Raw genomic sequence first — 57,756 nt, forward strand, 5'->3', positions numbered from 1 at the left:
TTTTCTTTTTTAAAATTTTTTTCTTTTATTTTCTTATAAAATTCCCTATTACTCCTCTATTATTCCTTAGATTTCATTTTCTTTTATTTTCTTTTAAAGTCCTCTATTACTCTGCTATTACTCCTTAATTTTCATTTTCATATAATTTTACTATTTTTTAATTAAATTTTTTCCTTTATTTTCTTTTAAAGTCCTCTATCACTCCTCTATTACTCCTTAATTTTCATTTTCATTTCACTATAACCTTGCAAAAAAAAAACCCCTATTTTTAAAGTGAACTTCATATATATTTCTTAAATTTTTTGTGTTTTTGTTGTTAATATTGTATTTTTAAGAGTCTAACCTCTACTCTAGATTTTTCATCTTTGTTTTTCAGTATTTGATATCAATTTTGGACATTTAAGAATCCAATATTCAGTACCCATTTTTACTCAGGAGTGTGTTGATTACTCTCTCCCACTTTTGATTCTCTTTTTTTCTCCCCCAGATCACCTCTATTTCCTCCCTCACCTTTCTCTTCTCAATCCAATTCTGTGAATCTCTGTGGGTGTTCTGGGCTGTGGAGAACACTTAGGGGACAGAGTACTGCATAGATCTGCCTCTCTCCTCTTGAGTCTCCCTTTTTCTCCTCCTGCCCATCTCTATCTCCTTCCTCCATCTCCTCTTCTTCATGTAACTCTGTGAACCTCTCTGGGTGTCCCTCACTGTGGAGAATCTTTTCACCATTAACTGAGAAGTTTTATTATCAGTGCTGTATAGTTGGAGAAGTCTTGAGGCTACTGGAAGAATAAGACTGAAATCAAGAGGCAGGAAACTGAAGCCCCAAACCTAAGAACACCAGAGAACTCCTGACTACAGGGAACATTAAGTAATAAGAGATCACCCAAAAGCCTCCATACCTATACTGAAACCAACCACCACCCAAGAGCCAATAAGTTCCAGAGCAAGACATACCATGCAAATTCTCCAGCAACGCAGGAACATAGCCCTGAGCGTCAACATACAGGCTACCCAAAGTCACACCAAACACATAGACCCATCTCAAAACTCACTACTGGACACTCCGTTGTACTCCAGAGAGAAGAAATCCAGCTCCATGCACCAGAACACTGACGCAAGCTTCCCTAACCATGAGACCTTGACAAGCCAACCGTCAAACCCCACTTACTGGGAGAAACTTCCACAATAAAAAAGAACCACAGACCACCAGAACACAGAAAGGTCACTCCAAACACAGCAGTCTAAACAAGATGAAAAGGCAGAGAAATACCCAGCAGATAAAGGAACATAAAAAATGCCCACCAAGGGAATGCAAACTAGTACAGCCACTATGGAGAACATTGTGGAGATTTCTTAAAAAACTGGAATTAGAACTGCCATATGACCCAGCAATCCCACTTCTGGGCATACACACGAAGGAAACCAAATTGGAAAGAGACACGTGCACCCCAATGTTCATTGCAGCACTGTTTATAATAGCCAAGACATGGAAGCAACCTAGATGCCCATCAGCAGATGAATGGATAAGGAAGCTGTGGTGCATATACACAATGGAATATTACTCAGCCATTAAAAAGAATTCATTTGAATCAGTTCTAATGAGATGGATGAAACTGGAGCCCATTATACAGAGTGAAGTAAGCCAGAAAGATAAAAACCAATACAGTATACTAACACATATATATTGAATTTAGAAAGATGGTAACGATAACCCTATATGCAAGAGACACAGATGTACAGAACAGAATTTTGGACTCTGTGGAAGAAGGCGAGGGTGGGATGTTTCAAGAAAACAGCATCGAAACATGTATATTATCAAGTGTGAAACAGATCACCAGCCCAGGTTGGATGCATGAGACAAGTGCTTGGGCCTGGTGCACTGGGAAGACCCAGAGGGATGGGGTGGGGAGGGAGTGGGGGGGGGATCATGATGGGGAATACATGTAAATGCATGGCTGATTCATGTCAGTGTATGGCAAAAACCACTACAATATTGTAAAGTAATTAGCCTACAACTAATAAAAATAAATGGAAAAAAAAGAAAAATGCCCACCAAGCCAAAAAAAGAAAAAAAAAAAAAAAAAAAAGATGAGGAGATAGGGAATCTACCTGAAAAAGAATTTAGAATAATGACAATAACAATGATCCAAAGTCTTGAAAGCAAAATGGAGTTACAGATATATAACCTGGAGACAAGGATTGAGAAGATGCAAGAAATGTTTAACAGAGACTTAGAAGAAATAAAAAACAGTCAATTAAAAATGAATAATGCAATAAATGAGATCAAAAACACTCTGGAGGGAACCAAGAGTAGAACAACAGAGGCAGAAGATAGGATAAGTGAGGTAGGAGATAACATGGTGGAAATAAATGAAGCAGAGAGGAAATAAGAAAAAAGAATCAAAAGAAATGAGGACAACCTCAGGGACCTCTGGGACAATGTGAAATGCCCCAACATACGAATCATAGGAGTCCCAGAAGAAGAAGACAAAAAGAAAGGCCATGAGAAAATACTCGAGGAGATAATAGCTGAAAACTTCCCTAAAATGGGGAAGGAAATAGTTACACAAGTCCTAGAAACCCAGAGAATCCCAAACAGGATAAACCCAAGGTGAAACACCTCAAGACACTTATTAATCAAATTAACAAAGATCAAACACAAAGAACAAATATTAAAAGCAGCAAGGGAGAAACAACAAATAACACACAAAGGGATTCCCATAAGGATAACAGCTGATCTATCAATAAAACTCTTCAGGCCAGAAAGGAATGGCAGGACATACTTAAAGTAATGAAAGAGAATAAACTACAACCCAGATTACTGTACCCAGCAAGGATCTCATTCAGATATGAAGGAGAATTCAAAAGCTTTACAGACAAGCAAAAGCAGAGAGAATTCAGCACCACCAAACCAGCTCTTCAACAAATGCTAAAGGATCTTCTCTAGAGAGGAAACACAGAAAGGTTGTATAAAAGCGAACCCAAAACAACAAAGTAAATGGCACCCGGACCATACCTTTCAATATTTACCTTCAACATAAATGGGTTGAATGCCCCAATGAAAAGGCAAAGACTGGCTGAAAGGATGCAAAAACAAGACCCCTATATATGCTGTCTACAAGAGACCCATCTCAAAACAAGGGACACATACAGACTGGACACATACAGACACATACAGAAGGGCTGGAAAAAAATATTTCGCACAAAAGGAGACCAAAAGAAAGCGAGAGTCACAATACTCATATCAGATAAAATAGACTTTTAAATAAAGGCTGTGAAAAGAGACAAAGAAGGACACTACATAATGATCAAAGGATCAATCTAAGAAGAAGATATAACAATTATAAATATATATGCACCCAACATAGAAGCACCGCAATATGTAAGGAAAATGCTAATGAGTATGAAAGGGGAAATTAACAATAACACAATAATAGTGGGAGACTTTAATACCCCATTCACAACTATGGATAGAGCAACTAAACAGAAAATTAGCAAGGAAACACAAACTTTAAATGACACAATGGACCAGCTAGAGCTAATTGATATCTATAGGACATTTCACCCCAAAACAATCAACTTCACCTTTTTCTCAAGTGCACATGGAACCTTCTCCAGAATAGATCACATCCTGGGCCATAAATCTAGTCTTGGTAAATTAAAAAAAAATTGAAATCATTCCGGTCATCTTTTCAGACCACAATGCAGTAAGATTAGATCTCAATTATAGGAAAAAAAACTATTAAAAATTCAAACATATGGAGGCTAAATAACATGCTTCTGAATAACCAATAAATCATAGAAGAAATCAAAAAAGAAAACAAAATATGCATAGAAATGAATGAAAATGAAAACACCAAAACCCAAAACCTATGGGACACTGTAAAAGCAGTGCTAAGGGGAAGGTTCATAACAATACAGGCTTACCTCAAGAAACAAGAAAAAACTCAAATAAATAACCTAACTCTACACCTAAAGCAACCAGAGAAGGAAGAAATGAAGAACCCCAGGGTTAGTAGAAGGAAAGAATTCTTAAAAGTTAGGGCAGAAATAAATGCAAAAGAAACAAAAGAGACCATAGCAAAAATCAACAAAGCTAAAAGCTGGTTTTTTGAAAAGATAAACAAAATTGACAAACCATTAGCAAGACTCATTAAGAAACAAAGGGAGAAGAACCAAATCAACAAAATTAGAAATGAAAATGGAGAGATCACAACAGACAACACAGAAATACAAAGGATCATACGAGATTACTACCAGCAGCTCTATGCCAATAAAATGGAAAACTTGGACAAATTCTTTGAAAAGTATAACTTTCCAAAACTGAACCAGGAAGAAATAGAAGATCTTAACAGACCCATCACAAGCAAGGAAATCGAAATTGTAATAAGAAATCTTCTAGCAAACAAAAGCCTAGGACCAGATGGCTTCACACCTGAATTCTACCAAAAATTTAGAGAAGAGCTAACACTTATCTTACTCAAACTCTTCCAGAAAATTGCAGAAGGTAAACTTCCAAATTCATTCTATGAAGCCACCATTACCCTAATTCCAAAACCAGACAAAGATGCCACAAAAAAGGAAAACTACAGGCCATTATCACTGATGAACATAGATGCAAAAATCCTTAACAAAATTCTAGCAAACAGAATCCAACAACATATTAAAAAGATCATACATCATGACCAAGTGGGCTTTATCCCAGGGATGCAAGGATTCTTTAATATCCACAAATCAATCAATGTAATACACCACATTAACAAATTGAAAGATAAAATCCATATGATTATCTCAATAGATGCAGAGAAAGCCTTTGACAAAATTCAACACTCATTTTTGATAAAAACTCTCCAGAAAGCAGGAATAGAAGGAACATACGTCAACATAATAAAAGCTATATATGACAAACCCACAGCAAGCATCACCCTCAATGGTGAAAAATTGAAAGCATTTCCCCTAATGTCAGGAACAAGACAAGTGTGCCCACTCTCACCACTACTATTCAACATAGCTTTGGAAGTTTTGGCCACAGCAATCAGAGCAGAAAAAGAAATAAAAGGAATCTAGATAGGGAAAGAAGAAGTGAAACTCTCGCTGTTTGCAGATGACATGATCCTCTACATAGAAAACCCTAAAGACTCCACCAGAAAATTACTAGAGCTAATCAATGAATATAAAAAGGTGCAGGAGAAAAAATTAACACCCAGAAATCCCTTGCATTCCTATACACTAACAATGAGAAAACAGAAAGGGAAATAAGAGATGGGTTTCATACATCTGACGAGACCTTGAGTCCATAAAACTTCAACTGTCAAGTGCTTAAAGAATTGTTCTAAGAAAGCAGCTGCTATTCTTACACTGGATAAAATTTATTTATTTATTTTGATACTTATCCTCAGAATTTATTTAGCACAGCATCATAAGATAATAATAATAATAATGATAGCCCTGTATGCAAAACAGAAAAAGAGACACAGAAGTACAGAACAGACTTTTGAACTCTGTGGGAGAAGGTGAGGGTGGGATGTTTCGAAAGAACAGCATGTATATTATCTATGGTGAAACAGATCACCAGCCCAGGTGGGATGCATGAGACAAGTGCTCCGGCCTGGTGCACTGGGAAGACCCAGAGGAATCGGGTGGAGAGGGAGGTGGGAGGGGGGATCGGGATGGGGAATACGTGTAACTCTATGGCTGATTCATATCAATGTATGACAAAACCCATTGAAATGTTGTGAAGTAATTAGCCTCCAACTAATAAAAAAATAAATAAAAAATATTTTAAAAAATATATATCCCATTACAATTAAAAAAAAATAACCTGAGGAAAATTAAGCTTAGAAGGTAGAAAGAATGTTTGAAAGATTACTTTGCTTATTTTACATTTTAGTGACAAACAGCCACAGCTTTCCAAAGTATCATCCTTGGCCTTCGGGGCATTTGTTGCTGTTGTTCAGTCACTCAGTCATGTCCAACTCTTTGCGACCTCGTGGACTGCAGCACGCCAGGCTTCCCTGTCCATCACCAGCTCCTAGAGCTTGCTCAAACTCATGTCCATTCAGTTGGTGATGTTATCCAATGCCCAATATGCTACTGGAGATCAGTGGAGAAATAACTCTAGAAGGAATGAAGGGATGAAGCCAAAGCAAAAACAATACCCAGTTGTGGATGGGACTGGTGATAGAAGCAAGGTCCGATGCTGTAATATTGCATAGGAACCTGGAATGTTAGGTCCATGAATCAAGGCAAATTGGATGTGGTCAAACAGGAGATGGCAAGAATGAATGTCGACATTCTAGGAATCAGCGAACTAAAATGGACTGGAATGGGTGAATTTAATTCAGATGACCATTATATCTACTACTGTGGGCAGGAATCCCTTAGAAGAAATAGAGTAGCCGTGATGGTCAACAAAAGAGTCCGAAATGCAGTAATTGGATGCAATCTCATAAACGACAGAATAATCTCTGTTTGTTTCCAAGGCAAACCATTCAATATCACGGTAATCCAAGCCTATGCCCCAACGAGTAACACTGAAGAAGCTGAAGTTGAATGGTTCTATGAAGACCTACAAGACCTTTTAGAACTAACACCCAAAAAAGATGTCCTTTTCATTATAGGGGACTGGAATGCAAAACTAGGAAGTCAAGAAACACCTGGAGTAACAGGCAAATTTGGCCTTGGGGTATGGAATGAAGCAGGGCAAAGGCTAATAGAGTTTTGCCAAGAGAACTCATTGGTCATAGCAAACACCCTCTTCCAACAACACAAGAGAAGACTCTACACATGGACATCAGAAGATGGTCAACACTGAAATCAGACTGATTATATTCTTGCAGCCAAAGATGGAGAAGCTCTATACAGTCAGCAAAAACAAGACCGGGAGCTGACTGTGGCTCAGATCATGAACTCCTTATTGCCAAATTCAGACATAATCTGATGAAAGTAGGGATAACCACTAGACCATTCAGGTATGACCTAAATCAAATCCCTTATGACTATACAGAGGAAGTGAGAAATAGATTTAAGGGATTAGATCTGATAGACAGAGAGCCTGATGAACTATGGACAGGGTTTTGTGACATTGTACAGGAGACAGGAATCAAGACCATCCCCATGGAAAAGAAATGCAAAAAGGCAAAATGGTTGTCTGAGGAGGCCTTACAAATAGCTGTGAAATGAAGAGAAGCAAAAAGCAAAGGAGAAAAGGAAAGATATTCCCATTTGAATGCAGAGTTCCAAAGAATAGTCAGGAGAAATAAGAAAGCCTTCCTCAGCGATCAGTGCAAAGAAACAGAGGAAAACAACAGAATGGGAAAGACTAGAGGTCTCGTCAAGAAAATTAGAGATACCAAGGGAAGATTTCATGCAAAAATGGGCTCAATAAAGGACAGAAATGGTATGGACCTAACAGAAGCAGAAGATATTAAGAAGAGGTGGCAAGAATACACAGAAGAACTGTACAAAAAAGATCTTCACGACCCAGATAATCACAATGGTGTGATAACTCACCTTGAGCCAGACATTCTGGAATGTGAAGTCAAGTGGGCCTTAGAAAGCATAACTGTGAACAAAGCTAGTGGATGTGATGGAATTCCAGTTGAGCTATTGAAAATCCTGAAAGATGATGCTGTGAAAGTGCTGCACTCAATATGACAGCAAATTTGGAAAACTCAGCACTGGCCACAGTACTGGAAAGGGTCAGTTTTCATTCAAATCCCTAAGAAAGGCAATGCCAAAGATGCTCAAACTACCACACAATTGCGCTCATCTCACACACTAGTAAGGTAGTGCTCAAAATTCTCCAAGCCAGGCTTCAGCAATACGTTAACCGAGAACTTCCAGATGTTCAAGTTGGTTTTAGAAAAGGCAGAGGAACCAGAGATCAAATTGCCACTATCCGCTGGATCATCGAAAAAGCAAGAGAGTTCCAGAAAAACATCTATTTCTGCCTTATTGACTATGCCAAAGCCTACTGTGTGGATCACAATAAACTGTGGAAAATTCTTCAAGAGGTGGGAATACCAGACCACCTGACCTGCCTCTTGAGAAACCTGTATGCAGGTCAGGAAGCAACAGTCAGAACTGGGCATGGAAAAGCAGACTGGTTCCAAATAGGAAAAGGAGTACATCAAGGCTGTATATTTTCACCCTGCTTATTTAACTTATATGCAGACTACATCATGAGAAATGCTGGGCTGGAAGAAGCACAAACTGGAATTAAGATTGCCAGGAGAAATATCAATAACCTCAGATATGCAGATGAAACCACCCTTACGGTAGAACGTGAAGAGGAACTAAAAAGCCTCTTGATGAAAGTGAAAGAGAGTGAAAAAGTTGGCTTAATGCTTTACATTCAGATCATGGCATCCGGTCCCATCACTTCATGGGAAATAGATGGGGAGACAGTGGAAACAGTGTTAGACTTTATTTTTGGGGGCTCCAAAATCACTGCAGATGGTGACTGTAGCCATGAAATTAAAAGACGCTTACTCCTTGGAAGGAAAGTTATGACCAACCTAGATAGCATATTAAAAAGCAGAGACATTATTTTGCCAACAAAGTTCCATCTGGTTAAGTCTATGGTTTTTCCAACGGTCATGTATGGATGTGAGATTTGGACTGCGAAGAAAGCTGAGTGCCAAAGAATTGATGCTTTTGAACTGTGGTGTTGGAGAAGACTCTTGAGAGTCCCTTGGACTGCAGGGAGATCCAACCAGTCCACCGTAAAGGAGATCAGTCCTGGGCTTTCATTGGAAGGACTGATGCTGAAGCTGAAACTCCAATACTTTGGCCACCTCATGCGAAGAGTTGACTTGCTGGAAAAGACCCTGATGCTGGGAGTGGTTGGGGGCAGGAGGAGAAGGGGCTAACAGAGGATGAGATGGTTGAATGGCATCACGGACTCGATGGGCATGAGTTTGGGTAAACTCCGGGAGTTGTTGATGGACAGGGAGGCCTGGCGTGCTGCGATACATGGGGTCACAAAGAGTCAGACACGACTGAGTGATTGAACTGAACTGAACTGAATTGTCTCTTATTACTGAAAGAATAGCATAAGATGAGCCAGATTATGGCATAGCCTTTCAGCAAGAGGACGTAAATTGTTCAGCCAGAATGTGATTAACAAATCTTGGGTTGCCCAAATAGTTCATTTACTCTCTTGGGAGTGTCCGTTGTTTGGCCACTTTAATGAAGATGCTGTAAATATTACTTTGACAAAAAAAAAAAAAAACAGAAACAAAAACAAAAACTTGGAACAAGATGCAAGTCCTGAAGCCATTTAAAGTGGCATTTACTGTAGATTTATAAAATATTTTATTTGAGGAGCATAATTTCTACTAATATGTAAGTTTTTAAAACTATGAATTGGGGGGCTTATTTGATGATATTAACTGTATGATTAAAGGAATCAGTTTTTATAGTTTAGCTTTGTTTTTCTGATTTACCTGGGTTTAAAAAGTTACTAAATAATTTTCTCCTTTGGTTTCAGTTGCAGCTCTATGATAATCCAAATTTTGAATGAGGTTATCCCCAAATTTGGTAAAAATGAAAGAAGAGTTGGGAATAAAAATGCCTCTACACTATCTTCATTAGTCTGAGATTATAAGAAGCATTTTAAGCAAGAGGTAATGTGGATGATCATAACTCTGACTTTCATCTTGAAACTAGAGGAGAGGACGTATTTTCAGCCTGCACAAGTTTAAGTATGCCATTCCTATGAAAGCCTTCTACCATCCAGATAGTTGCTGATACAATTGCTCCAGGTCAAAATGTTTTCTCTTCTTCATCGTCAAAATCAGTTAGACCGCAGAAGCATATTGTGATACATCAACCTGCAACTGTTGTTGTTGTTTGTAATTGAAGGATGATTGCTTTACAGAATTCTGTTGTATTCTGTCAGACCTCAAAATGAATCAACCATAGATATACATATATTTCCTCCCCTTTGAAACTCCCTCCCATCTCCCTCCCTATCCCACACTCTAGGTTGAGCATTTTTCATGGGACTTCACATAGCAGCTACACTAAATCAAATGGCCCAAATGAGAATTTTGCAGCTTTGTCTACATCTATTTCTCAGTACCACATTTTATCTCCATTACAGAACAGTAATTTTGGACTGAGGGTGGAGACTTCTAACTTTCCAGATTTGTACGGTAATATGGCAGCCCATGACAGTGCTTTTCCCAAACTACAACACGCAGGCAATTCATGTTTCCCAGTGCCACAGATCCCTGATACATCTGCTACCTCTCTTTCAAGGTAAACTCATCAACCGTCTTCATTATTTGAAAATCATCCTAATACAACTGATCTACCAAACAGGTGTCAGATTATGCAGGATAATGAAGATTAGAATTAATGTTGGGAGAGATCAACAAATTCCTACAATTCTCTTATTTGAAGAATAAAGTGACATGTTCATCTTCATAGTGTCAATTTCTATTTTGAAATAATTGAGAGTAAAATGAGAGTATTATTTCAGCGCCTGGCTATTTTACTGTGCTTTAATATAAACTCTTCTATTCAAGGAATCATGCAATATGCATCCTATGTAAATTACACCTAATGAATTGTTTAAAAAATATAAAATTAGAACAAAGTGAAAAGATGAAATGTAAATAAAATGATTTTGAAATCATCCAGGCTGAATTGACTGGGTGTCTAAGTTAGGATGGTATGGGAGAAGGAACAGATACAAATAAAATTTAGAAAAAGCAAATGAAGAGTATGTAGTTTGCTGCTTCCTCAGTTTTATTATATCATGTCAGTTATCAGGAGGAAAGCTAAGAGGTTAGACAGCAGGTTGTCTTCATTAAACAAAAATTTGTTTCATACTTGAAAATACTGAGATGTACTCAGTAACCATGATCACCATCATACCATCACTGGAATACCAACAACAACATGACATAGTCAAAGATTGCACCACAGTCAGCAAAAGATAGGTATTTTACCAGCGAGATTATAAAGGGTCATTTTTGTTCTGCTCTCCTTATATAATGTCTTCATTTCAGCCCACCAAGACACCACCCTATATTTCCTAATGTATATTTTGATGTTGCTTTCCTGTCCCTAAAAGAAAGACTTAAATCCTTGTGGTGAATGCAGCATCTCATCATGGTTAACCAGTTCTTGGAAGACATGACATCTGTTTCCCTTAGTAGCTTCATTATCTATCTGTTTCACTGAACTTCTAGAGCTACAATCAGGCTAAATATTTTCAGTCATGCTAAGCCACATTTCACAATGTTTCCTAAACTCTCGTATGGAATTGGAAAGAACCTGTTTGCCTACCTACCAAGTTATTCACATGTATCAGATTCTTCTATGTATCGTGTCTACCCAAGTTTCCTTATGTATCTTGCACATCAGTTAAGACTTAGTGCCTGCTAAATGATGTATTTTACATACTTACTGAATCAGCAATAAAGAGATGTAATAACCAATCAAAAGCTATATGCATTACTCAACAACATCCCATAGCCTCCACTATTACCATAATTGACCTTTCTTATTTACTGAGAATTTAGTAAGGTGATGTCTCTTCTTGTTAATGCAATGTCTAGGTGTGTCATAGATCACACACATCAAGAAGCAAGTGACATTTAATTTGATGACTGCAGTCACCATTCTTAGTGATTTTGGAGCCAAAGCAAATTAAGCTTGTGACAGTTTCCACACATTTACCCCTTCTATTTGCTGAGTAATGATGTTACCAGATGCCCTGATCTCTGTTTTTATGAATGTTGAGTTTTCAGCAAGATTTTTCACTCTTCTCTTTCACCCTCATCATGAGGCTCTTTACTTCCTCTCCGCTTTCTATTTTTTTTTCTGTCTTACCATCTGTATATCTGAGGTTGTTGATGTTTCTCCCAACAACCTTGATGTCAGCTTGTGATTTATTCACCTGGTATTTTCATAGTATTCTCCACATATGTTTCACATAAGCAGAGTTATGAACTGGTTTGTCACTCTCCTTTCCCAGTTATGAAATGGTTAATTGTTCCATGTCTGGTTCCATTTCTTGCATCTTGACTCATGTAAGAGTGGTTTCAACTTTTACCTCCTCAAGAATTTTCCATGTACCCCCCTCCCCCCTTTTTTATTTGCAGTTTTTTCCTTCCGGAAGTCTGGTTTCTGCATCTGGTTTCTCCATTTGATTTTCTCAATCTGGTTTTTCATCGTGGGGCATTGATCATTGCCCCGGATGTCTCAGAGCTTTAGGTGTGTCTTTCTTTCTTTCTTTCTTTCTTTATTTTTGCACACTCTACTGTGTTTCATCTATTTCCTTGTTTCTACCTCCAGCTAATTAATTCTTTCTCTGTCTCATTTACTCTACTGTTGGTTCCTTCCAGAGTGCTGTTAATCTCAGTTACTGCATTGATTATTACTGCTTGACTCTTCTTTATTTCTTCTAGATCCCTGGTAAACATGTTTATTTCTTCTCAGTCCGGGCCTCCAGTGTATTTACTGGTGACTCCTCTTAGCTTTGAAGATTTTGGTCATCTTTATTCTCATTATTCTGAATTCGTTTCAGGAAGACTTCCTATCTCCTCTTCTTTTGTTTGTTTTGGTGGCTTTTTATCATGTACTTCCACCAGCTGAATGTTTCTCTCCATTTTCATTTTCTTTAGCTTGCATGGTTTGGGTCCCCTTTCTGAAGGCTTATAAAGGGGTATGGTTCCACTTCATTGTGGAACCTGACCTTTGTGGGTGGGATTGGACCAGTGACTTGTCAAGGTTTAAGGCTTAGGGGAATTTGTGTGTGTGCACTGCCAGGCGGATCTGGATCTCTTCTCTCTGGAGTGCAGTGAATTTTCCAGGATTGTGCTTTGGGGTGTTTGTGGGTTTGGCATGGTTTCAGGCAGCCACTTTCATAATATTCACTGTTGTGTTTCTGTTTTGCTGAAGAATAGGTGTGGGGTCTCTTGTACTGGACTTGCTGCCTCAAGCCTGGAGCCTGCTTTCCATGTAGGCATGGAAACTCTGGGGTGTGTGCCTGTCCTTTAATGTTCCCTGAGGTCAAGGGTTCTATGGTGATCTAAAGTTCTGGAATCAACGTCCTGGCCTCTGGTTTCTGTCCCCAAGTTACAGTAGCATCAAAAATCCACATCCACACAATACAGAAGTTAAAATCCCTAGGTTAATGGTGACACAACTCTCCTCATCCAGAAACAGTCAAAGGCATTCACAGAGTTACATAGAGCAGAGAAAAAGGCGGAGGAAGATAGAGTTGCCTAGAGGGAGAAAAGGGAGAGTCAAAAGGGGAGAGAGCAATCAACTCAGGAAACAAATCCCTAAGTGAAAGCAGATCCTAAAGATGTTGTTTCTAAAGCTACAAAGTTGATAACCATTTTAAGAAAGCAGAAATAAACAACCAAGAATAAAATTTAGACTCGTTTAAGTAGTGTAAAAAAGAGGCCAAAATCATTCATATATATATATATATATATAAAATGTTTAAAAAATTTATGTTTATTTTTTAGAAAGGTAATAATAGTCAATAGAAATAAAAGTTTAGGGAATAATAAAGCACTAAAAGTTTTAAAAGTTAAAGAAATCATAATTATAGAAATAGATCTCAGAATTTCTAAGAAGTTGTTTTGTCCTTTATGGTGTCAGTACATTGTCAGATAGTCTGTTGAAGTTTGTACATGTGAAAGGCTACTGTTGCCCCTCAAGTGAACAGTCTCGGCATTAACTACAGACTGTTATTTCATTGAACCTGTCACCTCTGGGTTGGGTTACACTTCTTTGCTAATATTTTCTTCTTCTATTTGAAAGCCTCTCCCATGTCTGGTTTTCAACATGAACACGGGTGTGGGAGCCTCTTATTCATTTTCACTTGCTCAGTGATTTGGTGGTGAGGGGCAGGACACTGAAAACAGAAATTGAACCTGCAACTGAGATTTTCTGTCACATTTAAGATCAACCTCTAAGTCCAACACTGTATTTCTTTTCTTGTTCTAAGCAGTCTCTTCTTTAGATTGAAAAGTATGAAAGAAAGAGAGAGACATAGGGGATCGTAGACCTCCTCATGTTCCAAGAGTAATTTTAATCAGAGAAGTTAGAAAAGGCAGAAACAAAGGAAAATAATCAAGCAATATAAAATAATAAGGATTTAGCCATTAAGCAAAGTCAAGGATCTTTAGTTCCTCCTCAAGGGCCACAGATAATATTCTGAGCAATATCCTGTGCACAGTTTTAGAGATGCTAAAGCCCTAACCAGGCTGAAATTTAAGTACATAGACCACATAGTAGATGGAACCAGCCGGTCAATGATGTTGTCTCCCAATATCCTCAGTAACAGGCCATAGTAGAATGTCCTAAAACTGATCACACACCCCATGGCCTACCCTGACTCTGTCGTTAAATCCTTCCCCTGAAAGCATTTGGGGAGTGTGGGTCTTTTAATCACCAGCTGCTAGGACGCCTTATTTGGTCCTACAATAAACATTACACTTGCTTTCACTGCAATGCACAATCAGTTGACTGACTTTATTGCACAGAAGCGAGCAGACCCAAGTTTGGTTTGGTAACAGTACTGAATGCTAAGAATGTGTATATAGAAGAGTGATGAATCACTTTTGTTTCAGGAACCAAGTAGATTTATTGATGTGAGTTTTCTGTGTAAATATTCTTTAGGAATGAGATTTTGCAGGTTTCACATTTTTGGTTACTATTTATGTAAGCAGCCTGTATTTAAGTTGATACAGAAGTAGACACTGGTTGAACATTACCCTTCAATTGCTAGGAGACCAGTGACTTTGTGATGTCACAGCTACCCTTCAATTGCTAGGAGACCAGTGACTTTGTGATGTCACAGCTTTTTGACTTTGAGAACCACTGTGATGGTCTAGAAAGTTTATCCCTGTAGGCCAGCCAGGCAGCATTTGAAGTTGTGGAGTGTAAAATCAGACAGATAAGAAAAGTATCTGAGGAAATATTTCTTTGAGATGGCACATTTTTCTTCAGAATTTCAAGATGTGCTTCCTAGAGATGAATCAACTGGTTCAGAAACCACCATTAGATCCCCTTTGTGTGATTACACACATACTGAGGACTCAGTTTTGAGATCTATCATTGAAGAAGCAGCCTTTCAGGCTTTGTTTGAGGAAGTAGTGTTAAAAATGCCACGTTACATATTTTCTGTCTCTGAAACAGATGAATTGAACGATTTTCTTTCACTCAATTTTCCTCAAAAACTTTGGAAGATAGTTGAAAGTGATCAGTTTAAATCTATTTGGTGGGATGAGAGTGGCACTTCTATAGTGATCAATGAAGAAGTCTTCAAGAAAGAAGTCTTAGAAAGAAAGGCCCCTTTCAGAATATTTGAAACTCGTAGTGTGAAAAGTATAGTTCGACAGCTTAACCTTTATGGGTTTAGAAAAAAGCAACAAACTTTTCAAAGATCTGCTTCACTAGCTGACTTTCTGGAAGAAGAAAACAATGTCTCTGTTTTGAGCAAGGTATTCCAAACTTTTCACTTATTATTGGCAATATGTAAGATTAAATCATGTAACCTAGAAAGCATGTTCACATATGTAGCTAAAACTGAATTTAAAATTGAGATAACAAACTGTTGAAAAGCTTTATTTTTTGAAGTTGAGAACAGCTAGAGGTTAAAATATTTGATATTTAACAAACATTCCTAGCAATGAATGAAACCGGATACAAGTCCTGAAGCTAATTAAAGTGGGATTGACTATATATGTTTACAACATATTTTTACTTGGTATTTACTGTATATGTTTACAACATATTTTTACTTGAGGATCATAATTGCTTCTAACATGTAAGGTTTTTTTTTTTTTCTAGTGCTTATGCTTTCATGGTTTTTAAACCATATTTTAAATTTTAATTGGAGGCTAATTACATTAGAATATTGTAGTGGTTTTGCCATACATGACACGAATCAGCCATGGATGTACATGTGTTCACCATCCTGAACCCCTCTCTCACCTCCTTACCCATCCCATCCCCCTGGGTCATCCCAGTGCACCAGCAATGAGCACCATGTCTCATGCTTTGAACCTAGACTGGCGATCTGTTTCATATATGTTAATATACATATTTTGATGCTATTCTCTCAATTCATCCCACCCTTGCCTTCTCCCACAGAGTCGAAAAGACTGTTCTTTACGTGTGTGTCTCTTTTGCTGTCTCACATATAAGGTTATCGTTACCATCTTTCTAAATTGCACATATATGCTTTGGTATACTGTATTGGTGTTTTTCTTTCTGGCTTAATTCACTCTAAGGCTCCAGTTTCATCCACCTCATTAGAACTGATTCAAATGTATTCTTTATAATGGCTGAGTAGTATTCCATTGTGTACATGTACTACTGTTTTCTTATCCACTAGTCTGCTGATGGAAATCTAGGTTGCTTCCATGTCCTGGCTATTATAAACAGTCCTGTCATGAACATTTGGGTACAAGTGTCTCTTTCGGTTCTGGTTTCCTCGGTGTGTATGCCCAGCAGTGGGATTGCTGGGTCATATGGCAGTTCTATTTCCAGTTTTTAAAGGAATCTCCACACTGTTCTCCAGAGTGGCTGTACTAGTTTGCATTCCCCCCAACAGTGTGAGAGTGTTCCCTTTTCTCCACAGCCTCTCCAGCATTTATTGTTTGTAGACTTTTGGATAGCAGTCATTCTGATTGATGTAAGATGGTACCTCATTGTGGTTTTGATTTGCATTTCTCTGATAAAGTGTGATGTTGAGCATCTTTTCACGTGTTTGTTAGCCATCTGTATGTCTTCTTTGGAGAAATGTCTGTTTAGTTCTTTATCCCATTTTTTGATTAGGTCATTTATATATCATATCTGGAATTGAGCTGCAAGAGTTGCTTGCATATTTTTGACATTAATTCTTTGCAGTTGCTTCATTTGCTATTATTTCCTCCCATTCTGAAGGCTGTCTTTTCACCTTGCTTATAGTTTCCTTCGTTGTGCAAAAGCTTTTCAGTTTAATTAGGTCCTATTTGTTTATTTTTGCTTTTATATCCATTACTATTGGAGGTGGGTCATAGAGGGTCCTGCTGTGATTTATGTTAGAGTGTGTTTTGCCTATGTTTTCCTCTAGCAGTTTTATAGTTTCTGGTCTTACGTTTAAATCTTTCATACATTTTGAGTTTATTTTTGTATGGGGTTAGGAAGTGTTCTAGTTTCATTCTTTTACAAGTGGTTGATCAGTTTTAGCAGCACCACTTGTTAAAGAGGTTGTCTTTTCTCCATTGTATATCCTTGCCTCCTTTGTCAAAGATAAGGTGTCCATAGGTGCATGGATTTATCTCTGGGTTTTCCATTATGTTCCATTGTTCTATATTTGTGTCTTTGTGCCAGTACCATACTGTCTTGATGACTGCAGCTTTGTAATGTAACCTGAAGCCAGGCAGGTTGATTCCTCCAATTCCATTTCTTTCTCAAGATTGCTTTGACTATTCGAGGTTTTTTGTGTTTCCATACAAATTATGAAATTATTTGTTCCAGTTCTGTGACAAATACAATTGGTAGCTTAATAGGGATTGCATTGAATCTATAGATATCTTTGGGTAGTAAACTCATTTTCACTATATTGGTTCTCTGAATCCATGAACATGGTATATTTTGCCATCTATTTGTGTCCTCTATGATTTCTTTCATCAGTGGTTAATAGTTTCTATATATATATGTCTTTTGTTTCCCTAGGTAGATGTATTCCTAAGTATTTTGTTGTTTTCCTTGTAATGGTGGATGGAATTGTTTCCTTAAATTCTCTTTCTGTTTTCTCATTGTTAGTGTATAGGAATGCAAGGGATTTCTGTGTGTTAATTATATACCCTGCAACTTTACTATATTCATTGATTAGATCTAGTAATTTTCTGGTGGAGTCTTTAGGGTTTTCTATGTAGAGGATCATGCCATCTGCACACAGAGTTTTACTTCTTCTTTTCCAATCTGGAATACTTTTATTTGTTTTTCTGCTCTGATTGCTGTAGCCAAAACTTACAAAACTATGTTGTATAATAGTGGCCAGAGTGGGCGCCCATGTCTTGTTCCTTTAGGAACATTTCCTTTAGGGGAAATGCTTTCAATTTTTCACCATTGAGGATAATGTTTGCTGTGGGTTTGTCATATATAGCTTTTATTATGTTGAGGTATGTTCCTCCTATTCCTGCTTTCTGGAGGGTTTTTTTCATAAATGGATGTTGAATTTTGTCAAAGGAATTCTCTGCATCTATTGAGATAATCATATGGTTTTTATTTTTCAATTTGTTAATGTGGTGTATTGCATTGATTAATTTGCGAGTATTAAAGAATAATTTCATCCCTGGTATAAAGCCCAGTTAGTCATGATGTATTATTTTTCAACATGTTGCTGGATTCTGTTTGATAGGATTTTGTTAAACATTTTTGCATGTATGTTCCTCAGTCATATTGGTCTCTAGTTTTCTTTTTTTGTCACATCTTTGTCTGGTATTGGTATTAGGGTGCTGGTGGCCTAATAGAATGAGTTTGGAAGTTTACATTCCTCTGCAATTTTCTGGAAGAGTTTGAGTAGGATAGGTGTTAGCTCTTCTCTAAATTTTTTCAGCTGTGAAGCCATCTGGTCCTGGGCTTTTGTTTACTGAAAGACTTCTGACTACATTTTAGATATCCGTGCTTGTGATGGGTCTGTTACATTTTCCATTTCTTCCTCATTCAGTTTTGGAAAGTTGTACTTTTCTAAGAATTTGTCCATTTCTTCAAGTTGTCCATTTTATTGGCATATAGTTGCTGACAGTAGTTTCTTATGGTCCTTCATTACTGTATAGTGTCTTGTGATTTCTCCATTTTCATTTTAAATTTTTTAAAATTTGATTCTTCTCCCTTTTTAACTTGATGAGTCTGGCCAGTGGTTTGTCAATTTTATTTATCTCCTCAAAGACCCAGCTTTTAGCTTTGTTGATTTTTGCTATAGTCTGTTTTGTTTCTTTTGCATTTATTTCTGCTCTGTTTTATTATTTCTTTCCTTCTACTTACCCTGGAGTTCTTCATTTCCTCCTTTTCTAGTTACTTTAGGTGTAGAGTTAGGTTATTTATCTGACTTTTTCCCCCTTTCTTGAGGTAAGCCTGTATTGCTATGAACCTTCCCCTAAGCACTGCTTTTACAGTGTCCCATAGGTATGCGGTTGTTGAGTTTTCATTTTCATTCGTTTCTATGCATACTTTGATTTCTTTTTTATTTCTTCTGTGATTTTTTGGTTAATCAGAAGCGTGTTGTTCAGCCTCCATATGTTGGAATTTTTAATATTTTTTTCTCCTGCAATTGACATTTAATTGTACTGCATTGTGTCTGGAGATGCTTGGAATGAGCTCAATTTTTTTGAATTTACCAAGGCTAGGTTTCTGGCCCAGGATGTGATCTATCCTGGAGAAGGATCCATGTGCACTTGAGAAAAAAGGTGAAAATCATTGTTTTGTGGTGAAATGTCTTACAGATATCAATTAAGTCTAACTGGTCCATTGTATCATTTAAAGTTTGTGTTTCCTTGTTAATTTTCTGTTTAGCTGACATATCCATATGTGTGAGTGGGATGTCAAGGTCTCCCACTATTATTGCGTTATTGTTAATTTCCCCTTTCATACTTGTTAGCATTTGCCTTACATATTGTGGTGCCCCTTTGTTGGGTGCATATATATTTATAATTTTTATGTCTTCTTCTTGGATTGATGCTTTGAGCATTATGTAGTGTCCTTCTTTGTCTCTTTTCACAGCCTTTATTTTAAAGTCTATTTTATTTGATATGAGTATTGCTACTCCTGCTTTCTTTTTGTCTCTATGTTCATGGAATATCTTTTTCCAACCCTTCACTTTCAGTCAGTATGTGTCCCTTGTTTTGAGGTGGATCTCTTGTAGACAAGATATATAAGGGTCCTGGTTTTGTATCCATTCAGCCAGTCTTTGTCTTTTGGTTGGGGCATTCAACCCATTTACATTGAAGGTAATTATTGATAAGTAAGATCCCATTGCCATTTACTTTGTTATTTTCGGTTTGAGTTTATATATCCTCTCTGTGTTTCCTGTCTAGAAAAGATCCTTTAGCATTTGTTGGAGAGCTGGTTTGATGGTGCTGAATTCTATCAGCTTTTGCTTGTCTGTAAAGCTTTTGATTTCTCCTTCATATTTGAGTGAGATCCTTGCTGGGTATAATAATCTGGGTTGTCGGTTTTTCTCTTTCATTACTTTAAGTGCGTCTTGCCATTCCATTTTGGCCTGAAAAGTTTCTATTGAAAGATCAGCTGCTATCCTTATGGGATCCACTTGTCCCTTATTTGTTGTTTCTCCCTTGCTGCTTTTACTTTTTCCATTTATTTTTATTAGTTGGAGGCTAATTACTTTACAGTACTGTAGTGGTTCTTGCCATTCATTGACATGAATCAGCCACGGATTTACATGTGTTCCCCATCCCAATCCCCTCTCCTGCCTCCCTCTCCATCCCATCCCTCTGGGTCTTCCCAGGGCACCAGACCTGAGCACCCGTCTCATGTATCCAACCTGGGCTGGTGATCTGTTTCACCCTTGATAGTATACTTGTTTCAATACTGTTCTCTCTAAACATCCCACCCTCGCCTTCTCCCACAGAGTCTAAAAGTCTGTTCTATACATCTGTGTCTCTTTTTCTTCTTTGCTTATAGGGTTATCGTTATCATCTTCTAAAATTCCATATATATATGTTAGTATACTGTATTGGTCTTTATCTTCCTGGCTTACTTCACTCTGTATAATGGGCTCCAGTTTCATCCATCTCATTAGAACTGATTCAAATGAATTCTTTTTAATGGCTGAGTAACATTCCATTGTGTATATGTACCACAGCTTCCTTATCCATTCATCTACTGATGGGCATCTAGGTTGTTTCCATGTCCTGGCTATTATAAACAGTGCTGCGATGAACGTAGTGTTACATGTGTCTCTTTCAGATCTGGTTTCTTTGGTGTGTATGCTCAGACGTGGTATTGCTGGGTCATATGGCAGTTCTATTTCCAGTTTTTTAAGGAATCTCCACACTGTTCTCCACAGTGGCTCAGTCTTTATTTTAAAACCTATTTTATCTGATATGAGTATTGCGACTCCTGCTTTCTTTTGGCCTCTATTTGCGTGAAATAATTTTTTCCATCCCTTCACTTTCAGTTGTGAGGTGAGCAGAAGTAATGCAGCTTATATTAGGAGTAGGCCTTCCTACTTAGTAAGATTATCAGGCCACCTGGATACAACCAATTAGCTTTCGCTTAACACTGACCGCTGTTTGCCAATTAGGCACTTAATACTGACCGCTGTTTGCCAATTAGGAAATTAGGAACGGGGAGGAAACCCCCAGGAAAATCCCACGCGTGCTAAAGTTTTGACCAATGAAATTGCTTTGCAAACATGTAACCAATCCGATTCTCACCCTATAAATTTGTGTAACAGCTTGAGCTCCGGGCTCTCTGACCCGCAGCACTGTGTTGGTTGTGGCAGAGAGTCCTGGCTCGAGTCAGAAATAAACTTCCCTTTCTGCGAGTTGCATTGTCTTGGAGGCCTTCTCAATTCCCACTCGGGGATTCAGACATCGGGCATAACACAGTCTGTATGTGTCCCTTGTTTTGAGGTGAGTCTCTTGTAGACAGCATATATAGGGGTCTTGTTTTTGTATCCATTCAGCCAGTCTTTGTCTTTTGGTTGGGGCATTCAGCCCATTTACATTGAAGGTAATTATTTTTTATTTATTTATTTATTTATTTTTTCAGTGGGTTTTGTCATACATTGACATGAATCAGCAATAGATGAAGGTAATTATTGATAGATATGGTCCTGTTGCCATTTACTTTGTTGTTTTGGGTTCGCTTTTATACAACCTTTCTGTGTTTCCTCTCTAGAGAAGATCCTTTAGCATTTGTGGAAGAGCTGGTTTGGTGGTGCTGAATTCTCTCTGCTTTTGCTTGTCTGTAAAGCTTTTGAATTCTCCTTCATATCTGAATGAGATCCTTGCTGGGTACAGTAATCTGGGTTGTAGTTTATTCTCTTTCATTACTTTAAGTATGTCCTGCCATTCCCTTCTGGCCTGAAGAGTTTTATTGATAGATCAGCTGTTATCCTTATGGGAATCCCTTTATGTGTTATTTGTTGTTTCTCCCTTGCTGCTTTTAATATTTGTTCTTTGTGTTTGATCTTTGTTAATTTGATTAATAAGTGTCTTGAGGTGTTTCACCTTGGGTTTATCATGTTTGGGACTCTCTGGGTTTCTAGGACTTGTGTAACTATTTCCTTCCCCATTTTAGGGAAGTTTTCAGCTATTATCTCCTCAAGTATTTTCTCATGGCCTTTCTTCTTGTCTTCTTCTTCTGGGACTCCTATGATTCGTATGTTGGGGCATTTCACATTTCCCAGAGTTCCCCGAGGTTGTCCTCATTTCTTTTGATTCTTTTTTCTTATTTCCTCTCTGCTTCATTTATTTCCACCATTTTATCTTCTACCTCACTTATCCTATCTTCTGCCTCCGTTATTCTACTCTTGGTTCCCTCCAGAGTGTTTTGGATATCATTTATTGCATTATTCATTATATACTGACTCTTTTTTATTTCTTCTAGGTCCTTGTTAAACATTTCTTGTATCTTCTCAATCCTAGTCTCCAGGCTATTTATCTGTAACTCCATTTTGTTTTCAAGATTTTGGATCATTGTTATTATCATTATTATAAATTCTTTTTCAGGTAGATTCCCTATCTCCTCCTCTTTTGTTTGGCTTGGTGGGCATTTTTCATGTTCCTTTACTTGTTGGGTATTTCTATGCCTTTTCATCAGTTTAGATTGCTGTGTTTGGAGTGGCCTTTCTGTGTTCTGGTGGTCTGTGGTTCCTTTTTATTGTGGAGGTTTCTCCCAGTGGGAGGGGTTGGATGATTGACTTGTCAAGGTTTCTTGGTTAGGGAAACTTGTGTCGGTGTTCTGGTGCATGGAGCTGGATTTCTTCTCTCTGGAGTGCAATGGAGTGTCCAGTAGTGAGTTTTGAGATGTGTCTATGTGTTTGGTTTGACTTTGGGTAGCCTGTATGTTGACGCTCAGAGCTATGTTCCTGCGTTGCTGGAGAATTTGCATGGTATGTCTTGCTCTGGAACTTATTGGCTCTTGGGTGGTGGTTGGTTTCAGTGTAGGTATGGAGGCTTTTGGGTGATCTCTTATTACTTAATGTTCCCTGTAGTCAGGAGTTCTTTGGTGTTCTCAGGTTTTGGGCTTAAGTCTCCTGCCTCTGGATTTCAGTCTTACTCTTCCAGTAGCCTCAAGACTTCTCCAACTATACAGCACTGATAATAAAACTTCTCAGTTAATGGTGAAAAGATTCTCCACAGTGAGGGACACCCAGAGAGGTTCACAGAGTTACATGAAGAAGAGGAGATGGAGGAAGGAGATAGAGATAAGCAGGAGGAGAAAAGGGGGGACTCAAGAGGAGAAAGAGAGATCTATGCAGTACTCTCTTCCCTAAGTGTTCTCCATAGTCCAGAACACCCACAGAGATTCACAGAATTGGATTGAGAAGAGAAGGGGAGGGAGGAAATAGAGGTGATCTGGGGGAGAAAATGGAGAGTCAAAAGTGGGAGAGAGTAATCAACACACTCCTGAGTAAAAATGGGTACTGAATATTGGATTCTTAATGTCCAAAATTGATATCAAATACTGAAAAACAAAGATGAAAAATCTAGAGTAGAGGTTAGACTCTTAAAAATACAATATTAACAACAAAAACACAAAAAATTTAAGAAATATATATGAAGTTCACTTTAAAAATAGGGTCTTCTTTTTTTCCCCCAAGGCTAGAGTGAAATGAAAATGAAAATTAAGGAGTAATAGAGGTCTTTAAAAGAAAAATAAAAAAAATATTTAAAAAAATTGTAAAATTATATGAGAATGAAAATGAAAGTTAAGGAGTAATAGAGGACTCTAGAAGTAAATAAGAGAAGAAAAGAAAAAAAGGAAAAAATCAATTAAAAAATTGTAAAAGGCTGATTCATATCAATGTATGACAAAAAAAATAAATAAATAAATAAAAAAGAAAATAAGAGAAAAAAAATAGTAAAAATATATGAAACTGAAAATTAAGGAGTAATGGAGGAGTAATAGAGGACTTTAAAAAAATAAAAGAAAATGAAATTTAAGGAGTAATAGAGGAGTAGTAGGGAATTTTAAAAGAAAATAAAAGAAAAAACTAAAATAAAGGAAGGTTTAAAAAAATTTTAATTAAAAAAAATAGTAAAAATATATGTAGGAATTTCTCTGGAGCTCTTGCTCACAGAGTGGGTTTGGTTCAGTTTCAGACAGCTCCTTGTTCCAGCTTACACTTCTCGATATCTATAGGCTCCTTCTGGTGTTGTCGGTGTTGACCACAGGGATTTTAATCTGTTGCACCAGTCACTTCTGAAGCGGTTCCCTTTGTTTATTTGGCTTCTGTTTGCAGGTCTCTTCTGTGTCTAACTTCCACCCTGACACAAGCGGGCAGAGGTGGTCTCTTGTTTAGGTTTGCTTGTTCAGTCGTGCTGTGGGGAGGGAGGGGCACTGCAGAGAAATGTCACTGGCCTGTGTGGGGAGCAGTCGCAGTATTCCAGCCATACTGGGTTTGTCCCCACTCTCGGCGCATGTGCTTTCCCCGTCTACACTGCTCAGGCTCGAGGCTGCTCTATAGGGAGCGGGCCCTGAGTTGTGTGCGGTTCCAGGTTTTGGGTACTCCACAAAAGCACAGACTGGGTTGGGCCTGTGTTTTGTGCCTTCCCTGGCCCGAGCAGCTCAGGAGGCCAGGATCTTGACGAGCACACTCTCCCTGGGTGCAGTGCACCTTACCCCCTCAGTGGTCCCAGCCTCAGTTTCCACGTGCGCTGGTCCGGTGTGCCTTGTATCTGCTCTGGGGAGCTGGTCTCTAGCTGCAACCCTCCCGGTGGATGTCAACCATCCAGAATCTCAGGAAGTCTTTGGTTAGACACTGTAAGCCTGTTTGCAGCTTGGTAGGGGATGCCGTTTCTGGGGCCGAGTTTGCCCCTTTCCCCTCCCCCCTGTCTCCTGCCTCTGACGGGGGATTGGCCAGTCCACAGCTGGCTAGCTCTTCTCTGGAATTGTTCAGTCTTTCTTTTGTTCTGCGAATGGCTGGCAGTGTGTTTGGTTAGCGTGTTTTTCGCTGGTTAATTTTCTCTCTCTCTCTTGCTATCCCACAGTTTAAGTTGCTATCTCACGTTAGCTCCCTCCAATTGCCCTCAGGGCATTCAGGCCCGGTCCTTACCCTAAGCAATACCGCCCACTCCTCTCTGTTCAGCCCCCACTTGCTGGTGGTGGATGCGAGTGTCTGGGGTACTTTTCTGCTGGGAGTTACTTTTAGGCATGTAATCTGTGGGTTTTATTTATTTTTCCTCCCAGTTAGGTTGCTCTCTGAGATTCGAAAACTTCCCCCAGACCCACCAGTGGGAGGGTTTCCTGGTGTTTGGAAACCTCCTCTATTATGACTCCCTTCCCGGGATGGTTCTCTGTCCCTAGCTCTTTTGTCTCACTTTTTATCTTTTATACTTTGTCCTACCTCGTTTGGAAGACAATGGGCTGCTGTTCTGGGCACCTGATGTCCTCTGATAGCGATCAGAAGTTGTTTTGTGCAGTTTGCTCTTTTGATGAATTTGTAGGGGAGAAATTGGTCTCCCCATCCTATTCCTCTGCCATCTTAGTTCCTCCCCTCTCCCTTGCTGCTTTTAATATTTGCTCTCTCTGTTTGATCTTTGTTAATTTGCTTAATATGTGTCTTGGGGTGTTTTGCCTTGAGTTTATCCTGTTTGGGGCTCTCTGGGTTTCTTGGACTTGGGTGGCTATTTCTTCCCCATTTTAGGGAAGTTTTCAACTATTATCTCCTCAAGTATTTTCTCATGGCCTTTATTTTTGTCTTCTTCTTCTGGTAGTCCTATGATTCAAATGTTGGTGTGTTTAACATTGTCCCAGAGGTCTCTGAGGGTGATTTTATTTCTTTTAATTTTTTTTATTTTTTCCAGTCTGCTTCATTTATTTCTACCATTCTATCTTCTACCTCACTTATCCTATTTACTGCCCCTGTTATTCTACTGTTGGTTCCCTCCAGAGTGTTTTTGATATCATTTATTGCATTATTCCTTATTGATTGACTCTTTTTTATGTCTTCTAGGTCCTTGTTAAACATTTCTTGTATCTTCTCAATCCTTTTCTCCAGGCTGTTTATCTGTAACTCCGTTTTGTTTTCAAGATTTTGGATCAATTTTACTATCAGTATTCTGAATTCTCTTTCAGGTAGATTCCCTATCTCCTCTTCTTTTGTTTGGTTTGTTGGGCATTTATCATGTTCCTTTACCTGCTGATTATTTCTCTGCCTTTCCATCTTGTTTACATTGCTATGTTTGGGGTGGCCTTTCTGTATTCTGGCACTTTGTGGTTCCTCTTTATTGTGGCTCTTTCTCGCTGTGGATCGGGTTGGTCGGGTGGCTTGTCAAGGTTTCCTGGTTAGGGAGGCTTGCTTCGGTGTTCTAATGGGTGGAGCTGGATTTCTTCTCTCTGGAGTGCAATGAGGTGTCCAGTAGTGAATTTTGAGATGTCTATGGGTTTGGTGTGACTTTGGGCAGTCTGTATATTGAAGCTCAGGGCTACGTTCCTGCATTGCTGGTATGTCTCATTCTGGAACTTGCTGGCCCTTGGGTGGTGCTTGGTATCAGTGTAGGTATGGAGTCTTTTGGATGAGCTTTTATCATTTAATGTACCCTGGAGTCAGGGGTTATTTGGTGTTCTCAGGTTTTGGAGTTAAACCTCCTCCTTCTGGTTTTCAGTCTTATTCTTACAGTTGCCGCAAGACTTCTCCACCTATACAGCACTGATGATAAAACATCTAGGTTAATGATGAAAAGCTTCTCCACAGTGAGGGACACCCGGAGAGGTTCACAGAGTAACATGGAGATGAGAAGAGGGAAGAGGGAGATAGAGGTAGATAGGGAGATAGAGATAGAGGAAGAGGAGATAGAGATAGAGATAAAGGACTCAAAAGGGGAGAGAGAAAGCTATCCAGTAATCAATTCTCTATGTACTCTCCACAGTCTGGGCACCTCAGAGGGGTTAACAGTTACACAGCGATGAGAAGAGGGAGGAAGGAGACAGAGGTGACCAGGAAGAGAAAAGGGGGTGTCAAAAGGAGAGAGACAGATCCGGCCAGTAATCAGTTACCTAAGTGTTCTCCACAGTCTGGAACACACAAAATGATTCACATAGTTCGGTAGAGATGAGAAGGGGGAGGCAAGAGATAGAGGCGACCTGGTGGAGAAAAAGGAGAGTTAAAAGGAGAAGAGAGCAATCAAGGCTGTAATCACACTCCCAAGTTAAAATGGGTACTGAAGATTGGGTTCTTAAAGGCACAAAATTGATAATAAATACCAAAAAGCAAAGATTAAAAATCTAGAGTAGAGGTTAGACTCTCAAAAATGCAGTATTAAAAAAAAGTCACAAAAATTATAAAATATATATATGAAGTTTGCTTCAAAAATAGGGTCTTTTTTGGCAAGGTAATAGTAGGTTATAAAAATGAAAATTAGGGAGTAATAGAGGACTCTAATAACTTAAATAATGGTAAAAGTAAAAATATATCTAGGAATTTCTCTGGAGCTGTTGCAGGCAGTGTGGGGTCAGTTCAGTTTCAGATAGTCCCTTGATCTGGTTTATACTTCTCAAGACCTATAGGCCCCTTCCAATGCAGTCGGTGCTAACTACAGGGTTTTAATCTGTTGCACCTATAACTTCCAGAGTGGTTCCCTCTGTTTATTTTAGTTTCTTCTATTTGCTGGTCTCTTCAGTGTCTAATTTCCACCCTGACACAAGGGGGCAAAAGTGGTCACTATTTAGGCTCACTTGTTCAGTCGTGCTGTGGGGAGGGAGGAACACTGTAAAGAAATATCACTGGCGTCGGAAATGCTCGAAGACTCGGCCGCACTGGGTTTGCCCCAGCTCAGGGTGCGTGCACTTTCCCAGTTTATACTTCTCAGGATCTATGTTGCTTCTGCTAGTGCACTGTCTGAAGCGGGCCCTGGGTTGTGTGCACTTCCCAGGTCTAAGCCACTCAGGTAAGGTTCTCGGGTACTCCACAAAGGCGTGGACTCAGTTGGGCCTGTGTTTTGTGCCCTTCCCAGGTCCCAGCAGCTCAGGCGTCCAGGTGCTTCTAGTAGTCTCCCCAGTTGGGGGGTGCATCTTATCACCTCCCTGGTCCCAGCCGCTTGGATTCCTGGTGGCAGCGGGTGTGCCTGTCTCAGGTGTGCTGTGTGTCTCTTCTGGGGAACTGATCTCTGGCCGTGACCCTCCCGGCTGATGTCAACCATCCAGAATCCCAAGAAGTCTTGGTTAGCAACTGGGTGCCTGCTTGCAGTTTGGTAGAGGATGCCTCCCTGGGACCGATATTGCCCCTTTCCGGCTCTAGCTGCCCCTGCTTGCCTCCCCGTCTCCAGGGGTGATGGGATGGTCTGCAGCCGGCTAGCTCTCCTCTGGTATTTGCTCAGTCCTTTGTTCTGTGAGCGGGCCCCACTGTGCCTTAGGTTAGGGCTTTTCATGGGATAGTTCTCTCTGACTCTCTCTCTCTCTCTGGCTATCCCACAGTTGTGGTTGCTATCTGATGTTAGTTCCCTCAGATGCCTCGGGCAGTTCAGGCCCTGTCCTTACCCTAAGCAATGCAGCCTGCACCTCCCTGTTCAGCCCACACTTGCTGGTGGCAGATACGAGCACTGGGAGTTGCCTTTAGGCATGTAATCTGTGGGTTTTATTTATTTATTTATTTTTCTCCTAGTTATGTAGCCCTCTGAGATTCCAACATTCTCCACAGACACACTGGTGAGAGTGTTTCATAATGTTTGGAAACTTCTCCTTTTTTAAGACTCCCTTCCTGGGACAGATCTCCTTCCCTACATCTTTTGTGTCTCTTTTTATCTTTTATATTTTGTCCTAACTTCTTTCAAAGACAATGGGCTGCCATTCTGGGGGCTTGATGTCTTCTGCCAGCATTCAGAAGTTGTTTTGTGGAATTTGCTCAGCTTTCAAATGTTCTTTCAAAGAATTTGTGGGGGAGAAAGTGGTCTCCCCATCTTATTCTTCTGCCATCTTCAGAACGCCTCTCTCTAACATGTAAGATGTTAAAACTACTAATGGAGGTATTTTATTTGATGCTATTTCATTTGTATCATTAAAAGAGTAAATGCTTATAGTTTAGTTTTGCTTGTCAGTTTTACCTTGGTTTATAAAGAAACTAAATAATTTTCTCCTTTGATTTTAGATACAGATCTATCATAATCCAAATTTCAAAAGAGGCTATCCCCAACTTTTACTAAGACTGAAAAGAAGAGTTGGGATTAAAAATGTCTCTCCAATATCTTCATTAGTTCCAGATTACAAGAAGAAGCATGTTAAAGCATGGGGCAACATAGATGATCGTAACTCTAATTTTCTTCCTGAAACTAGCGGGGAGAGTGCATTTTCAGCCTCGACAAGTTTAAGTGTGCCTTTCATACGGAAGCCTTATACCAGGCAGACAGTCGCTAATAGAAGTGCCCTAGCTCCGTGTGATTTTCCTTCCCCATCATCAATATCAGTTAGACAAACAGAACAGATTGTGATAGATCAACCTGCTGTTTTAAATCAGTTGAGCATTTTAAATTGGCACTCACATAGCAGCTACACTCAAGCAAATGGCCTCATTGACAACGTTACTACTACAATTACTTCTATTTCTCAGAACCACATCATATCTCCATTACAGAGCAGTTATTTTGGACTGATGGTGGAGCCTTCTAAATTTCCAGTTAGGTACAGCAATATGTCAGCCTATCACAGTCCTTTTCCTAACCTGCAACAGAGAGGCAACTCATGGTCCCCAGTGCCAAGGATCCGTGATACATCTGCCTCCTCTCTTTCAAAGTCAACTCATCAAAAATCTTCATTATATGAAAACTGTCCTAATTAAAACTGATCTATCAAATATGTGTCAGATTATGCAGCATAATGAAGATTAAAATTTATGGTGGGAGACGTCAACAAATTCCTACAATTCTCATATTTGAACAATAAAGTTACATGTTCATCTTCATAGTTTGATTTTCTATTTTGAAACGAGTAAATGGGGCTTTGTTTCAATGTCTGGCTATATTAATGTGTTGTTTTATACACTCTTTAGTTCAAGGAAGCATTCTTTATGCATCCTAGGTAAATGACAGCTAATCAATTGTTTGTAAGCAAGAAAATGAGAACAAAGGGAAAAGAGGTAAAGACTGCAAAACTGATTTCTGAAATCATCCCTGCTGAAGTGAATGGGTGTCTAAATTATGATGGTATGGGAGAAGGAAGGGCTACAAATAAAATAGAAAAATTCAAATACACAGTACATACCTTAGAGTATTCTGAGTTACATCATATTCTATGAGTTACTGGATAGAGTCTTAAGAGGTTAGACAGATTGTTCTCATTATAGAAATTCATTTCACCTATGAAAATATAGATGTTGTAGCATATCCAAAATCATGATTGCCATCATACCATCACTGGGATACCAAAGATAACATGACCTAGTCAATGATTGGCCCATGGTCAGCACAAGATTGGCACTTTACAAGATAGGTATTTTACCTTATAATACAAGGCATTATATAGGGTCATTTTTGCACTGCTCTCCTTAAGGCATGCCTTTATTTCCTCCCACCAAGATTCCACCCTATATTTCCTAGTGCATATTTAGATGTTGCTTATCTGTTCCCACAGAGATGGAATAAGTTCCTTGTGGTGATTGCAGCACCTCAGTATGGTTAACAAATTCTATGAAGATATGATATCTGTTTCCTTTATTGTTTCATTATCTTTCTGTTACACTAGGCTGCTGGAGTTACAATCACACAAACTACTTTCAGTCATGCTAAGCCCCACCTCACAACTTTGCCTCAACTCTTTCTTAGTGTTGGAAGGAACCTCTGTTTGCCCTCCTATCAAGGTAAGCACAGATAACAGGTCTTCAACGTGTTTTACCCTCTTTTCTTTATGTATCTTTCACATCAGCTAAAACGTAGAGCCTGAAAAGGACACATTTAAAGTACTTACTGAATTATTAATAAAGAAATGTAATAACCAATCAAATGCTATATACATTACTCAGCAACATCCCATAACCTGCACTAGCATCACAATTGACCTTTCCTATTTACTGAACATTTTTTCCAAGTTGATAAATATTTATTATATTTAAATGAATATCACATGTGGTAATTCAAATTATAAAGTGATTGCTGCTCTCATGAAGTTTACAGTCTATAAGAGCCCATTCCAAGCATGTTGCTTCAGGCCCCAGTTCCCTAAAATTCAGTAGTAGTTATAGAGATACATATTTAAAAAAAAGGGAATCATTCAATTTAATCATCTAGAAAAGTCATGGAATAAGCAGGAATCAAAATAAATGGTAATCCTTAATATATTTCACAATGAAATATTCTGAGCAGACTGTGCTTGTTGGACTATCCAGATTGTCATGAACACTACCTAGAAATCTTGGCAATCTCAAATTTGTGGCCATTCCTTTAGACAGCGGTGGCAACATCAAGTCATGTCCCTGTATTATTATGGTAATCCACATAGGACAACACAAAGTTAAGTTCACCGTTCTCATTCTTGCAGCCAACAGACAGTGAAATCTGTGGAATATCTGCATAGATAAGGGAGTTTTCCACACAGCACACTCTTTTTCTTTCACTGAAAACTTTCATTAAATGTAGGTACCATGCTTTAGAGAGGTAAGCATTTTACAGCAACTGTAAGAGCTATTGAAATTGGTGTCCTTAGTTATCACTTCAAGCACAAAGTCCAATGGCCTTGTTTTAGATTTCAGGCATCTAAGTATGTAGTCAAATTTGCTTGCTTTGAGACATATCACCTAAAATGTGATTATATCTTCTATTTCATTACCATATACTGATTATTCCTTCTCACTCCCTTTTAACTTCTTTTCATGTTCTGGTTTGAGTGGCAGGTCCTTCTCAAAAAGAGCAGGAATTAATCCACTTAGTCCTCTGTGATAATTTGGAAAAGGCGTGGATAAGGACATCCAATATATCGTGTTTAAAAACTGCTGTTTTTGTTCCCTCCTGAAAGCATATTACTAAACTGTACCTCAATTGCCCTACGAAAGGAAGCCTGGTTGCATGATACATTACCTTGGTGATCAATTTCCACATGGCTTTAGCATATCAGTACCTTTAATTGTCAAAAGCTTATAGAGAATATAGCTCAGTACATTAGGTAAACATTGTACATGAATTCAGTTTAATTTCCTTTAATTTTTTAATTTATTTTATAATTGGTGCCTAAAATAGTAAAAGTGAAATTGAACATTTAAGTGAGGTAAATGCAGAAGATTGGGGCAAAAAGTAGACAAATTGATAGGAGAAGGTCAGAGGATGGGATCAGATGCTTAAAGTGTTACAAGTAAATGTGTAACTGCAGGGTCTGAAGAGGTCAATATGTCTTCAATATTGTTACCCTACAACATTGTTTTCATGTTAGCAAATCACAGAATAGTCTTACAAACAAAATATTCTAAGATCCCCTGGAGTGCAGAACAAAGGTATATCTTTTAAAACATTCTGATTTAAAATGTCACTAGAGTGAAATCATTCAACTACAACTTCCAACATTAAGCCTACAAGCAAGTTACAGAGAACTTCTGTGCAGTTCATAGGTGTCCTTCAGTGAGTCCTTGGGTTTTCTTTTCCTTTTGTTAATTGTGTTTTGAGCATATAAGATGGTGACTGTGGTTGTGTGTGTCCATCAGAGTAAGAACATGTTTGTGAGTGTATGTCTGGGTTTTCTTTTTGACTTTTATGTTAGAGATTTTGGCTGAAGAGATGGTTAATTCAAAAATACAAGAGGCACAAATTAAAATGCCCATTCAAAAGTCTACTTTCTCTTTTCAAAGTGCAAGACAAACGGGTGAGTTTCAAAGGTTGAAAGCATTTCGATAATAACCAAGCTACTCCATCCAAACATAGTTGAAAACTGTGGTACTCTCCCAATCAGCCCAGCAAAAGTTAAGTGGGACCTTAGAGGTCTATTATGTCTGGCAATAACAAAACACCCACCTTCTAATATGGCAGTACCAGAGAAGGCTTAGTAGATGCCTGGGGTTTCAACCAAGTCCTTCCTGTAAGAGGATACTACCTTCCTTCTTAGCCAGGAATGTACTGTGAAGAATTAATGGGGAGCGTGGAGGCTGCACACTCACCAATAATGAAGAACACTCTTAGGAATCAAATGACACTAAGGATGAAATCTGGAATTCTGTTCCCACATGGTGGGAGTTGCCTTCCCCCTTCCCAAGTGTATCAGACAGACAGTTAAAATAGAAGGAATAACATATAACATGGTCCACATTCTTCTTACCTAATAGCTTAAATGTCCAAGCCCCGCCACACTGCTAAGATGCTGACTATACAGGACTTCTGGGCTTCAACTCTGTGTGGCAACCATCAAATCAAAATGTTATGAATATTTGAGATGTATTGATAGTGCAAATCTGTAAAGCCAGAAGTCTTGAGATCTGATTCAAGAGGAAAACTGTGTACTCCCTGTCTTCAGTTTTATGGGGCTTTCACATGCATTCACTCACTTCCACAATCCTCAACCTTCATCTGAAGACACACGCTGTGACTTTAAGAGGAGAGGAATGGTCTGTTCATAGAGAAGGCAAGTGGCAAAGTCAAAATGGATCCAGTCGCCTACCGGCTTCCATGCTCAGTAACGTAACCCTTTGTAAGCATTCCTAAGGGTGACTAGGATGCACAAATCAAAGATGCTGCTCATTGGATTACAGAGTTTGACTGAGAAGCTATAAATTTGTTGACCTCTCCCCCCATTTCTAAGATCACATACCATGCATGTTAATACATCAGAAGATGGGCAGCTCTAGCAGACATTCAGAGACAGTGCCTGCTTCTGTCTAAGACCAAGGTTGTTTGTCCAAAGGGCATGTGGGCTAAGGTTTCCATCTGAGGATACCACATGACTCCACAGGAGTTCTTCTCTGGAAAGTTCTCAAAAGGCATTGTGAGAAGTAAATTTTGAGGGCAGAAAAGAAGGAAACTGACCAGAGGTGTGTTCTTAATAATTGTCCTTAATCTCAGTTATTATCCCAGGTGCAATGACAGAGTTAACATGCTATCTGAACCATCTCTCAAGCATTGCCAATACCACTTTTTTGATGCTTTTCAGTCAATCAGTCTTGTCTGACTCTTTGCGACTCCATGTACAGCAAGAACCCCGGGCTTTGCTGCCCTTCAAATTGCCCACAGTTTCCTCAAACTCAGTGATGCTTTGCAGCCATCTTGTGCTCTGTCGTTCCCTTCTCTTCCTGCCCTCAATCTTTCCCAACATCAGTTTCTTTCCAGTGATTTTGCTCTTGGCCTCAGGTGGACAATATACTGGCTCTTCAAGTTCAGCCTCAGTCCTTTCATGAATAGTCAAAGTTGATTTCCTTCATGCTTTACTAGTTGAATCCCATGCTCACCACAGAACTGTTACACATCTTCTCCAGACCCACTGTGGCAAAGCATCAGTATTTTGGTGCTCAGTTGTTGTGGTCCTGCTCTCTCCTCCATACATTTTACCTGAAAATTAACTTTAACTGTTTGGATCTTTTTCAGTAACCTCTCTGCCTTTTAATATGCTGTCTAGATTGGTCATAGGTTTTTGACCAAGGGGCAAGTGACTTTTAGTTTCATGGCTGCAGTCACTTCGGCAGTGTTATCAGAGGTGAAGAAAGTAAAACCTGTCACTTATTCAATTGTATCCCATCGTTATATCTCAAAATGGTGGGACCAAATTCAATGATCTGATTTTTTCGTTTGTTCTTTTTTTTGTTTTTATACTGAGTTTTAATCCAGCTTTTCCACTCTCCCCTTTCACCCTCATCAGAAGGCTCTTTAGTTCGTAGTGTTTTTCAGCCATTTGTGTGGTGTCATCTTATAATTCAGTTCAGTCGCTCAGTCATGTCCAATTCTTTGCAACCCCATGAATGGCAGCACGCCAGGCCTCCCTGTCCATCACCAACTCCTGGAGTTTACTCAAACTCAAGTCCATCGAGTCAGTGATGCCATCCAGCCATCTCATCCTCTGTCGTCTCCTTCTCCTCCTGACCCCAATCCCTCCCAGGATCAGGGTCTTTTCCAATGAGTCAACTCTTTGCATGAGGTAGCCAAAGTATTGGAGTTTCAGCTTCAGCATCAGTCCTTCCAATGAACACCCAGGACTGATCTCCTTTAGGATGCAGTGGTTGAGGTTATTCATATTTCTTACACAGTAATTTTATTTCCAGCTTCAGATTCTTTCAGCAAGTTACTTTCCATGATGTATTCTGCACAGCAGTCAAAAAAACTAGGTGACAGTACATCGCCTTAATGTATTTCCTTCTCAATTTTGAACCAGTTCATTTTTCCTTGTCCAATTGCAACTGTTGTGTCTTGACCTGTATGCACATTTCCCAGGAAACAGGTATGGTGGTGTGGTATTCTTGTCTCTTTAAGAATTTCCCACAATTTGTTGTGATATGCACAGTCTAGAGGCTTCCCTTGTGACTCAGATGGTAAAACATCTGCCTGCAATGAGGAAGATCCAGATTCCCAGGGAATGGAACATCCCCTGGAGAAAGAAATGGTAGGCTGCAGTCCATGGGGTCACAAAAAGTCAGACTTGAATGAATGACCTCACTTTCACACACAGTCTAAGGTGTTAGCAGAGACAATAAAGCAGATGTAGATGACCTTATGAAATCCCCTTGCTTTTTCTGTGATCCAAACACCAATTAAGGTTTACCTATTAAAACTAAATGACTAAATACACATTCCTTTTTTTGTATTATTTTTATTTCTCTCTTTTTCAAGCTATCATCTACCAACTGTTACATTCATGGGCACTTGCCATCTTCTTATACAAGAATTAAATTATGCCCATGCCAGTTTCTGACCTTTGACACCCACTTAAAACAGTTAAGTTTCCAGAGTAGAAATAAGGAATCTGTGCTCTGGGAAAATGTCAGGACCGTTTGACAAATAGCTAGATATTTTCAGGAACTGACTTTTGAGTCCAATTCCTGTATCATCTCTTATCTGGAAAAGAAATACGCTTCTTCAAGCTGATGAAAATTCCTCATCAGCATAAATTTCAGGAAAAATAAATGTGCTTGTCTGCATGTTCAAAGTCAAAGATGTACCAGTTATGTGTGTATGTGTGTAAGCTCCAATCAAACAGATTAATTCATGTCAACTAAAGTTTATTGTTTTACTGGCATGCAGCAAGGAATTACAGAGCTTGCCTAGAAAGAAAATCAGAAGGTACATTTTGGCAGAAAAGTAAGAGGATGTTGAGTGCAACTCTCTTCATGGAGGCATCACAATAATACTTCTATAAAGGCAGAAGTTTCTCCAGAGCACCAGATGAATATTAGCAGAAGACCTTGCTCAGAGAGGACTACGTGGAATCTAGACATAACTGGGAACAACTGAGGGAAGATGGTAGAAGGAAGATGAGAGGAATAGGACCAATCTTGTGTCTTGCTGTGGGAGGTTGAGAAGCATGGAATAGTTTGAGGACTCAGGCAAGTCATCTCACTATATCTTAAATTTCTTTCTATTAAAAAGAAACAAAGTGATGAAGCTGATGAAATATAGTTTGTATAGAGTGAGAATCAAACAGAGAATGTGTGGTGTGGTCCTACATGCCCGAAACTGCAATGCAGGTCAACCAGTGTGCATAGGGCCTGGAAGATGAAACATGGTGTTAGAAAGCCGACCTGGGAGGAAACTGCTTATAACTATATGGACATGGAATGATGGATCTGGGACAACAAAGTGTGTAGAAAGGAATGCCTTTTGAGAAAGCCCACACTGACTAAGAAGCAGGACCTTAGGGCTCAGTCACACGGAGGAGGTGGTGACACCTTTGAATCCCCCCTCTTCCCACATGCTAAGACCTACTATCAGGCAATAGAGAAAGACTAGCTAGCCAGACTACCACTCACGCTGCTGCCACCACAGGCTAGAAAATGATCTCATTAGGGCCATAACTTTTCTGCCCATGGCTGATGGGTCCTCTGCAAAACTGACACCACCAGGGCTCCTACAGTCCAAGAAGCTGTACCACTTCCTCCAGTGTTCAACAAGGCAGACCCAAGTGTTCCACAAGAGTCTTGGGGTAGGCTCCTCTGGTGGCCATATGGAGAGGTTTTCATAAAACTACATCTGAGACCCAGGGTCAGGGAAACTAACAAAAAAAGGATTGAAAACTTTCCCACCAGCTGAGCAAGCTGCAGATTAAATCCACATGATCAATTGTGCAGACTTTTGTCTATGGGATACATAAAAGGACAATAGATTTCCAATGAATGAAAATGTCCAGGCTCTGGCAACTCTAAGAACAAACAGGAGTTATCCCAGATTAGAGTCTGACCTGTCCCTACTTCAGATCCAGAGTTCAGTTCTCCCCAGATTTGGGAGAGCTTTCTGGAGATTTGGAACTGTGCTGTGGCTCATGTTGAGACCAGAACACTGACAGCAGCGACCCTAGGTAACATTCATTATATTTATGATGTTTCGCTATGCTGTGAGGTTGGTTCACTCTTTTTGTCAGTTGTGGGCTTTCTTGTTATTATTCTTGCTTATGTGGTGTTCTAAGTTTGTTTAAATCATATATTTATTTTTTGTATGTATATATTGTGTATTTGTTTTCCTGCTATCTGTGCCTTTTGTTGATGTTTCTTGTCATTTTTGTTTTAATAGCTATATGTTTCTATATGAACCATGATTTTCTGTTGTTCTGTGGAAAGATCTTGTCATTTTTGTTAGATTTGTTTTCTTTATTCTTCAGGTGGCACTCTGCTCTGGTGTTGTTTTATGTATTGCAAGTTATTTGCTTAGTTCTATTGTTGATTCTGTGTTCTTCCCTACTGTGATTATTGCTTGTGTTATTTTACTTGTTTTATTTTGGTTTCTTACCGTTATTCTGTTTCTTTTAATCATCTGTCTAATCTCTTCCTATGTAATCTTGGTTCTCTGACCAGAAGTTGGGCCTGATCATCTAGGGTTTCAGCACTGTATCGAGGATCATAGACCACCAGAGAATTCCTGGCTCCAGTGAATATTAATTGGTGAGAGTCCCTCTGAAGGCCTCCATCTGAAACTAACAATTCCACCCAAAAGCCTATACTATCCAGAGCTGATGCCTCACACCACTCAAAAAGCAAGACAGAAACACAAGCCAAATCATCCTCAGATGGGCTGCCTGAAGCCAGACTAAACCTGTGCATACCTGCAAAAGACACCACTGACATGGTCCTACCATGAGAGAGAGAGGCCTCAGCTTTGGCCACAAGAGTATAGTTGCCAGGTCCTAAACCTCCAAGGACACACAACCACTGGACCACACTTATCTACTCAGGGCACAGACCAGAAACAAGAACTACAACCCTGTACCCTGGGAAGTAAAGATTGTTAACATAGTGAGATAAACAAATGTGAAGACAGTAATAAACATGTTGCAGGCAAATAAACAAACAAGGTAAAATAACACAAGACATGATTAAAGAGGAAATAGAAAGTGTCACTGAAAAAGAAGTGAGAGTAACAATAGTAAAGATGATCAAACATCTCAGAAAATAAATGGAGATCATGCATGGAACATTTAAGAAGGGCGTGGAACAATGAAACAGCAACAACAAATGATTAGCTGCACAATAACTGGCATAGGTATACTGTGGGCTGATCTATGCTTTTGTACAGAAGAAGCCAGAACAACGTTGGAAAATAATTATCTTCCAATTTAAAAATGAAGTATTAAAAGAAACACAAGCTTTAAATACCATAACAGACCTGACATTTTAATTGATACTTAAGTAGATTTCATCCAAAACCAGCAGAATGCAGTTTCTTCTCAAGGGCAAATGAAATAGGTCCAGGATAAATCACAAACTGGATCACAAATCAATCCTCAGTAAATTAAAGATAATCAAAATTGTATCAAGCATCTTTTTTTTTACCACAATGTTATGATTTACATGTCAGTTATGTGGGGAGCAAAACAAAAACAAACAAACAGAAATATCAAGCAAAAAACCAAAAAACACCAATACATTGAGGCTCATGTATACACCTCTACATGGCTAAAAAATCAATGAAGAAATCAGAGAGAAGAAAAATATATGTGTGTGTGTGTTTATATTCATACAAACAAATGACAATATAATGTGATTGCATAAAACTTATGAAACAGGAATAAACATTGAAAGCTAAGATTATAAAAAGGAATGTCTTAAATAATCAACCTAACCTTACAACTAAAGCAATTAGACAATGACAAAAACCATACAAACCGAAAATCAGGTTTGGTAAAAAAAAAAAAAAAAAAAAATCATAGAGAATAGAACAGAAACAAAAAAAGATGAAAACAATAGCAAAGATCAATAATACTAAAAGAGTGTGCTAGGAGAGCATAAAGAAAATACATAAATCATGAGCCAGACTCATCAACAAAGAAGGGAGAACACTCAAATCAGTAATGTTAGACATGAGAAAGGAGACGTCATAAGTGACACCACAGGAATATCACAGGATCATAAGAGACTACAACAAACATCTTTAAGCCAATAAATGTAGAATCTGGGAGCCACAGACAAATTCTTGGAAACTCAACTAGAGGAAAGAGAAAATATGAACATAGCTTTACAAGCACTAATATTGAAAGTTTAATGAAAAATTTTCCCATTAACAAAATTCAAGGTCAGGATGGCCTCACAGATAAGTTTTATGAGCCATTAAGAGAAATGTTAACACACACACTTCTGAAAATCTTTCAAAATACTACAGTAGTAGGCAAACCTGCAAACTCATCCTATGAGTACAGCATCAACCTGATATCAAAGTTAAAGAAAACACAGAAAAGGAAAATTATAGACCAATGTCTGTGCATGCAAGAGTGGTGATGGCATGGCACACGAGCGGCACACACTCAGTAACAGCTAATAGGAGAGACCCCAAGTCCAAGGTGAGGAGCTGTGGCTTACCCCATATCCAAGGTGAAGATTGGTGGGTGAGAGGTGCTACCCCATGTTCAAAGTCAGAAAAGGTGGCTGTGAGGAGATACTCTACATACAAGGACAGGAGAAGTGGCCAGGAAGAGATACCCCACATCCAAGGTAAGAGAAACCCAAGTAAGACGGTAGGCACTGAGAGAGGGCATCAGAGGGCAGACAGACTGAAACCACAATCACAGAAAACTAGCCAATCTGATTACAAGGGCCACAGCCTTGTCTAACTCAGTGAAACCATGATGTGTGGGGCCACCCAAGACAGATGGGTCATGGTGGAGAAGTCTGACAGAATGTGGTCCGCTGGAGAAGGGAACGGCAAACCACTTCAGTATTCTTACCTTGAGAACCACATGAACAGTATGAAAAAGCAAAAAGATAGGACACTGAAAGATGAACTCCCCAGGTTGGTAGGTGTGTGGAGAAATAACTCCAGAAAGAATGAAGGGACAGAACGAAAGCAAAATCAACACCCAGCTGTGGATATGACTGGTGATGGAAGCAAGATCTGATGCTGTAAAGAGCAATATTGCATAGGAACCTGGAAAGTTAGGTCCATGAATCAAGGCAAATTGGAAGTGGTCAAACAGGAGATGGCAAGAGTGAATGTCGACATTCTAGGAATCATCGAATTAAAATGGACTGGAATGGGTGAGTTTAACTTAGATGACCATTATATCTACTACTGTGGGCAGGAATCCCTTAGAAGAAATGGAGTAGCCTTCTACAACTAACACCCAAAAAAGATGTCCTTTTCATTATAGGGGACTGGAATGCAAAAGTAGGAAGTCAAGAAACACCTGGAATAACAGGCAAATTTGGCCGTGGAGTTCAGACTGAAGCAGGGCAAAGGCTAATAGAGTTTTGCCAGGAGAATGCACTGGTCATAGCAAACACCCTCTTCCAACAACACAAGAGAAACTCTACACATGGACATCAGAAGATGGTCAATACTAGAATCGGACTTATTATATTCTTTGCATCCAAGATGGAGAAGCTCTATACAGTCAGCAAAATAAACTGGGAGCTGACTGTGGCTCAGATCATGAACTCCTCATTGCCAAATTGAGAAGGAAATTGGAGAAAGTGGGGAAAACCACTAGACCATTCAGGTATGACCTAAATCAAATACCTTTTGATTATGCAGTGGAAGTGAGAAATAGATTTAAGGGACTAGATATGATGGACAGAGTGCCTGAAGAACTATGTATGAGGATCATGACATCTTACAGGAGACAGGGATCAAGACCATACCCAAGAAAAAGAAATGTGAAAAAGCAAAATGGCTGCCTGAGGAGGCTTTACAAATAACTGTGAAAAGAAGAGAAGTGAGAAGCAAAGGGAAAAAGTAAAGATATACCTATTTGAATGCAGAGTTCCAAAGAATAGCAAGGAGACATAAGAAAGCCTTCCTCAGTGATCAATGCAAACAAATAGAGGAAAACAATAGAATGGGAAAGACTAGAGATCTCTTCAAGAAAATTAGAGATACCAAGGGAACACTTCATGCAAAGATGGGTTCGATAAAGGACAGAAATGGTATGGACCCGACAGAAGCAGAAGATATTAAGGAGAGGTGGCAAGAATACACAGAAGAACTGTACAAAAAAGATCTTCATGACCCAGATAATCACAATTGTGTGATCACTCACCTAGTGCCAGACATCCTGGAATGTGAAGTCAAGTGGGCCTTAGAAAGCATAACTGTGAACAAAGCTAGTGGAGGTGGTGGAATTCCAGTCGAGCTATTTCAAATCCTAAAAGATGGTGCTGTGAAAGTGCTGCACTCAATATGACAGCAAATTTGGAAAACTCAGCAGTGGCCACAAGACTGGAAAACGTGTTTTCTGTCCATTCCCAAAGAAAGGCAACACCAAAGAATGCTCAAACTACTGCAAAATTGCACTTGTCGGACACAATAGTAAAGTAAAGCTCAAATTTCTCCAAGCCAGGCTTCAGCAATATGTGAACCGTGAACTTCCAGATGTTCAAGCTGGTTATAGAAAAGGCAGAGGAACCAGATATCAAATTGCCGACATCTGCTGGATCATCGGAAAAGCAAGAGAGTTCCAGAAAACATCTATTTCTGCTTTATTGACTATGCCAAAGCCTTTGATTATGTGGATCATAAAAACTGTGGAAAATTCTGAAAGAGGTGGGAATACCAGACCACCTGACCTGCCTCTTGAGATACCAGAATGCAGGTCAGGAAGCAACAGTTAGAACTGGTCATGGAACAACAGGCTGGTTCTAAATAGGAAAAGGAGTTTGTCAAGGCAGTATATTTTCACCCTGCTTATTTAACTTTAATGCAGAATACATCACGAGAAAGGCTGGGCTGGAAGAAGCACAAGCTGGAATCAAGATTGCCGGGAGAAATATCAATAACCTCAGAGAGGCAGATGACACCAACCTTACGGCAGAAAGTGAAGAAGAACTAAAGAACCTCTTGATGAAAGTGAACGAGGAGAGTGAAAAAATTGGCTTAAAGCTCGACATTCAGAAAACTAACATCATGGCATCTGGCCATCACTTCATGGCCAATAGATGGGGAAAGAGTGGAAACAGTAGCTGGCTTTATTCGTTGGGGCTCCACAATCACTACAGATGGTGGTTGCAGCCATGAAATTAAAAGACCGTTACACCTTGGAAGGAAAGTTATGACCAACCTAGACAGCATATTAAAAAACAGAGATTATTTTTGTGTATGGTGTTAGAAAGTGTTCTAGTTTCATTCTTTTACAAGTGGTTGACCAGTTTTCCCAGCACCACTTGTTAAAGAGGTTGCCTTTTTTCCATTGTATATTCTTGCCTCCTTTCTCAAAGATAAGGTGTCCGTAGGTACGTGGATTTATTTCTGGGCTTTCTATTTTGTTCCATTGATCTATATTTCTGTCTTTGTGCCAGTACCATAGTGTCTTGAGGACTGTGGCTTTGTAGTAGAGCCTGAGGTCAGGCAGGTTGATTCCTCCAGTTCCATTCTTCTTTCTCAAGATTGCTTTGGCTATTCGAGGTTTTTTGTATTTCCATACAAATTGTGAAATTATTTGTTCTAGTTCTGCAAAGAATACCGTTGGTAGCTTGATAGGGATTGCATTGAATCTATAGATTGCTTTGGGTAGTATACTCATTTTCACAATATTGAATCTTCCAATGCATGACCACAGTATATACTCAAACTGGATTAAAGATATAAATGTAAGACAAGAAACTATAAAACTCCTAAAGGAGAATATAGGCAAAACACTGTCTGACATAAATCACAGCAAGATCCTCTATGACCCACCTCCCAGAATATTGGAAATAAAATAAAAAATAAACAAATGGGACTTAATTAAACTTAAAAGCTTATGCACAACAAAGGAAACTATAAGCATGGTGAAAACACAGCCTTCAGAATGGGAGAAGATAATAACAAATGAAGAAACAGACAAAGAATTAACCTCAAAAATATACAAGCAACTCCTGCAGCTCAATTCCAGAAAAAGAAATGACCCAATCAAAAAATGGGCCAAAGATCTAAAGAGACATTTCTCCAAAGAAGACATAGAGATGTCTAACAAACACATGAAAAGATGCTCAACATCACTCATTATCAGAGAAATGCAAATCAAAACCACAATGAGGTACCATTACATGCCAGTCAGAATGGCTGCTATCCAAAAGTCTACAAGCAATAAATGCTGGAGAGGGTGTGGAGAAAAGGGAACCCTCTTTCACTGTTGGTGGGAATGCAAACTAGTACAGCCATTATGGAGAACAGTGTGGAGATTTCTTAAAAAACTGGAAATAGAACTGCCATATGACCCAGCAATCCCACTGCTGGGCATACACACTGAGGAAACCAGATCTGAAAGAGACACGTGCACCCCAATGTTCATGGCAGCACTGTTTATAATAGCCATGACATGGAAGCAACCTAGATGCCCATCAGCAGATGAATGGATAAGGAAGCTGTGGTACATATACACCATGGAATATTACTCAGCCATTAAAAAGAATTCATTTGAATCAGTTCTAATGAGATGGATGAAACTGGAGCCCATTATACAGAGTGAAGTAAGCCAGAAAGATAAAGACCAATATAGTATACTAATGCATATATATGGAATTTAGAAAAATGGTAACGATAACCCTATATGCAAAACAGAAAAAGAGACACAGATATACAGAACAGACTTTTGGACTCTGTGGGAGAAGGCGAGGGTGGGATGTTCTGAGAGAATAGCATTGAAACAAGTATACTATCAAGGGTGAAACGATCACCAGCCCAGGTTGGATGCATGAGACAAGTGCTCAGAGCTGGTGCACCGGGAAGACCCAGAGAGATGGGTTGGAGAGAGAGGTGGGAAGCGGGATCGGGATGGGGAACACATGTAAATCCATGGCTGATTCAAGTCAATGTATGACAAAACCACTACAATATTGTAAAGTAATTAGCCTCCAACTAATAAAAATAAATGGAAAAAAATTAAAAAGCAGAGACATTACTTTGCCAATCAGTTTCCGTCTAGTCAAGGCTATGGTTTTTCCAATAGTCATGTATGGGTGTGAGAGTTGCCCTATAAACTTAGCACTGAACAATTGATGCTTTTAAACTGTGGTGTTGGAGAAGACTCTTGAGAGTCCCTTGGACTGCAAGGAGATCCAGCTAGTCATCCTAAAGGTGATCAATTCTGGGTGTTCATTGGAAGGACTGATTTTGTAGCTGAAACTCCAGTACTTTGGCTACCTGATTTGAAGGGCTGACTCATTTGAAAAGATCCTGATCCTGGGAAAAATTGAGGTTGGGGCAGAAGTGGATAACAGAAGATGAAATGGTTGGATGGCATCACCTACTCAATGGACATGAGTTTGGGTAGGCTCAGGGAGTTGATGATGGACAGGGTGGCCTGGCGTTCTTGAGTTCATGGAGTCAAAAAGCATTGGACACGACTGAGGGACTGATCTGAACTGATACTAGAATTGTCTTGTGGTTTTCCCTACTTTCTTCAATTTAAGTCTGAATTTGGCAGTAAGGAGTTTATGATCTGAGCCACAGTATGGCCCCCATCTTGTTTTTGCTGACTGTATAGAGCTTCTCCATCTTTGGCTGCATGAAATATAATCAGTCTACTTTTGCTGTGGACCGTCTGGTGATGTCCACCTGTAGAGTCTTCTCTTGTGTTGTTGGAAGAGGGTGTTTGCTATAACCAGTGAATTCTCTTGGCAGAACTACTATATTGGCTTTTGCCCTGCTTCATTCTGTACTCCAAGGACAAATTTCCCTGTTACTCTAAGTGTTTCTTGACTTTCTACTTTTGTATTCACGTCCCCTGTAATGAAAATGACATCTTTTCTGGGTGTTAATTCTACTAGGTCTTGTACGTCTGCATAGAACCATTCACCTTCAGCTTCTTCAGCATTACTGGTCTGGGTATAGACTTGGAATACCATGATATTGAACGGTTGGCCTTGGAAATGAATGGAGATCATTCTGTCGTTTTTGAGATAGTATCCAAGGACTGCATTTCAGACTCTTTTGTTGACTATGATGGATACTCCATCTCTTCTAAGGTATTCCTGCTCACAGTAGTAGATATAATGGTCATCTGAGTTAAATTCACCCATTCTAGTCCATCTTAGTTTGCTGACTCCTAGAATGTTGATGGTCAGTTTTGCTATCTCCTGTTTGGCCACTTCCAATTTGCCTTGATACATGGGCCTAACATTTCAGGTTCCTATGCAATATTGCTCTTTATAGTATTGGAACTTGCTTCCATCATCAGTCACATCCACAGCTGGGTGTTGTTTTTGCTTTGGCTCCTTCTCTTCATTCTTTCTGGAGTTATTTCAACACTCATCTCCAGTAGCATTTTGGACACCTACCGACCTGGGGAGTACATCTTTCAGTGTCCTATATTTTTTTCTTTTAATGTTATTCATGGGCTTCTCAAGGCAGGAATACTGAACTGGTTTGTCATTCCCTTCTCCAGTGGACCACATTTTGTCAGAACTCTCCACCATGACTGAGAGGAGAAGGGGACGATAGAGGATAAGATGGTTGAATGGCATCAGCGACTCAATGGATGTGAGTTTGAGCAAGCTACGGGAGTTGCTCATGGACAGGGAGGCCTGATGTGCTGCATCGTATGGGGTCACAAAGAGTCCCATTCAGTCACACGACTGAGTGACCGAACTGAACTGAACTGAACTGTGGGTTCTTATCTTTTTCCTTTGCCTGCAAAGTATTTCTCTGGTTTCACATTTCTTTATCTTACAATGTAATTGTCCTTTCTCCCCAGGGTGCAGGGCTGTAGTTCTTACTTCCGGTCTGTATGCCAAGTGAATAAGTTGTGGTTCAGTGGCTTGTGTGGCTTTGAAGGGAGAGGGAATGGAAGCTATGTTATTGTGGCCACAGCTGAGGCTTCTCTCCATATTTGCAGAACCATGTCAGCTGGTTTCTTTTGCAGGTGTGTATGGGATTAGTCTGACATTAGGCAGCCTGTCTGCTAATGATTCAGCTTATGTTTCTATCTTGCTTGTTGTGTGGCGTGAGGCATTCACTCTGGGTAGGGCAGACAATTGGGAAAAATTGCATCTTAGATTCAGGTTCAGACCTTTATGGGGACTCTGATCATATAATATTCACTAGAGCCAGGTATTCTCTGGTGGTCCATCATCCTGGACTCAGTGCTGACACCCTAGAAGATCAGGCCCACTTCTGGTCAAAGAAACAAGATCCCAGAGTAAGAGATTAGAGAGAGAAGGGAAAAAAAAGGAAAACACAGTTCGTAAGAAAACAAAATCAGGAAAAATAAGACAAACAATATTTACAATAGTGAAGAAGACAGAATCAACAAGAGAACTTACCAAATAAGTCAAAAGTCCAAATAATATCAACAGTACAGAGCGTCACCTGAAAGATAAAGAAGACCAATCTGTCAAAAATGATAAGAGCCTCCTCACAGAACAACATCAAATCACAGTTAATATAGAAATATATATCTATTAAAGGAAGAGAAAAGCATCAACAAAAAGGCACAGAAAGTAGGAAAACAAGGTAAATTCAAAATGTATATATACAAAAGTAAAAATATGATTTAAAGTCTTAAAAGACCAAATAAATAGGAATGATAACAAGAAAGACTACAACTGAGAAAAAGAGTGATTCGACAACAGAACACATCAAAACATTTTAATTATAATAAATGCTACCTAGGGACTCAGCTCTCAGTGTACTACTGGTCCTCAAGATAAACCACAGCGAAGCTTCACGTCTCCAGGAAGCTCTCCTATGTTGGGAAGATCTGAACACTGGATATGCTATAGGGATAGCTCAGACTCTAATCTGGTTGAAGCACTACGTGTTTTTAGAGCAGCCAGAGCCTGGGCATTTTCTGTTGTGGGAACTCCAACTGTCCTTATAGGTATTCCATAGATAGAGTCTGTGTAGTTGATTGTGTGGATTTAATCTGTAGCTTGTTCAGCTGGTGGGAAAAGTTTCAGTCCTCTTCCTTAGTGACCCTGCCCCTGGGTCTCAAATGTAATTTTATCACTACCTCTATATGTAGTCACTAAAGGAGTCTTCCCAAGACTCTTATGGAACACTTGTATCTGCCTTGGTGAGCACAAGCGGAGGTGGTACATCTACTTGGACAGCAGGATTCCTGGTGCTACCAGTTGTACAGAGGAGCCAGCAGCCATGGGCAAAATGGGATCCTTTTCTAGCCTCTGGAGGCATGAGTGTGAGTTGTAGTTCTGGCTAGTCTTTCTCTATCCCTGCTAGTAAGTCTGAGAATGTGGGAACAAGGGGGATACAATGGTGTCTCCACATGCTGTGTCTGACTCAGCACTAAGGTCCTGCTTCTTTGGTCGTTTGGGATTCCTTGAAAGGCATTCCCTGCAACACATGTCCTCCTCCCTGCTCCATCAGGACATCTCCACATAGTCAACTGCAGTTCTCTCCCAGGATGATTCTCTAAATCCCATATTCCAGCTTCCAGGCCCCATGCACACTGGTTGACCTGCATTGCAGTTAGGGACATGTAGGGCCACACCACACATTCTCAGTGTGATTCTCACTGTATACTAACTATGTTTCATCTGCCTCTTCACCTGGTTTCCTTTAAGTCCAAAGTAATTTGCCTTTAGTAATTTACCTTTAGTTGGCTTGCCTGGATCCTAAATCTCTTCCCTGCTTCTCCATCTCCCACCCCATGGCACACGTTTGGTCCTGTTTCCTCTTGTCCTCATTTTCCCATCTTAACTCAGTTCTTCCCAGCTATGTCTAATAGCCACACGGGCCTCTATGTTGACCAAGGTTTTCTCTTGTATTCAGCTGATGCTTTTGCTGAACTGTTGCCTCTGTAGAAGTATTATTTGTGATTCATTCATGGAAAGAGATGCAGTCAACATCCTCCTACCATTCTGCCAATTTGGAACTTCTGATTTTTTCCAGGCAAGTTCTGTAATCCTTTATTGAATGACAGTAAAACAGCAAACTTAAGTTGACATCAATTAATATGTTTGATGGTAGGTTACATGCATACACACATAACTGGTAATTCTTTGACTTCCAACATGCAATCAAGCATATTTTCCCCCGAAATTTCTGCTAATGAGGAATTGTCCTCAGCATGAAAAAATATAGTTTTTTCCCAGTTTAGAGATGATATAAAAATCTGGCCCCAAAGGACAGTTCCTGAAAGTATCTAGCTATTTGCAGAACTGTCCTGACAGTTCAGCTCCCTCATTTTTGCTCACAAAACTTAACTGTTTTCACTGGGAAATCAAATGTCAAAGACTAGCATGGACATAATTTAATTGTTGTAGAGATAGATGGCAATTGCTCAGGAAACCCCAATTTAGTAGTTGATTACTTGAAAAAGATAGAGAAACAAACAACCAACCAACCAAAACAAAGCAAAACAGAAAGAAAAAGAAGGCTTATGTACTTGGTAAAACTTAGTTGGTATTTCAACTATAGAAAAAGCATGGAAAATCAATAAAATCATCTCCATTTGCTTCATTGTCACTGCTAATGGTTTGGAAAGTGTGGTTCACTACAAATTGTGGAAAATTCTAAAAGACACAGGAATGCCATTCCACCATACCTGTCTCCTGTGAAACGAGTATTCAGGTCAAGACATAAGAATTACATTCGAATATGGAAAAATGAACTTGTTCAAAATTTAAAAAGACATGCATCAATGCTATATACTGTCACCCAGCTTATTTAACTTCTGTGCAGAGTACATCAAGGAAACTAACATGCTGGATGAGTCTCAAGCTGGAAACAAAATTTCTGTAAGAAATTTGAAGTAACCTTAGTTCTACAGATGACACAACCCAAATGGCAGAAAGACACTTGCCCCTTGGATGAAAAGCTATGACCAATGAGGACACAAGTTAAAAAGCAGAGTCATCACTGATAAAGATCCAAATAGTCAAAGCTATGGTTTTTCGAGAAGTCATGTATGGAGCTGAAGGATGGACCACAAGAACTGAGTGCCAAATCATTGAGGTTTTGCAACTCTGAGGCTGGAGAAGACTCTTGAGAGTCCTGTGGACAGCAGAGGTATTAAACAACTCAATCAAGAGTGAAATCAACTGGGACTCTTTGTAGAGGGACTGATGCTGAACTTGAAGAGCCAATAGTTTGGCCATCTGAATCCAAGAGCCAAATCACTGGAAAAGACCCTGAAGCTGGGAAAGATTTAGTGCAGGAGGAGAAGGGAACCAAAGAGGACAGTTCAGTTCAGTTCAGTTCAGTCGCTCAGTCATGTCCGACTCTTTGCGACCCCATGGACAGCAACACGCCAGGCCTCCCTGCCCTTCACCAACTTGCAGAATTTATTCAAACTCATGCCCACTGAGTCAGTGATGCCACAAAAATGATCTCATCCTCTGTCATCCCCTTCTCCTCCCACCTTGAATCTTTCCCAGCATCAGGGTGTTTTCATATGAGTCAATTCTTTGCATCAGGTGGCCAAAGTATTGGAGTTTCAGTTCCTACATCAGTCCTTCCAATGAACACTCAGGACTGGTTTCCTTTAGTATGGACTGGTTGGATCTCCTTGCACTCCAAGGGACTCTCAAGAGTCTTCTCCAACACCACCGTTCAAAAGCATCAATTCTTCAGCACTCAGCTCTCTTTGTAGTCCAACTCTCATGTCCATACATGACTACTGGAAAAACCATAGCCTTGACTAAATGAATATTTGTTGGCTGACTTGAGGAAGAAGTTTGCCGTGAGAAAAAACAGCATTCTGAACAAAGGAAAGAGTCTAACCAAGAATCAGAAGCATGAAATAGACTCACAGGTTCATGCAAATACAAGGTGGGGAAACAGCATATAAGGTGGGGGTGCAACCAGGCAGGACAGAGAAGGGCCAGGTTTCTGGAACCTCACATGCCCTGGTCAGGTATTTAGATTTCAGCCTGTAGGTTAATGCTTGCACTGACCTTCATTTCTCATATAAATCCCTTAATGGGCTTCCCTGTTGGTTCAGCAGTAAAATATCGCCTGCACGCAGGAGCCACAGGAGACCCAGGTTGATCCCTGGTTCAGAAAGATCCCCAGGAGGAGGAAATGGAAACCCACTCCAGTACTCTTGCCTGTAGAATCCCATGGGCAGAGGAGCCTGGCAGGCTGCAATCTATGGGGTCACAAAGAGTTGGACACAACTGAAGCGAGTTAGCATGCATGCACACATAACACTTAAGAGAACGTGTAATGGTGTCATAAACATTTTAAGATAGATACCAAGCAGGTTTCTGGTGTGTAACCACGTGTGTCTAGTGAGAAAGCCTCATGTGAATGGAGCGAGGTCTTAGGTGGCCAAGCCACTGCGAAACCTTGATCCAGTTGCAGGGATGTGACTGTGGATCGTATTTACAGAGTCTCCAACTGTGCAAATGAAAATAGAGAAATGGTGTAAGCCTGAAATAAAACTCCTTTAACTCTACTCTCTCATTCATTTAGAGTCTAGACTTTTATAGACTGACTTTATATTGGGAAGTTATAAACTACACTTTAAATTTAGAAAGTGAGCTTATACTAACAAAATACAGCTATTGTCTATTCAACTCATGGGAGTTCAATGTTGCCTTCTATTTTAAATAGGGCTCCCTTGCTGAGAAATTGAAAGCCCACTCTTAGTGTAGCAGGGAGCCAGTTACCAGGAATCCAGTTACGAGGTCGCCTCAGCAAGTGCATGACTCAGGGAAAGAACAGCCAGGGGTGAGTGTGTGAGGGCGGACCTGGACATGCCCCCTTTCCCCTGGGCTGTTCTTATGGTCACAGCATAAGAACAGGACCATATGTGTGAGGACAGCTCCAGCACCATGCCCCACAGCTAGGGCATCCAGCCTTTCTGAGCCTCTGTCTCCACGTCTGTGAAATGGCTTGTTTTCTGGGTTGTGTTTATATTTAAGCAGCATCTCCTGCAGCCTGTGAAGTGCAGTTTCACCACCATTAGTTCTTGGACAAGTGACCACAGTCATGCCAACCTCCAAAGTCCTCAGGGAGCACCTTCATGCTTGTCTAGTCCATTAGTTAAGCCAACATCCAGCTTCATAGTCCCAGCAGAAGCTTTGAGGTGCTCCAAAAAGTTAAAAGTAATCTTTTGTTTCACCTCAAGCCGGTCATGTTTTAGACAAAAATAGAGAGACAGAGAGAGAAATTCTTGATCTAGATTGGTTCTATTTCTCATCAATTCCAAAATTCTCTGTGCCAGTTTGGAAAGCCAGTCATGTGATTTTTTTGTTGAAATATAGTGGATTTGCAATGTTGTGTTACTTTCTGCTATTGAGTGAACAGTGATTCAGTTACACTCATATATATTTGTTTTCATACTCTTTATGGTTTACTGCAGGATATTGCATATAGTTCCCCGTGCTAAAACAGTGGGACCTTGTTGTTTATCCATTATGTATATAATAGTTTGCATTTGCTCATCTTGACCTCCCAACCCTTTCCTTCCCCACCCTCTCTCCCTTGGTAACTGCAAGTCTGTTCTCTGAGTCTGTCTCTGTTTTGTACATAGGTTCATTTGGGTTGTATTTTAGGTTCCACATATGTGATATCATGTGATGTTTACTTCTATCTTTCTGACTTACTTCACTTAGTAGGACAATCCCTGGGACCATCCATGCTGCTGCAAATGGCATTATTTCATTACCTTTATGGGTCAGTAATATATATATGTATATATAAAACATCTTAAGCATTCATCTGTGGATGGACACTTAGGTTGTTTCCATGTCTAGATTGTTGTAAATAGTGCTACTGTGTACACAGGGGTGTATCTTTTCTAAGTAAAGTGTTTTCTGGGTACACACCAGGAGTGGGGTTGCTGGATCCATGTGGTAACTCTGTTTTCAGTTTGCTGAGGAACCTCCAGAGTGTTCTCCACTGGGGCTGCACCAACTTCCATTCCCACCCACAGGGCAGGAGTGCCCCCTCTCTCCACCCCCTCACCAGCACTCATTCACGTGGTTGTGCACTCACACATAGTCACGTTTTGTTCTCCTTGGTGCCCAGGCGAGGCCTCTGCCCTTGTGTGTCTGCACGATGCACGTTTCAGAAGCATGTGCAAACCACACGGCACCAGTTCCTGGCTTGGGCAGGAGGCCCCTCGTTTGTGAGCAGCCTCACTGGCCCTGGGGCACTTGCTCTGGGCGCTGTAAGAGGGTGGATGGTGGGAGGACTTTCCCTCCATGCCTCCCACCCTGGACCCGCTGGGGACTCCCGGCTGTCAGTGCTCCTGCACTGCCCTCGCTGCTCGGAAGCTGCTGATCCCCTCACTCTCACCGTACAGCAGGGACCATGGAACTCTCCATCCAGAAAGGAAAGGACACAGCGAGAATGAGAGGAAGACATGCCATGCACTGAGGAGAACGTTCCTGAAGATTTCAGACCACACGCTGTCACATCACAGCCCAGAGTGTGTCCTTAGACTGAGTGGTTTCTGTCGACAACTTTGAAGCATTCTTCAATCATTGGTTGACATACAGGCCTTGATGGTCTGGAATAAAACCTCTGAAATCCAGATGCCCCTGATTTAGTCACTGAGAACACAGGCAGAGTCGAGTACATGTTGTAAAAGGAAAAAAAAAAAAAAAAGAAAAAGCTGTCTTGAAGGAACAAAGCAAGAAGAAAAGCCTGATGGTTCTGTTTAAGAAAACTCCTTCTGAATGTTATCTTTGCATTTCGGTGTTAATCTGCTGAGCGTCTTTCCTCATTTCAGCAGCTTGTGGTCGCTTAGAAAGTTGCAAAACATGTCTCTTTCTAAACAGTCTCTTGAAATAAGAGTTCTCACAGGTTCAGTTGAGACTATCCCACTTGGTGCAAGTGGGCGTTTTTTATGTTTTCCTTTTCACGACAAGAAAGCTCGTAGAGACAGGGAGCCTGCTGTCACCGCAGCTCATTTCCCTGCAGGTTCGAACACACAGCTAGGTTCCATCACCCTCTGCAGCTGCCTTCAGGGAGCTGACCCCTGCCTTCCAGCTCCATAGCATTAGCTATGCAAAATAAGTTGCTGGCAGATTTTGGCATTTCTGTACAAAAAAATATGAACACATTTTGTCTGTCCTTTATCACAAATTAAACTCTTGTGGGATAATTGAGGGCTTGCAAGATAGAATGCAGTCCATCTGACTAGAAACCCGAGACCTGGCTGGGCTACCTCCCAGGAGAGTCACAGCACCCTCACACCACACACTGAGCCCCTGCAGATGTGTTTAGACCTTGCCCTCACGGGTCCACACAGCTCAGTTAAGAGCAGTTACGAGGGACACTCAGAGCATGAGAGGGTTCCTGCCTACAGAGCTTGTGTCTGCAGGAAGACACTTTGAACAGAAAGGTCCCTCCTGGAGTCAGAGCTATACCACCCTGTGTGCAGGGCCGGGAGAAGCCTGAGGGATTCCCCGACTCTGTGCCCGGGATGTCGGTGGAACCAATGCTGGAATGAGATGCTGCCCCTGACCTCGGGGAAGCTACAGACTCTGGAGGCTCCCCCTGGCCAAAATGCATGGATTCAAAACCTGCACACTACTCTAAAAGTCAGTTGGTCACCCTCTCCTTTCCCACCAGCAAAGCCCCCAGCCGTGTGACAGACTAAGGCACCCAGACACCCAATCCCTTCACCCACAAGCATGTGGCCCATAGGGCAGATCAAGGACCAGAGTATGTCTTTCATTCACGCCCGTGAAGTCCAGGTGCCCATTACAGTGCGTTTGTCACCTCTTGTGCACTGGGGAAACTGATCTCATTGCTCATCACTTCCCACAAAAATCTCCTTTGCAGACCTGAGTTCAATGAGCCCCAGTGAAGCCCCAGACACAAGAGGACACTGCAGCCCTGCACTTTAGCTCCTCTTCCTAGAAGCCCTGCAGGGTCAGATTTCTGGTGATTCACTGTGTGCATTCTGGTGTGTCCTCTGAAAGCAGTGTCCAAACTGCCTCATCTGAATATGTCAGACCACCCAGTGGACCCTGGGGACTGACCCATCCACTGTGGGCAAGAAGTCTTTCTGTGATGCCTGCTAAGTGCCAGACATGGGCTGAATACTGGGCACGCAGATGTGAGCAAGGCAAAGGCTGCCCTCAAGTAGCCCAGCGTCTTCCAATTTACCAGCTGGCCACGGGGGTAAAGGAGCATGGAGGGGAACCCCTTGTCAAGCACCTCTGCTGGAGGTGGGCTGCCTGCACTCTTGGTTCTGATGACTGGCAACATCAGTGTACATGGTAGTCAGTTAATGATGGCTGTTAAGTTTCCAAGCTAAGCAACAAATAGGCTCAAATGACCAAAGGTTATCACTGAACATACCTGTGGGAAAAGTACATTTCATTATTTTATGGGTGCAATAACAGTCCAGGTGGCCTTCAGGACTGGCTGAAATGGCTGTGGATGATCTGGGATGGGGTCTCGACCTTCAGAAGCCAAGTTCACCTGTCTGTAGGTGGGAGAGCTCCAACAAGACTTGATTCTATGCTCTTAATGAACTCCTGTCTATGCTGTGAACATGGGATCATGATGTCCAGGGCTAAGAGGTAAAATCTGATCTGTTAACTGTTTAAAAGATCATCATTTGTGGAGCCTCAAACCTGGAAGAAGTCAAGTGTCAATTGCTCGGTTGTGTCCGACTCTTTGTGACAAATGGACTGTAGCCCACCAGGCTCCTCTGTCCATGGAATTCTCCAGGCAAGAATACTGGAGTGAGTTGCCATGCCCTCCTCTAGGGCATCTTCCCAACCCAGGGATCAAACCCATGTTTCTTAAGTTTCCTGCATAGCAGGTGGATTCTTTACCACTAGCATCACTTGGGAAGCCTCTATGTATGAGACACATGGCATATTCTAGGCTTTTTGTTCGTATCACCATTTGGTTCCAGAACAACTCTTTAAGGGGAAGATGCCAATGACCAGCTAATAAAGGTAACCTGCAGAACTAAACTCAGCTAGCCAGTGTTGCTGCTAAGATGAACGCTAAGGTTCACTGCCCTTTATAACTAAGAAATGTATGTATATAAGCAGCCACATGGATGGACTGTGTCTGCTGTCAGTCCTGGCAATACCATAGGCAATTCTGTACCTCAGTTACTCATCTGTGAAATGGATATATTGTACCTTCTTCACAGGGTTATTTTAAAGACAAAATTAGTCACCACATGTAAAACACATAGAACAATGCCTGACATGGTGATCATGGTGTAATTATGTCATTGTTGCTATTCTTATTATTATTATCACACTGGGACTACTGAAGAGGGAATAGTCAGAGAAATCATCATAGAGAAGATGCTGGAACTGAGCCTTGCAGGCAATACAGAGGTTTAAAGGAGACTAGGTAGGCAGGGCATCGAGGGGGAGGAGGGGTGAGCAGGCACAAAGATGTGGAACAACACAGCTTCTCTTCTAAAGAACAAGGTGTTTGGGAGGTGTGTGTTGGGTGACAGGAGACTGTCTGAACAGGTCTTTGATTTTGTGCCAAGGGTTTCAACTTTGTCATGCGGGGAATGGAGAGCGACTTGAGGGTATTAACCAGAACAGGGCCAAGGTCAAAACTGTGTGGGAATCCTTGGGCGGAGGTGAGGAGGGCAGTGCTGAAAGTGTTACCATGGCAATGGGAGGTGGCGGGAGATGCTTCAGCAGGTGCAGTTGAGGAGACCTGCTGAGGAATCAGATATGGCAGTTTGAGAGAGTTGAGTGTGGAATTACTTCCCTTTAAAAGAAGTGGTCTGCTTGTGCTACATCCTTGAGTCCAAAAGGAAAAGCAGGGAGCTTTGTATCCCCCAAGTGTCAGGATCCATAGGGGATGAGCTTCTGGTCACCCCGGTACCCCACAGTCAGGTGGCACCCCCACCTCAAAGATCCTGCACCAGGAACTGAGGCCTCGGTCCTCGGGATGCACACCCAACACTTGGCGAGTCATTCCTGCTTACATTCAGTGGACTGACCATGAGGGGTGAGGAGAAGTGACACAGACTGGTGGTCAGCAGGGGGCAGAAGCAGGCAGACCGAAGGGCACATTAGGTTCCCACCAGCCAGAGTCCTCCAGTCTGAGTCAAGATTTGATCAAGTTGAAAAATACAGAGGACTTAAAGTATAGCATGTCCTCATTGGGATTATAATAAAAGTCTCATTTCTTTGCATTCTGTAATGTGTACATCCAAATAAATATCCTTCTCAGGAAGCTGCACAGCTTGTTCTGATGAGAGGACTTTGCTCAGAGAATTTAGGATATTCCTTGCAGTATGACCTTCTTGGACCAGGCTCCCAAAGAATCTGTAGTTCTTCCCTTAATAATAGACTTGATTGTTGACAGCTATTGTAGTCACCAAACTTACCATAACTTTGTTACAAAATGTAGCTCTAAGTGATCTTTTGCACTTTTTAAAACTCAGAGCTAACATCTAAAAAAGGTAATTGGCAACTTTGAGGTTATTCAAGAGAACAGGCCGCAGCCTCTGAACCTCACAATTTCCCAAGGCATACATCCTGACAATGAATACTCTGTCCTTCATTTATTCAGCAAATATCCACTGACCACTTACTGTGAATAAGACACTGTACATTTTCCTTTATGAAATAGAGTTGTATAACATGGGTTCCTAAGCTCCACATACATTTGGAAAGATAAGACATGAGTGTATCATTAGAATTCCAATCAGAACTTTATGACCTTGGTTAAAATTCATCACAGAATTATGAGATCACAATAGCAGCAGATAATAAGAAGTATGATCACAAGTGTGAGAGACAGGACAATATAGGAAATGTGGGATCCTCTGGATACCACCCTGATCCAGATCCAGCTTGAACACCCACAGTGATGAATGCAACAGCCAGTGTATGTTTCACTATTTCCTTGTAGGTTGCCTAACCTCACAAAACTGATAAAACTAAGCTCCTTTCTTCACATTCCTACTTTGTATTCTGTGATTATGCTAAACATCTAAAAACTTCACCCAGGGTGATACATATGGGGCATAAACATTTTGCTATAGCTCAAAGGCAGAAGAGAAGTGAAAGGCAAAGGAGGAAAGGAAAGATATACCCATCTGAGTGCAGAGTTCCAGAGACTAGCAAAGAGAGGTAAGAAAACCTTCCTAGGAGTACAATGCAAAGAAACAGAGGAA

At 40.3% G+C, this 57,756-nt stretch overlaps 1 protein-coding gene across 1 annotated transcript; it reads left to right on the forward strand.

The window, feature by feature from the left end:
• Nucleotides 1-14,963: 14,963 nt before the first annotated feature.
• On the forward strand, nt 14,964-29,986 carry LOC122689814 (heat shock transcription factor, Y-linked-like). The gene is made up of 2 exons (XM_043896567.1): nt 14,964-15,476; nt 29,300-29,986. The coding sequence occupies exons 1-2, from the start codon at nt 14,964-14,966 to the stop codon at nt 29,984-29,986; spliced, it is 1,200 nt and encodes a 399-aa protein (XP_043752502.1).
• Nucleotides 29,987-57,756: the final 27,770 nt, after the last annotated feature.

This window comes from Cervus elaphus, chromosome X, assembly GCF_910594005.1.
Source record: "Cervus elaphus chromosome X, mCerEla1.1, whole genome shotgun sequence".
NCBI lineage: Eukaryota > Metazoa > Chordata > Mammalia > Artiodactyla > Cervidae > Cervus > Cervus elaphus.

Coding starts and splice junctions, on each gene's coding strand:
- LOC122689814 (XM_043896567.1), top strand. CDS start 14,964: ATGGCACATTTTTCTTCAGAATTTCAAGATGTGCTTCCTAGAGATGAA. Junction 15,477..29,299: donor ATGTCTCTGTTTTGAGCAAG/GTATTCCAAACT, acceptor CTTTGATTTTAG/ATACAGATCTATCATAATCC.